General features: G+C 47.3%; 4 protein-coding genes and 1 long non-coding RNA gene across 10 annotated transcripts in view; 3 read left to right on the top strand and 2 right to left on the bottom strand.

Annotated features, from left to right (window-relative positions):
* Positions 1–27,882: 27,882 nt before the first annotated feature.
* On the bottom strand, positions 27,883–30,159 carry LOC111556659. Its single transcript, XM_045038099.1, has 3 exons — positions 30,055–30,159; positions 28,761–29,163; positions 27,883–28,645 (listed from the first exon to the last, which is right to left on the bottom strand). Exons 1-3 carry the CDS (start codon positions 30,157–30,159, stop codon positions 28,296–28,298), a joined length of 858 nt encoding a protein of 285 aa, XP_044894034.1. The 3' UTR covers positions 27,883–28,295.
* Positions 30,160–32,411: 2,252 nt separating this feature from the next.
* On the top strand, positions 32,412–36,408 carry LOC123380246 (serine/arginine repetitive matrix protein 2-like). Its single transcript, XM_045038098.1, has 2 exons — positions 32,412–33,308; positions 36,332–36,408. The coding sequence occupies exon 1, from the start codon at positions 32,412–32,414 to the stop codon at positions 33,201–33,203; it is 792 nt and encodes a 263-aa protein (XP_044894033.1). The 3' UTR covers positions 33,204–33,308; positions 36,332–36,408.
* On the top strand, positions 36,332–54,281 carry PAX6 (paired box 6). 4 transcript variants are annotated; one of them, XM_045039091.1, is made up of 12 exons: positions 36,332–36,408; positions 36,775–36,835; positions 40,599–40,729; positions 41,532–41,573; positions 41,668–41,682; positions 42,714–42,879; positions 48,785–48,943; positions 49,476–49,558; positions 49,770–49,920; positions 50,015–50,130; positions 52,737–52,887; positions 53,847–54,281. In XM_045039091.1, the coding sequence occupies exons 2-12, from the start codon at positions 36,826–36,828 to the stop codon at positions 53,930–53,932; spliced, it is 1,110 nt and encodes a 369-aa protein (XP_044895026.1). In that variant the 5' UTR covers positions 36,332–36,408; positions 36,775–36,825; the 3' UTR covers positions 53,933–54,281. The 4 variants fall into 4 exon arrangements, with proteins under 4 accessions (XP_044895026.1, XP_023095440.1, XP_044895027.1 ...); XM_023239672.2 differs by having other exon boundaries at positions 41,668–41,883; XM_045039092.1 differs by lacking the exon at positions 41,532–41,573.
* Positions 54,282–60,134: 5,853 nt separating this feature from the next.
* Positions 60,135–69,360, bottom strand: part of ELP4 (elongator acetyltransferase complex subunit 4) — a 246,800-nt gene continuing 237,574 nt past the window's right edge. For 2 of the 3 annotated variants that reach the window (XM_023239673.2, XM_023239674.2), the window contains exon 10: positions 60,135–60,538. In XM_023239673.2, coding sequence (XP_023095441.1) covers positions 60,407–60,538 — 132 coding nt within the window. In that variant the 3' untranslated portion in view covers positions 60,135–60,406. Of the gene's footprint in view, positions 60,539–65,476; positions 66,057–69,360 lie in introns of those variants that run through there. The other variant, XM_045039094.1, reaches the window with a different exon arrangement.
* LOC123380558 lies at positions 64,099–66,576 on the top strand. Its single transcript, XR_006586489.1, has 3 exons — positions 64,099–64,300; positions 64,642–64,733; positions 66,410–66,576. It is a non-coding gene; the product is annotated as an uncharacterized LOC123380558 (long non-coding RNA).

Genomic DNA, 69,360 nt, shown 5'->3' with positions numbered 1-69,360 from the left:
ACTGGTTAAATCTGAATGAAGTTTGTATTTTACTGACTAGTATCAATGTTAATTTCTTAGTCTCAACAAATGTCTTAAGGCCCTGTGAAGTGTTGATGCTAGAGGAAGCTGGTTGAAGGATTTGCAAGACCTCTCTATTATCTTTGCAGGACTTTTGTAAAGAAAAAAACATTTCAAAATTTTTAAAAAATGGTAAATAATGTGCATGTTTAGGGACATGTTTAATGTAAGCATAGATGGGCTAAGATAATATTCATTCTTTCACTCAGTTCATTCTCTGTACATTTCTTGAGAGTCCGCTCTGTCCTAGGCATGGGGGAAACAGTGCTGAAGGTGGCTGAGATTCCCACACTCATGGAACTTACAGTCTGATGGGTATAACAGGCAGAATGAGTGATACAAAAGACAGGATGCTGCAGGTGCATGTCATGTGGTACCCAACCTGTTCTGAAGGTTAGAGAAAGCTTTCCTCAAGCAGAGGGGTTTGAACTGAGACTAGAAATGTCATGTAAGACAGGGATGGGAGCTGTTTGGGCAGAGAGGGGACACTTCCAGGCAGAAGGAGCAGCATGACAAGGACTCAGAGCAAGGAATGAGGGATGAGAAAGAAAGCCAAGAAGTGAAGTTAAAGGGTAGAGAGAAGGATCTAGACAGGAAGGCAGGGGCTAGATCATTCAACGTCTTATAGGTCAGGGAAAAATTTAGGATTTGGTGCTAAAGTAGTAGGAAAGCCCTGGAGAGTGTTAGGTAAATTATGGAATTATGTTGCAACTTCTGTCTCTCAGTTTGATTAGTTCCCAATTTCCTAAATCAGTATTGCTCATGTTTGAGAATGGATTAAATTTCCTGATTGTTAGTGACTTTCATAAGAAACATATCACTTACTTTTCATCCTGACCCCAACTCCAACCTCAGTTCTTATTTTAGGGGTGAGGAGGGGAAAGGACTTTAGCCAATTGTAACAGGATCTGATAGCCCAGGAAACAAAGAAACCCACTGCTGAGATGAGCCAAAGTCTCAAGTAAAACTTTTGTTATTCAAAGGCTCTTGTAGTACAGAAAAAAAAATGGCAACAGGTTGTCCATGGGCATTGTTGCTGGTACAGGGAAATGGCTCTTTGTCCCCCTCTGGCAGGGAGCAGAGTTGAAATTTTCTTTACTGATTGAGCCAACTGTGGGTGACCCGTCTCTGGGCAAGCGAAGATATTAGCCAGTTCGCTCCCCAGGTCTCGTTTCCCTTTGCAAGTCCTCTCCCCATCATCAGAGTCTTGGGGGGAGGCAGGGCCCTACCTCCCACTGTGGGTGCACCTGACTTAGGGTTAGCTAACTGGGTGTCCGCACCCAGATCTCTGAGACACAAGCTATCGAGAATTCTTCCAGGGGATGGAATAGTCACAACCAGGTCTGGGACATTGGTGGCAGCAATGCCAACAGAGGTGTGCAGAAACCAGATAGGTTCTGTGGCATGATTTGTGGTTCTCCAGTCTCCCTCAGCTCCTCCTCATTTGTTGATCCTTATTCTCTGTGGGAGATCCAATGTCTTCCCAATAAACTTCTTTATCTGCAGGTCTTTTTCTGACATTGATGGCAAAATACATTGACTGTTAAAAATAATTCACATTTATATAGCACTCAGCATTTGCAAGCAATGTTCTAAGTACTTTGCTATACACATTATCCCCTTTAATATTATAAAATAGAGAAATAGATTTCTCTGCTGACAGAGGGAAGCCATGTGGCAGATAATTTACTTTTTTTATGTTTTTTTCTTATATTTTTAATGTTTACTTATTTTTGAGAGAGAGAAAGACAGAGTGTGAATGGAGGAGAGGCAGAGAAAGAGGGAGACACAGAGAAAGAGGGAGACTCAGGCTCCAGGCTCTGAGCTGTCAGCACAGAGCCTGACGTGGGGCTTGAACCCACGGACTGCAAGATCATGACCTGAGCCAAAGTCGGACGCTTAACTGACTGAGCCACCCAGGTACCCCCAACAGATAATTTAAGAAGAAAAAACTATGAATGGAAGCCTATTTTTACGCCCAGAGATAAAAAAAAAAAGTCAGTTTTCTCTAATTTCAAAGAATTGGAAGCAAACTGAGACGTTTGAGAATATGGGAAATGAATAGACAAATTATAGCTCAACCACCCCAGGGACTAGTACACAGCCACTTAAAACAATAATGAGCAAAACTGAGATGTGGGACATGAAAAGCTTATGATTGCAATTGTTTAAAAAGATGAAAGCAAATGGTCAAGGAGTGGGAAAAATTATGTGAACATTTAGATCTGTTTTGTTAGGGTAGTGATTATAAGCGAGTTCCCCTCCCCCCCCCCACCCCCGGTTTCTAAACTCTGTCTCAGGTTGTTACATTATATCCATAATTTTAGAAGGATGTTATATCTATAATTTTAAAAGGAAATGCTCTTTCCCTCATTATAAGTTTATCCCAGTGTTCCAGGATGATTCTTCTGCAAGTGTTGGGAAATCCCTACAATCATTCCCTTGGCAACCATTTAAGATAATGAACTTCAGGGTCCCTCTAAAGTCTATGCTGTTAGGGCAAATATTGACCACAATGTTGAACTGAACTTTTCAGTATCAAATCCCAAAATGGCCCCAAATTGCGATCCCTATCAGCTTCTGCTGTAAGGTTAAAACCCTAATCCAGATGTACATATTTGGGGATGTAACCTACCACTGCCCTGACCCAATCATTCTTGCTTTGTTTCTGCTTTGCAGAGAACTGGGATGTCAGCTTCAGTTCATGAAACTTTGTAGATTTTTGAGACATCAGTCCTTTGATTCACACTTTTACCTTTTATGCAGGCTCATACCCTGGGGCATTTCCTAAACCCTCAATTTGTGATGCTCTTATCCACTTTCTTGATTCTTAATCTTGTCTTTCCACCTCTGGGGATCAAAATCTACCTTCCTCAAGAAACCTTCCCCAGTTCCCTAAGGAATTCTCCGTAAGACAGCAAACTAACAAATAAAATTAATTGAAAAAAATTAAATTAAAATAAAATTAATGAGTTGAACCACTAATGAAACAAAAGTGAAAATTGCAATATTTGTAGGTCAAAAAGGATCTAACATCTACAATTTCACATGGTTTGGTCTAATTAATAGCAGGCAGCACACCTACAGTGCACAACATTGGCAGCCCTTGTAGGTCACACTTCAAAGTCACCAAGGTCACGATTGCCCATCAGAATCTGCAGCACTCCTTGAGTCAAATTTGACATTGCTTATGACAAGTGGGCCCCGTATCTCAAGTTTGCTACCTTTCCCATGCATCCCAGAGATTTATAGTTTGCACCTAGTTGAGACATTTTCAGAAAGAAACTTTGGCGTCCCTCCTGGCTAAGACACTACTAATTTATTTAGCCAGATGATCTTATTAAATAAGAGCTACTAAACAGTTCTACTCAATCAAACAGCCTGATTATCTTTCAAAATTAAAAAATGCATGAACCCTGTGACCCAGCAATTTGACTTCTTGGTGACTTGTCCAACAAGTATACCCATACTCATGCAAAATGAAGTATATTTAAGAAAATTTGTTGTTACTTTGGTTTGTAATAGCAAAAGACTATTTTTAACTATTTAAATAAATTTGGTACTTCAATACAGAGCATTGGAATAATACATCTCCGAGATACAGAATTGAGAAAAGAGACCAATGTTACGGTATATTTCCGCTTCCATGGGGAAGTGGTGTCAGGAAAATATCTCCTGTTTGGAGAGGAATTGGGTGGAACGAGAAAGGGAAGGAAATGGATCTTCCCGAGTGTGCCGTTTGGTACATTGTAAATTTGTCTACCATGTGCGTGGATTACTTGCTAAAAAATGAAAGTAATGATTTTTTTAAACTAGCTTTTTCCCTTAAATGAATCAGATTGAGAATTAAAAGCACAATCTTGCTCTGATATTGACTGAAGTAGGAGTCCCTATCATTGACTTTAATACAGTTATATTCGCCTGGTTCATTCCAACCTTCCTGAAGTATTTATGCAAAGGATCATACCTCTCCTTGTCGTGAAATTCCCAGACCACTCTGAAGTGTCCTTGGTTTGCTCTTTCAAGGCTGGAGAAGGCTTAGCGAGGCAATTTCAAGGAAAGGCAGGGCATATCAAGGAAATTAAACATAGATATAGATATTACATACATAGATTTATATCTTCTTGTCAAGAGCTAAGAACACTGGCCTAACAGTCAATGTCTCCCCAAATTTATACAATATTTATTTGCTTCTAGAAAATTAAATTGTTAAAATTCTTGAAAGTAGAACATTCTTTTGAGTAGGGAACATATTCCCCCTATAATTTTGAAAGCAATTTGAGCCTCATTTCCTATTCAGTCACCACTATCTGTTAAGTACTAAGAATCAGGCACACCAAAATCTAGGATAATGTTTTTCAAGGTTGTTCTATTTTTGGTTTAGTTCCTTGCCTTTAACTTTTAATTGTCAAGTAAAGCTAAATCTAGGTCAGTCCCTTATGTAATAGACCACACATTTGATCTTTGGGAAGATTTTAGGCATCAAGGCTTTTGAGGGCAGAAAAAAGAATGATAGTAAAAGATAACCCATCCAATTATGTTTTTATTTCAGTAGTCCTGGTGCTATACCAACCCAGTCTTCCTCAAAACAACTGTAGTTTGTAAGTGGCCTGGGCAATTCACTTTGGGCGAAAACTGAAAACTTTGGGAGGAACAATGAAAAATAAGTTTATATTGTACTCAGGTGTTTCCAACTGGGTTTTCTTTCCTTTGCTGTTGGGAAATGCTTAAGCAAATAGTATTAGAATATCTTCAAAGCCTCTGGCAGAGTATCTGCCAGACAGGTCCTTCTGTATCCTCAAAGATGCCATCTGCCCCACTTTCTTGCTACCCCTAAGTTGCCTTCAGTCAGACCTCCCAGTATCATTAGGATACATGTATCAATTCCCTTCTAAAAATGAATTTTCTGGGGTGCCTGGTGGCTCAGTTGGTTAAGCGTCTGACCGGCTCAAGTCATGATCTTGCGGTTTGTGAGGTCCAACCCCGCGTCAGGCTTTGTGCTGACAGCTCAGATCCCGGAGCCCGTTTGGGATTCTGTGTCTCCCTCTCTCTGCCCTTCCCCCACTCATGCTCTGTCTCTCTCTCCTTCAAAAATAAATAAACATTAAAACATTTTTAAAAAAATATAAATCTTCGGAGGCACCTGGCTGGCTCAGTCATACAGCATGTGACTCTTGGTCTTGGGGTTGTTTGTTACAGTACAGTCTACTTTTTAAAAAAGTGAATTTTTCATTTTTTAAAGGGAAATGTAAAAATATAAGTAATTAAATTTAATTGAAATGAAAACAAAAATTGAAAAGTAAAGGAAAACATATGCCACATATATATGACAAATTGTTACTATTAATAAATAAATACTCTATGGGGCGCCTGGGTGGCGCAGTCGGTTAAGCGACTGACTTCAGCCAGGTCACGATCTCGCGGTCCGTGAGTTCGAGCCCCGCCTTAGGCTCTGGGCTGATGGCTCAGAGCCTGGAGCCTGTTTCCGATTCTGTGTCTCCCTCTCTCTCTGCCCCTCCCCTGTTCATGCTCTGTCTCTCTCTGTCCCAAAAATAAATAAATGTTGAAAAAAAATTAAAAAAATAAAAATAAACAAACATTTTTTTAAATGTCAAACCTCATTAATAAAAAAATGCAAATTAAAATTGGTATTATTGGGGGGCGCCTAGGGTGGCGCAGTCGGTTAAGCGTCCGACTTCAGCCAGGTCACGATCTCGCGGTCCGTGAGTTCGAGCCCCGCGTCGGGCTCTGGGCTGATGGCTCAGAGCCTGGAGCCTGTTTGCGATTCTGTGTCTCTCTCTCTCTCTCTCTGCCCCTCCCCCGTTCATGCTCTGTCTCTCTCTGTCCCAAAAATAAATAAAAAACGTTGAAAAAAATTTTTTTTAATTGGTCTTATTTCACCTGTCAAGTGAGCAAAGATAAACACTGATGTTACTATTCAATATCTGCTACCACGTGGGAAAATAAACACTCTCAAAACTTGCTATAGAATTCTAATTCTATACCTTTCTAAAGGGCAATTGGGCAAGCTGTGCCAAAAACTTTAAAAGGTACAATTTTCCAGGGCACCTGGCTGGCTCAGTTGGAAACACGTGCTTGATCTCAGGGTCGTGAATTCAAGCCTCACACTGAGTGTAGAGATAACATAAATGAATAAATAAGTAAACAAACAAACAAATAAACTTTTTAAAAAAGTACAAATTACCTCAGTCAACTAGTTTTACTTTCTAGGATGTGTTATATAGAAATGTATAAAGATATATGCAAAGTCACCTGTAAGAGTGGTCATTGCACTGCTTGATTTTTTTACTGTCAATATGTCAACTTCACAAAACAAAAAAACTTTTCCTCAAAAAACAATATAAAGGAATAAGTGAATATCCTTTGAAAAGCATCTACTGTATGTATGAAAAGACTCATTTTCCTTGGGGCCTTTTACTACCCATTAAAATGAACTGCACATTATTTTTACAGCTTGAAGTCTTCTGAATAAATTTGTAGATGTTCTCTTCCAAAGACTCAGTCTGGAAAGATTAATCTTTGGTTTTGGTTTTCAAAATGAAGTCTATTAAGTGGTCTTAAAAACAGAAGTGGGCATCGTTGTTCATGCAAATTATTGGTGCTTTAAAAGTCTTGGGCTTGGTGAGGACTGGCTTTCTCTTCCTTTGCACTGGATTGTAAATTAGGGGGAGAAAGCAATGGGAAAGCAGCCCTGTAATGGAGGCACCCACTGTCCTACACATTTGGAATGAAGGCCAATAGACTTTCTAAAGTTTGGAGGCCTGGAATGGGCCTTTGAGATGACAGTGGAGGTTTGATTTTACAATTACAATTAGAGATCAAGGTGAGCACCCAGTGCCCAAAGACTTTCCTTGATGGAAATGAATACACACCTGGCTCTAATACCATAACCCAGCTAGAATACAAATAGAGCGTATTATCAGCCATCAGAGCATGTTGTCCCTGAGTAGCAGCAGACTGAGGAGCAGACTTTAAATCAAAATGAAGGAGAGTGCCCCAGAGCCCCTCATCAACCATTCCTCTGCTGGGCTCCCCATGGAGCCAAGAGAGAGGGAGGACCTTTCTGTAAACAGCCAGATCAGCAGAATGGGCCCTGGGATTCAACAAAGTGTCAGGTGAATTCACTGTACACAGATTCTCATTTGCCTCTTCTTCTGTCTGACAGATTGCTTCTTTGCAGACCTCCAGAAGGAGGCAAATTGCTGGGAAGGGTGTGAGGATAGAGGTACACTCATATACTGCTGGCAGGAGTGTAGCAATATTGGCACATGATTTGGGGAGAGGGACAGTTTGGCAGCGTCCCCCAAGTTTTAAAATGCACATACAGTGTGGTGAAGCAACTTTGTTTCTAGGAGTCTAGATCAGTTGGTTAAGCGTCTGACTCTTGGTTTTGGCTCAGGTTATGATCTCAAGATTTGTGGGTTTGAGCCCTGCATTGTACTCTGTGCTGACGGCAGGGCTTGCTTGGGATTCTTTCTCTCTCTCTCTCTCTCTCTCTCTCTCTGTCCCTCCCTGTTTCTCTCTCTCTCTCTCTCAAAATAAATAAATAAACAAACTTTTAAAAAATGAAATACTGTGGCCATGATTTGGAAAGATTATATTTGTTAAATGATCCCCCTTGGGGGGAACATCCTTGATTTCCTTAAATGAGCATAGATATGTGTGTATGTAAATGTCCAGTTAGCACTGAAAAGAATTTGAAAGTTTCTATAGTTTCTAAAGTTTCTACAGTTAATAAGGATTCCTCTAAAAAAGGATGTAGTTAGAATGGAAGAAGAAAGGAAAACCCACTTCCTACTTTATCAATTTCTGTGTTTATTAAGTAATGTCCACACCCAACGTGGGGCTCACTCACGACCCCAAGATCAAAAGTCACATGCTCTACCAACTGAGCCAGCCATGCACCACCCCCAATTTCTGTATTGTTTAAGATTGAAAATGTTCCTTACTGTTTTTACTTGAGTAAGTAATGATACCTTTTTTAAAGGAAACAAACCTGTATCTGTACATTTAATAGCTCATGTGAAGGTTCTGTTTTAGGTGACACTATGTGTCCCTTTAGCTCTTCCCAGTCCAGAGGATACGAGTGCTGGGGAGATGTGAAGGTAGTGCCTCATGGCTCTGATGGTCAAACTGAGTTCTGAGGCGGGGTGTTCACCACAGTGTGGCAAGGTAAGCGGCTACTTGTTACTCACCCTACATATGAGATCAGAGTGGGATCTCCACTGAGCTAAGAGCTCTGGATCACAGCAGCCTTCTGTTTTCTCTGCCTCTGAGCCTAATCAGTCCCCAGGGCTGGGGTGGGGCTGAGCCCACACTTGAGGGGCCAAATGGGCTGTGATACAAGGATGAAAGAACCTGAGCGAAGGCAGAGAAGGCATTGCCCCAGGAAACTCGATTTCCGTCCAAGCTCCAGCCCTCTCAGCCTTGAGCAAATTTCTCAATCCAATTGATTCTAAAAGTGCTTCAGTTTAGAGGAGGCAGCCCCGGGCGGCGATAGGGGAAGGAGGGCCAAAAGTGGCATTAGAAGGTCTGGAAGCTGGTTCTCTTGTCCACCCTCTGGTGGCCTTGAGGACAATCACTGCAACCCTCTCAATGCTCTCACTCTTGTTTTTGTCAGCTGTAAAAATAATCCCCAAATGATATCCTATCTATTTGAACAATACATTCTACAAAGATGTCCTCAAAGTCTCACGTAAGTCTAATATTCATTATGGTCTGTATAAATGAAGATTGATAAGCCCACAGCCAAAAACTGTGTCCAAGTAGGGAATTATGGGTGACCATTGGCTGACAACTCAGTCGCAGGCTGTACCAAGGCACTTGGAACCTGTTTTTGAAGTCAGAAGATATTTATGGGGGGGATCGTGCCCTGGTTGGGGACCAATGTACACTCCCACTGACTTTTCTGAAGGCTCTCCTCTTCCTCGATCTTCTTGAGATACAAGAGTATACTTTCTGCATCTTTTTTATGCTTTCCTGGAGCTTTCTCCCATGGCCTTGTGTAGAGAAGCTGGTCTACTAAGTGCTGAACGTTCTAGATCAAATTTGGCCATCGATTTTTACTTACAAAGCTCTCCTAAGAGAGTGTTGTTCTCCCCTCCTCCAGTTCTGTCACTGTGACTAGAACTTGAATGTCCAGGAACACCGGCAGCAAAGCCACCGTCCCGCTCAGGGATGCCACTCCCTATCTCAGTCAAGCGCTTAATAGCTGAGGGACTCACTTGTCATGTTTCCCTTTTTTATCTTTCTGTTATTTTACTCCCTATTTTCTAAGTAAGAAGTTAGAACAAAAGGAGAGAATGAGAGAGGGAGAAAAAAAGGACGAAAGGCAGGGAGGGAGAGAGAGGGGAGAGAGGAAGCAGAGGATAAATGGAAAACCTGAAAGATGAATGACAGAAATTGCAAGGAGGACAAGGGAAGGATTTGAGGACAGAGGATGGCCCCATAGAAGCAAGAGAGGATAGTCCCAGAGGGAGTTATTACCTACTATTTTACTGAGAAGATCAGGAAAAAACCAGCTCCAACTCCGCCACACTCACCCAACCGTATCTGAGCCCAGCAGCTCTGCTCTCCCCCATTATTGTTGACAGACCTCTCCTGCTACCGACCAGACCAATGCCTCCATGTATGCGCTGTATCCTATTTCTTCTTGCCTTCTTCTAGACTCCGATAAGACAGTTCTCCTCTCTGTCCTCGGCACCACCAATTTTTCCTTCTCTAGTGCATGATTGCCCAACAGAATGCAAACATGTCTTCGTGTCTATTATCTATTTTCCTGTTCTCCGTTGCAACAAAGATTGCAGCGATAGTTATGTTCACTTGTGCTGCCTCAGATTTCTCTTGTCTCATTATGTTTCAATCTCACTCCGAGAATATTTTGTTCACTTTACCCAATAGTTCATGACAAGGTCCCCAGTGACTGCCACACTGACAAACCAAACAGCCAATTCTCAGACTTTACCCAGTCTGAACTATTTCATAGCATTTGATATTGTCTTTGATTACCAATTGTTCACTCTCACTTTCCTAAAATACTTTCTCCAATTGCCCTCCTGGACCACTCTCCTCCTCCTGCTTGGCTGGCTGCTCCAAGGATCTCCTTTCCTGATTTCCGCTCAACCCCTAGACCTTTAAACATTGCCACAGTTTGATCCTCAGACAAATTCTCTGCTTCATTGAGTACCTCACTGATTTCATTCAGTCTCATAGTTTTACAAATTGTCTCCTTGTTAACGATTCCCAAATTCCCCAGGCTGGAGAGCCCCACTCTGAACTCCAGACTCATATCTCCGACACTTATCTGACATTTCCACTTAGATTTCTAACAGATGTCTCAAACTCAGTCTACCCAATACCAAATTCCTCATTTTTCTCCATAATCCTACCCAACCAGTCTTCCTCATCTCTGTAAATGTCAAGCTCAGTTTTCCAATTTCTCCAGCCAAAACTTTGACTTCTCTTACTCTCACAACCCTACCTAATCCATTAGAAAAAATAATGATACACCCAAAATCTAATCACTTCTCACGACTTCCACCACTCACATCGTTAGCTCTTATCTGGATGATTGGAACAGACTCCTGACCTTATTATGCGTTGTTGTGGGTACTGCTCGTGGTTCACCACATTCCATCATCCTTTCCTTTCTTTACATGTGTGTTGACACATTTCCCACTTCTACTTATAGTTTTCTGTGGACATGTGACTAAATTTTGGACAATGGAATGCAAGAAGGGATGTGTGCTATTTCCAAGGTAGACTTAGAGACCATGGGCATTCTTCCTGCATTGTCTTTTCACTTCCCAGGAACCAGAATTGGAAGGCCACTGTGAGCCATGTAAACAAGAAGAAAGGGGAGTCTAGATGTGTGAATAATCATGTAAAGCAGAGCTGTGTGACAATCTGAAACACACAGCTCAGGCTGTTAGGTAAGAGAAGAACAAACTTCCATCTTCTTTAATCCACTGAATTATGGAAACTGAGGCTTATGCTATTTAGCATGGGAAGCTCAGGTAGAGAACCTAAAACATACAAGCTTTTCAAGAAAGGGTTTGAGATGTTTCAATTCTGTATCCTCTCCCCCTAAAAATGAGTAGTTCCAAAACATGGAAAACAAACCGTAAAGTCAGCATTAATAAACATCTACATGAATAAAGAAGAGTTAACATTAGGTCAGCACACCAGCTGCAATTCAAATCATATGTTATATACAAATATAATAAAGTTTAAATCATAAAAACAAAATGCACGATTCATTTCCAGCAAAATTCAAGACTCTTTCCGAAAAGTTTATACCAAATAATTATACATACCTGTGGGTACATTTTATTATTTGATATGATGTGTGGTAGGGCCTCAGAGTAAAAGTGCTTAGGTTCTGGGGTGGCCTTAAATGCTACCTGTCTTAGCTATTTACTAGCTGAGTTACCTTGATCAAGTCCTTTAAACTCTGAGACTCAGGGGGCACCTGGGTGGCGCAGTCGGTTAAGCGGCCGACTTCAGCCCAGGTTACCATCTCGCGGTCCGTGAGTTCGAGCCCCGCGTCGGGCTCTGTGCTGACAGCTCAGAGCCTGGAGCCTGTTTCTGATTCTGTGTCTCCCTCTCTCTCTGCCCCTCCCCTGCTCAAGCTCTGTCTCTCTCTGTCCCAAAAAAAATAAAATAAACGTTGAAAAAAAATAAAAAAATAAATAAATAAAATAAACTCTGAGACTCAGTTTCCATCTCCTGTAAAATGGGAAGAGAGCAGGAAAATAATACTTATTTCACAGGGTTGCAAAGGTAATCAACAAGTACACTGTTTTTGAAAATACTTGGCATACATTATGGAAATGCACGGAATGAATACTTTTACATTATAGGTTTCCATAGAATCTCAGTGTTTGAAGTGCGTCTAGAAGTCAGTTAAGCCTATGATGCTCAACCCTACAAAATTATCTGGAAAGCCTTTTAAAAAAAATGTTTATTTATTTCAAGAGAGAGACAGAGACAGAGAGAGTGTGGGTGTGCACACGAATGGGGGAGGGTCAGAGAGAGAGAGAGAGAGAGAGAGAGAATCCCAAGCCAGTTCCGTGCTGTCAGCTCAAAGCCCAATGTGGAGCTCGATTTCATGAACCATGAGATCATGACCTGAGCCTAGACCAAGAGTTGGACGTTCTACTGCTCAACCGACTGAGCCACCCAGGTGCCCCATCTGGAAAGGTTTTTAAAACACACATGGCAAGACCCATCTCTTCAAAGAAGTGAATTAAGTAGGCTTTGAGATTCTGTATTTTAAGTTTCCTATTCACAAGAAACTCGTATTATTGGTTAAGCACTAAGTGGCTGGATGACAGAGTAGAAAGGAGAATTTTCACATTTTTTTCATTTTAAAAATTCAGAATCACACAAATGTATAATTCTATTCAAAAATAACCAGATTAAAATTGTTTGATACAATAACCAATAGATAAATGCATGTTCTTGGAAAAGTCCTAATAAGGCTAGCCCTGAATTGGAGTTCAGGGTATAGGTCAATTTTCTCAACCATCCCTTCACGCAGATTTAGCCAGATTCTACTTGAACATTTCCAATGTCTCCACTCACGCTACCTTACAAAGCAGCCCATCCAGTTGTCAGACAGCTATAATTGTTAGAATATTGTTTTTGCAGGTCTGTGTCACAGTGAGGGATGCTATAAACATCATCATGGAGGTGGGAGCATGATCTGACTCACAGCATAACTGAATTCATCGATGATAGTGAGGTACTTGATGACAGGGTTTACTGGATACAATTCTGGTGAGTCTCTGTCCGTCACCAAGACAGAAAACTGACATTGATTTTATCTTCAGATTTTTGCTTGACCTACTGATGCGATTGTGGCTCTGGTTATCAGGGAGCTCTCAAAGTGGGATATGAGTCCTTGTTTAATCAGTACTGTGTCTGTCTTGTCCCTGATTCTTATTATCTAATGCAAATGGGCTTCCTTATTACCTAACATAGTAGCTTCAAGCAGAGAAAACCGTGCAAACTGAAGCTACAGAATTCAAGCAACTGAACATCGTCATGTCCTAGGGACAATGTAAGATTTCTTGGTAAATAAATGTGCCAATTCCCCAGTCCAAATGCACTACAATAGCCAAAAGAGAGAAGAAATCACTCTGAAAGAAAGGAGTGGGGATTTTTTTAATTTTGCACTTGGTTTCATGATTTTGGAAGAGAACACAGCCTTTTCATTCCAAGAGTATACCAATTGCCCCTGCTTTATCCCCACCTCCACTACCAAATTCCTATTATTTATTCTCATTTGAATGGTCTGAAACTGTCAAGTAACAGAAAGGTTGTTATCAATACTGCATCGGCCCCCGATGGATTAGAGGGAGAATGATGTTTGTGGCTCTCTGTAATCCCTCCATGGATTCTGGGATTCTGAGCTTCTCTAGGGAATGCAGCAAAGCCACAGGAAGTCCCCAAAGGCAAGATGTTGCAGGCTGTTCTCTGGTTCAGCTGCCAAATACAGAAAAAGTAATGTAGGGTAAGAAAATGAGAGGAAACTCTTCCTTGACTGTAACTCAGAGGCAGATGAGAGCATGGGTTATGTTATTCCTCCTGAGAGCCACCATAACTCGTCAGTCTCTAAGAAATAAAACTTCCATGCATGTCTTCTGTTTCCAAAATGAACTCCAAAGTTACCTGTTTCAAGTAGCCTTATATGGAATTAGAGATGTGTACTGATGTTGCCTCCAGCCCAGTTCTGTTTCCAAGTCCAAAAATAGATTTGAGGGAGACTTTGAACAAAATCTTTATACTCTCTGTGCTTGAGTTCCTTTAAATTGAATGGCATTTGCCATTCACTTTCATATAGAAGTGAGAGGAAACAGCTGCCGTGGGATTCGTTAAAAGAGAGAGAGAGATTTTGAAGTATATTGTAAAGAGAGAACAATGAGACATAAAGTAGCCATTCTTTACTCTTTTAAACAGTAATTTATATTTATTGAAATTCATGTACACTCATAAGCTATGGGAAGATGGAGCATAGGTGAGTATTTTGATAGAAACGTAGAATAAAATAACAGAATAACAGTAACTGAAAAACTCGGATTTCCTATACACACAAACGCACGCAAATTAGGATCACAAGCACTGTTATGGGCAGTTCTAACGACACTGTCTTTATTCTGCTTTGAAACGTGTTTGTGGGCACTGTATGGGACTGTTTTAAATTCTCAATATTATGCTTTATTTCATTAAAATGAATTTGCTCTAAACAAAATAAAAATGTTCAGCCTTACCTGTCGCAAACATGGAGTATTTAATTTAAAAAAGTACTTAAGGATGCCCAAAATGTTTTATGTAAAATATTCATTACACTACAGGAGAATGGGATAAAGAAATGAGGACATTATACATGGTTTTCCTAGAACATCCAGGCCCTAAAATGACCACAACTGACATTAACAGTGACGGTATGTAAAAATCAAGAATAAGATATTACTACTTTAATAACAACAAAAACAGAGTTGAAATCAATGTTTTTATACCATAACTGTGTTTAGAAATATTTTTAGACCATGCAATCATAGGTGCATCGATATTGTAGAATGTTTGGTGTACATATATATATATATTTTTTTATTTTTTTTGAAAAACACACATTTAGCGATGTGTATGCCTCGTGGCAGTGTTTGCTTCATTTTGGAGGAAAAAAATTCTATTATTTGTATTACATACAGAAACTAGGGAAACCTAGCATTAGTTTCCTCCTTATTTTAGTTTTCTAACTTTGCATTGTTTCAACATATCTGCTTTGTATTAAATATTGAAACAGGAAAAGAGAGAAATCCCCACTTCAAATACACAGAAGAGCTAAATAGGATTTTAATTTTTTCAAATATGATTTCTACTTTTGCACACTTCATGTACATTCCCCACAGGAGGAAAGACAGAAGAGGTAAAAGTGAAGCACGGTGAAATTTGATTTTGCCACAACCCCAGCAAATGCCTGTTAGATTGATATTCCTTCCCTGCAAACATCTGGAAAGCAGTGGCAACAGAAAGAAGTCCTCAAAACTTGGCCAATCACTAAGGAATACTTCCTTACACGAATAGGGAGCTATGTGGTCGCCACTAGTTCTATGGGTTTCCTCAACAAGACGGAAGTCTGCACGTTCAAGTTTTGAAACTATGAACTACAGTATTCCACAGATGATCGCTCCTGGTGTTTAAAAGGCCCCTGCAGAGGTCTAGTCAAAATATTTACATTCCTCTCAAACTGTACCGCCAAGGAAAAGAGAAACATAGTGAGAGGACGAATCAAAAAGAAAACTTTCCTTTCCAGGGAGCGGGGGGAAAAAAAAGGTGTCAGGCCGCGGGGTCTTCTCCATCCACAGTCCTGTTCTCTTCGTTTAGATCAGGCGTGGATAACACACCTTTCCGGTGAACGTTCCTCTATGGCAGGTGCTTTAGCACGATTTTGTGCCAAAATTAGGGTTGTATCAATTGCTGAGAGCCTGTGGGCAAAAGAAAGCCGTGAGTGGGCGTGTTTAATTGTCAAGCGTGTTCCCCAGGGCGCTGCACCCGCGCTGTAAATACACAAGTGAGTGATGGGCACGTATATGTTTCTCATTAAGTGCAGCCACTGGCCCAAAGTGAGTCAGGTTCTGGCGTGGAAGCGTGTTCGAAGCTGGGAGGCGGCAGGGACGGGATGGGGGTGGAGGAAGGAGCAGGCGGGGATGATGATTAGCGAAGGAAATGACCCAACTCCCTCCCTTCTGTTTTCACAATCTGCGTCACGTTTCTGTACGCGCCGCGCCAGCGGTGGGCGAGCGGGCGGCCGCGCGGGCCAGGTCACTTCGGGCACTCGTCTGGCGGTCGCCTTCCCCACCCAGGTCCTCCAGCTCCGACGCTGCCCGCAAAAGGTCCACTCCTCACACACACACCCTCCCCCAGGGAAGGCCGAAGCAGGGACTTGGCCTGGCTCCTCGGGGTCAACCCTGGGACAGGGAACCTCTCCCTTCCCGGCGCCCCCCGACGTGGGTGCGGAGCTGGGAGTCCAGAAAACGGACCTGAAGCCGCCACCGAGCCCGGCCTGGGCTCAAGCGATGAGGGAGCTGCGGCCAGCGAGGAGGAGGAGGCGACCCGGGGCGCGGAGACACCTCCGCCCGCCCGGCCACAGCCGCGCAACTCGTGCGGCCCGCGTTCTCGACAGAAAAGCACCTTCTGACCATTAGGAGTAATTCTCCATCATTCCTGTTAGAACAAGTTAATGTAAGGGTTGGGCTGGGAGGCCCCGGGCAGGGTCACGTGCGCCCCCGTCACTCCGGCTCCCCTCGCCTCTCCGGTTCGAGTTATGCCATCAAGCTAATATATTGTGACTGCTCTTCTCTCCTGTGACAAAGGCTTGCAGCTGCCTCCAAATCAATAGACGTCAAAGAAATATGAAAACAATCATGACACAAAACTTAAATCCTGGCTGGAGCCTACATAATCAGAACTGTGCTTCTGTTCTCCAAGCCGCCGATTAATTTATCCCAAAGTTTAGTCAAATTTTTATTCCGGTACCTTTTTCCCAGCAGATCCTGCTACATCTGTCGGGTTTGTAATGTAATTTGTAATTACTGCCCTTCATGTGGTCCGGTGCCTTGAACCATCTTTAATTAAAAGCATAATTAAGGGAAGATCTAAAGAAAGACAATTACCAGATGGTCTTTTTTTTTTTTTTTAGAGGCGGTAGTTTCCTGGAGAGGGGCGTAGGGTCTGTCCCCGGCACCCGGTGCCTGGGTAGGGGGCGGCGGGGCCGAGCGGCGCTTGCGCACTGCGTAAGCCTAGGCCCCGTGCCCTTCCCCGCCCCCCACCCCCGGGCACCAAGCCCAGAGGCCGCGCCCCAAGGTGAGCGCCAGCGTCTCAGCGGTGCCCAAACCCCTGGTTCTCATCGCTCTTTCCCTGGGTTTTCGGGGTGTAGGGCGGTAGCGGGGAGGCTGGGACAAGTTCAAGTTCGAAGCGACTTCCAAATCCGCGAAGGCGCTCCCGGAACCGGCCCCGCCCTCCCTTGCGCGCCAACCTGGGAGCTCAGAAGCCGAAGGACGCGAGGGCTCGAAAGGAAGGGGAAAGGAAGAGAGATGGGCAGCTGTCCCCGAGAGGGCAACCTGGCGAGGGTGCCCCAGCCTAGGCCCTCCCTAGAGCCGGGCCGCCTAGGGTGGGAGCTGCGGGTCTGAGAACCCTCGGGACAACAAGACAGCAGCGCAGGGCCCGTCGCCCGCAGCCCCGTCGGGCAAAGTGGCCCTTTGACAGCGATTGTCTCGGCTGTCGGCTCCTCCGTGTCCACTGGTCCCTGGAATTCTCAGAACAAGTTTCGAGGAGGAGGGAACAAACCCATTCCCCACCCCTATCCCACCCCCACGTCCCCGAAATGAATAATGTAGTCAGGAGCCAAGATTTCTGCATTAGCGCCGCGTTGCCCCGGCGGCTGGCTGGAGGATTCCGAAGTCGGATAATGGAAATTAAACTGTTGTTGTATGGCGGGATGTCATTATGTGACTGTTCATATTCAAAGTCAGGCAGCAATGAATTGTAATCATTTCAATTATCTTCAATACACTTTCTTTAGGACACAAGTTGTCAAAGATTAAAAAAAAAATACATTCTTGCGGCTCCGTGGGTCCATTTTCCAGACGGTTTGTTGCTCTTGCTGCCTGATTTGGTTTCGGCTTTTATTCCCCAGCCTCAGAGTCTCTTACAGAGACTCCGACGGAGTGAGCGAGCCCCGGCGGTCCTCGCCGCTTCTCTGGCGCTGCGTGCCTGCTACCAGAGTCCGGAATTGGCCTCCGTGCGCCTGGCACGCGTATTTTGGTTGCTTTCAGGTTTAATTAACTTTGAACAACAAATATGCCTGGAGATGTAGATCTGGTGTCGCCTTGGGGAAGGGGGCCGTCGTATTATATTCTGCATCCTCCCCAGCCTTAGAGGGTGGGCTGGGTACAGCAGCCTGCGTCCCCGGAGGCCAGCGCCATGCGTCAGAAAGGCACGTGCTGGACGGTGTCCGCGCCTCCGAGATCCCTCAGAGAGCCCGGGTCCATCTTCTTCCAGCCGGGAGAAGGCAGGGAAGAGCCTGGACCAGTGGAGCCTGCTTTCCTTTGTCGAAACTACCCTCAGACCCGTGCTCGCTCCCTGTTGTCCCTGAACGTGAGGCAGTGGCGATTTGGATGTGATGTCCTCGCGGCATGGCAAAAGAGCCCTCCGCCCCCAGCCCAGGCAGAGGGAGTAGGGGTCGCCTTTGAAGCCCACGTCCATCGCGCCTATTAGGACTAATCCCGATCTTTACACTAATATCGCTTCTCGGGTTTTTATTATAATCATTTGGGAGGAAATGAGCTCTTGCCAGGCAAATAGCACCCCGCACCCCACTTTTCATAGCTGCGCAGGGCCGAGGCCTGAACAACCCCGCGGGCAATCCCCGAGCTGCCGATATTATATTTGTGAAATGTCCTTTTGTTGAAGCTTTTAACACCTTCTTATAACGAATCATTTGTTCTTTTCTCTTTAATTTTGATAGACAATTAGCCATCAGAGATACACCAGTTGACTGTAACCGAGCATTAAACTCGCCTTTATGTAACGCTAATTTAGCATAGCTGCTTTGTTTAACTTTGCTATATAAGAACCAGGTTTTGTAGCAAAAAAAAAAAAAAAAATAGGTGTAATTTTATGTGGGGCTTCATTTCTTTTGGCCCTGTAGGCAGCAAGCCCTCTCCTCTTTGTGAAGCATTCTGCTGGGGCCTGACGCCATTTCCCGTGCCTAGCACCTGCAGGCTGGGGTGGGGAGGGGGGTGGGGGAATTAGCATTGATATAGATTTAGTTGAAATGTAATCTCTTAAATCTGTCCAAGATTCGGGGAGATAATTACACTTTCACTGAATTGCCAGGGGTCAGCGTCTCAGAGGACCTGAGGAGTTGATTTACTAACAATAGTGTTACATAAAAAATGGCGTTTGAGATTATAATGTTAATGGCTGCGGTCGCTGGGGAATGCGGCCGCTTCCAACTAATTCCACGTAACTTGTTTTTTGCCTCCCTTTTCCTCCCTCCCCTTCTTGTCCAGCTCCGTCTTCTGAAAGATTCAGAGCTTCTCGGTGTTTAATTTGGTGGCAGGCTCCGGGAGGTTAGGACGCTGGAGCTTGGGGTTGACGCGCTTTTTCTCAGAGAAATTTCGGTGACAGGTTGTGGCTTCGACATCAGGATTGGGCTCTTCCCCCACGAGAGGCAAGACTAGGGCGCAGACTTCGCACGCCCCACGCGCGGAGACTCGGGCTGGAGCGGAGCCCAGGCAGCAAAGGCTGACCACGGCTTCCGGAAGAAGCGCCGCGCCCTCCCAGGCCGGCCTCCCCGGCCCGCCTGAAGCTGGACCTGCCCCGCTTCTAACCGCCTCGAGTCGCTGGGCTGGATGAGAACGAGGCCCTGCTCTGAACCCTACTCTCCTGCACAGGCCGCACTTCCAGCCCAGCAGCCCCAGACCTGTGGACACTCACTGCCCGCCGCCAACTTTCCCAAGTTCCAAGTGGAGTTTGGTGGGAGGCCTGGACGAACGTGCAGAGAGGGCCCCCGGAATACCAAGAGACACCTCAAACCCCAGATTCTAGCTTGCGGGTGGGGATAAGCTTTGAAACTAAGAGATCAGCCTCCTTTGGGGTGGAGACGGTGAAGGAGTTTACACTCCCGCATACACTTGTCGAACCCTGGTGGAACTTGACCCACATCGGTCTCCACCCACAGAGACTAGATTCCCTGAGAAAGCCCACGACCACTCTTAACTTGAAACCCCATCGGGAGTTCAGGCACTTCAGCCGCCCTGGAAACTGCTGGCCGGCTCTTCCCCACCCATGGGCCAACCAGGAGCCCCTGAAACTGTGCACAAAAGTCAAGGGATGAAGGGGGGGAAAAGCAGCTCCTCTTCCTGGGTAGGACGAAAAGAGCTGGTTTTCTGACCTCCTGCAGGGCAGCTCTGGGCCAGACAATCAGAGGAGGCGCCCAGATCCTGGGAGCGTCCTCAGGCCACACCAGGGTTCACCGGCTTGGGCCTGGACCCAGGACGTGGCCATCGCTGATACCCTGGGTCCAGGAGCTCAGATTTTTTTCCTGAAGGCGGGACTTTGGAGTGTGAAAGGGGGGCGCCTCTGCCCTGTACCTCTTACTCCCTTCGCGGTAACATGGGTAGGCTGAGAGCTCCAGGCTCGTCCTGCCAGACTTGGGCGCAGGCCTTGCCTACGCTCTCCTTTGGGCTGGGAATTCTGCTTCTGTGAAGAAAGGGTGCTGGAGCCACCACTTGTGGTTCCGAGGAAAACAAGGAGCTGCCCCTTGGCCTAACACGTCCTCACCCATCTTACCTAGTCCCGTGGCGCCCGCTGACTGGCCAGGCACCAGTGGCCCACGGGGCGCTCCGGATCTCACCCGACAACTCGGACGGAGAGGCCTGGGCACCTAAGCCCTTGGCCCTGGGGGGGGGGTCCTTGCACACCGCGTGTTTACGTGTGTGCCCCCTTATCTTATATGTAACAGCAATATATATGTTAATTGAAAACTTCTGAATTTAAAAAGGTTGTGACAAGTTATAATTTGTCCTGTCAATGCCTGGAATCCTTATTTATCTCTTTAGCTTGCCTCCCGCTCGCGCCTGTCAGCTAACAGCTTGCCTAACTCGTTGACTTCCTCACTCATGGCACGGAAATGACAAATGTGCTGTTTTATCCGTACAATTTATTTCATTATTGTTGCCAGCACGACGCATCACAATCAATCATAAGGAAGTCCAGTTGGCAGGTGTCAATCTTGGTGTGTTTTTGTACGTCTCAGTCTATATTTAATCCAATTATAAGGGTCACGGAGTAAGTGCCAATCCTCTTGTTACAACTCACATCTTATTTAAGATTTAAAGTAAAAAAAAAAAGTCAACTCCATCACATGGATCTTTTGGGGGAAGGGAGGGGATGTCTTTGAAACCCCCCATCTCTCTTTCTCTCTCTCTCACTCTCTCTGTCTCTGCCTTCTCACCTCCAGTTTAAATTATGAAGCTATCCCTTTTTATTAAAGAGTTGCAGGGAATCCGAGTTTTATGAGCATTTGTGTGCAAATGAAGGCTCTCGTTATTTTGCTAAAGTAGAAGCAGACTTAATGATGAGAGATCTTTCCGCTCATTGCCCATTCAAATACAATTGTAGATCGAAGGCGGCCTTGTCACGTTGAGAAAAAGTGAATTTCTAACATCCAGGACGTGCCTGTCTACTTTCAGCGAATTGCATCCAATCACCCCCAGGGAATTCAGCTAATGTCTCAGTCTCCACCCGGACAAGGGAGAGAAAGAAATCAAACATGGTGCCACAGACTAACTTAACATGAAACGTTTAGAAAGAGAGGAAACGCAGAGTTTTCTTGAATCGATTGCAATAGAGAGTTCCTTAGTGGGGAAGCAAACTGGAAGGATTTGGAGATTTCCCCAATTGTCCAAGAAAACTTTATGATGGGGTAGAATGGACGGAAAAGAGAAGAAACTAAGTATTTCTTTGAATGAGAGCAGGAAAATAATTGAATAGCAGAGAAGCCACACTCCTGCATAAATCATGCCATTATGCAGTTCTTTAGACCTGAGTGAAGAGATAGCAAATATTAGCTTTGCTAAATATTTCCCTTTTTGACACCCAGATTTACAAAACATTTCTCCAGTTTTTACTTAAAACCAAAATCTTGTTTTAAAAACCTGTCACTTAAAGGAGAGGAAGAGTAGGGAGAGAAGAAAGGGCAAGAGTCACAGGCGCTGCTCAGTAAATGTAATTCCTGAGATAATAGATAATATATGGATTTCTGGCTCAGGTACCTATTTGAAATGACACACAATATACACAAGTTTGTGTTTTTCTTCTCAATTAGTCAGGGACTTTTGCCTCTTCGTCTATTACTCTTTATACAGAAGAGTTTTATTAAATCCCTTTAGAAACTGGCACCCATTCAGGAATAATTTTAAATCATATTATATTATTTTAAAATAATACTTTTTTTAAAAAAAATAGAAGCTAACAAACAGGATGCATTATCCTCCAACTTAGTAAAATGAAATGAAAATACTGAAGGGGAAACATCCAATTCTACTTTTCAATTGTTGCATGACTCAATGCCCATTCTCACAGAAAAGAAAAATACCAAATCAATTCCTACCCACCCTGTAGCATAGATCCAACATCGGGGCTCCCCCAATCTGAAAGCTGCTTTATTTGCATAAAGCAGTTAAGGAGAGAGGAGGGAGGACGGAGGGAGGGAGAGAGAGAAAAGAGAAAGAGAGACAGCGAGAGAAGAGAGAGAGAAACATACCTTGGACAAGAACAACAGATCTCAGCTACAGTTCAAGCCAAAACGGCTCTCTATCGTCCCCTCTCCCGCTGTCCTTCCACCCAAGCCTTGCCCTCTAATCGGTCCTTTCGCTCCCTTCCTCCACCCCTACCCCCTATTTCAGGCCCCTCAGCCCCATCAGTCCCCACGTGGCGTCACGGGGCTTCGGGCAGTGGTAGGCCGGGGCTGACCTGGGAGCCCCCGCAGACCGGGCGGCTGCCAAGCTCGCTCACTGCTGTGGAGAATCAGGGCTTGGGACTACCCTGGGTGTCAAGACAATTTCAATCTGGGCTAGCCTGAGCTGAGGGGAAGCCTGGCAGAAAAGTGATTTCTTTCCCGTTTCTGGCCCTTTGCACCCCACCTACAGCCCGCCTTTGGTCTCACTCTGCATCCCAGGCTGCCAGTCGTCGATGAAGCCCCCGGGCCTCCGGCGGTGCCCTTCTGCTAGGTGCGGCCTAGAGAGGCAGCCTCTGCCTAGGTGGGTCGAGGCCGGGCCTCGCAGGCTGAGCACCACGAGGGGGCCGGGCTGGGCCGAGACGTCCACAAGACCCGTGCAGGCTGGAAGGGGAGTCCCCGGCTCTTGGGTTCTGGGAGGATCTCCAGAGTTCTCTCTGGTAACAAACGACCCTGGGTACCGAGTTTCGGCAGCGGCTCAACTTGCGCCTTCCCTGGTGGCGACCCCAGCACGGGCTTCCCTTGCCTCCTCCCGCCCTGCCTGCTGTGCCGGGGGCAAATGGAGAGCGGCTTCGGCGTTGGCCCGGAGCTCGGAAGAAGGGCCTGGTCCGGCCTCGCCTCCACCGCTTCCCGCTCCCGCGCGGCCCGAGCGCGCCCTTTATTGACAGGCAGATAAGCAGGCGGGGACCATGGCGTTTCCAGCGTCGCTCTCGAGCACCCTGCTGGGTTGCAGGGATCCGCGCACACTTAATGGCCTGGACTCCAAACAAGCTCGGAGCAGCCTTCCCGGCGGCCTCTGGTCCGGACAGAGGGGGTAGGTGGGGAGCGAGAAGGGGCAGAAACTAGAGAGTAGGGAGGCCTACTCAGGCTCCGGGCCTACTCGCAGTCCAGACTCCAGGGCAGACCACGGAGCGGAGGAGACCTCAGGCCATCCGGGGCCGGGGGCTGGACCAGGTCCTGGAGGGGAGCTAGGAGATTACCAAGAAACCGGGTCACAGGACAAGGCCGGTGGCGGCAGAGAAACCCGCAAACGCCTCCCAGAGCCAATCCCCAGCGGAGTCTGGCTTGGGGAGACTGGACAGTGGTAGGGTCCTGCCCCAGATTAGAGTGGCCAGTAGGGGAATGGATGCTTGTTGCCCCTGACACGGGAAGAGCAGAGGGCTGAGATGGGAAGGAGTGTGGCGAACTTTTTAAAATAAGAAAGAACACCACGCTTCTACCTCTCTGCCAGCTGGCTCCGATTCTCCTCCCCTGCTCTACCCTCAGGGTCTCGGAGGGCTGAGCAAAAAATAAAAATAATAAAATCAAGTCCGGCCAGGAGGAGCCTGCAGACGGGCTCCCCGGACCCGCCTTCCGACCTGTTGTGAAGTCCTACACCTGTCCAGGTGTGCTGGGAGGGAGCAGCACCTTTCTCGCCTCTGCGCCCTCAGTGCAGCCCTCTCCCTTCTCCTCCCCCACCTGAGCAAAGTGCGGAGGCACTGGCCCCGGAAGCCTCCTCCAGCCTAGGCCTCCCCCTCCTCTTTTGCCCACACACCTGCTCCCAGGTCTACCAGGACTGGGCCTTCCCAGGAGCTGCCTGAAGGCCATTCTATACCCCACCACTTCCCTTCCTGCCACCTTGTCAAGAGCCCCCTAACCTCCAGGATGGACCTCTGTCACTTCCTAGTTCCAGACCCGGATGGACGTGGAGCAGGAAGGGATTAAACATTGAGAAGCCCCCTCCCCTATTTGGGGGGACGGGGGACGCGAGAAGGACAATGCAGGTCTAGGTACCCTTCCAACGATAGCCAGCCCAGCTCTACTAAACCTTCTCCCAGTCCACGGCGGGTGTGAGGGGAAAACAAGCAGATCGCCAGCTCGGTAACCAGCCCACCTAGCCCCAATTTCTGTTGTTTTCTCGGCTCCTGGAAGGGGAAGCTTGACTTCAGAACCTGCGATTTTCCTATTTTCCTCCTCTAGGCCACAAAGTCAGCAGTTAACCACCAAGTCAAAGATTAATTAAATCACCTATATTTTCTGTGTGACTGGAGTCTTTCGGCCCAAGGGGGCGAGTCGGGTGCTGTTTGGAGCGTCCTCACAAGAACCTAGTTGGCTTGGCCAGGACTTTGGCATAGCCTGGGGTAAGGGCTCGCTGGTCCTCTCCCCGGAGCCCTCGACTGTGTCCAGCTGGTGACTTTGCAAGCGCGAGGGCCAGACCAGGGTACCCATCGTTCCTCGAGCTCCTCCTGAAAACCATTCCTGCCAGAGGACCCTCTCAACCCAGGCGCAGCCTCCAAGTCCCTCAGATAAAGTGACTCCCTCGGTGATCGGAGGAGGGGACCGGATGGGCACCTGGGAAGGTAGCTGGCCAGCCTAGTGGCAGGGTCCCGCGTACCAGCGAGGAGGAAGAGAGCACTCAGGAGGACTGGTTTCCTTGGGGTTGACTACGCCCTAAATGAGGGCTGGGCGGACCCGGGCCGGGTTGGGCGTGGGTAGTTACGTGCTGGACTCTGGAAGGCCAAGGCAGGGCATAGAGCGAACCCGACTCGGGGTGGGGAGGGGAAGGCTCCCGCCGGGCCCCGGCGCAAGTCTGCGCGGAGCGGAGCCCAACTCTAGCCGCCATGACGTCACGCGGGTTGGGCAGCCAATGAGGACCGCGCTGGCATGGATATTAAGGAAAGTTAGCGCCTGCCTGAGCACCCTCTTTTCTTATCATTGACATTTAAACTCTGGGGCAGGTCCTCGCGTAGAAAGCGGCTGTCAGATCTGCCACTTCCCCTGCCGAGCGGCGGTGAGACGTGTGGGAACCCGCGCCGCCAGGCTCACCTGCCTCCCCGCCCTCCGCTCCCAGGTAACCGCCTAGGCTCCGGCCTGCGTCCGGCTCGGGCCCCGCGCCGCCTCTCTGCTGCTCGCGATGGGTGCTCCCAAATCCAAGGCTGCCTCCAAGTAGCTCAGGGGCTTGACTTTTGCTTTTAAAAGGAGGCATTACAAAGGTGGCGTTAGTGAGGGCGGGATAGCATGGCGGGCGGTGGGGGTGGGGAGAGAAGGGTTCTTAGCTTTGCCGAGGGTGCTTTTCTGCAAAAGTAGCAAAATGTTCCAGTTCCCAGAGTGGACTTCTAGTTGGGCGCTGAGCTGGGAGGGGGGGAGGGGCGGGGAGTGGGAGATGGGGATCTGCTGCTGCTGTCTGCAGAAGCCGCTCGCAACCGTGAGAAATGCAGGAGGGGATGCAGTTTGCACCCAGAACTCTCCCAAATCGCAGTTCATGACAAGCACTCGCGAAGTCCCCACCAGCGCCCGGAGCGCGTGGAAACGCCCCGCCGCGGGTCGGGCGGAGCGCTGCAAAAGTTTCCAGCCGTTGCAAAGTGTAGATGGCTGGACCGAAACAAAGTCTTAGAGATGGGAGTTCGTTTCTCAGAAGGGAGCGGAGGACGAAAGAATGCTGCCCGCAGAGCTGGGCAGCACGTAAAGCCCCAGCGTGTGATTTGAGCTTCACTTCGGAAGACCTAATAATTAACGATTCTCACTGAGCTAGAACGCGGGCTCTGGTTACCGCGGGCGCTGCGCTCGCTGTCTCGGTGAGAAGCTTGTGGGCGTCAGGGGAGGCTGGCCGCTGAGCGCCGGGGAGAGCAGCGCCAGGCCACTCTCCTGCCCCGGGACAGCCCAAGCCCGGCGCCAGAAGTTTCTCCGAAGTGCGTCAGGGAAGGGACCACCCTAAACTTAGGCTACCTGGTGGTTCTGCGGAGCGAAAGTTCCGAAAGTCCAGCTCCAAGCGGCCACAGACTCCGAAGCGGGCTTAGGCATGGCATAGGAGCGCTGGCCCGGGGAGGCCTCTGCGTCAGGCCGGGGCTCGCCCCTCACTCCCACTCGTGCCCTGACGCCCCCTCTCTAGACCTTTGAGAGGCACCTTCGGAGGACGTTTGTATCTCAGGCACCTGTGACAGGTGCTTGGGATCACTGTCCAGCGGGGGGGCGGGGGGGCCCTGCCCACCTTGCCTGAGAAGCAAGGGAGTGAGGGAAGTGGCCAACCGGCCATGCGCCTTACCTGGGCCTTGGTTCTCTCCTCCGCGGTTTCCTTTCTCCGGAGCTGGGCGGCAAGCAAGTTGCCCGCTTCGCAGTGGGAAGTGGACCTTCTCCTCCAGTCATAAATCAAACCCCGTCATCCTCGGGCCTCCTCCCTCATTAGAGATGTTTATTGGAGATCGTGTTTATTCGGCTGTCACGGCGAGAAAACGCAGTGACATAATTACCTCTGACCAGAGTTCTCTCCCCACGCCCAGGGCGAGACTGAGACCTCCTCTGTCGCCTTCTCACTCCTATGCCCTCCTTGATCGGAGGGCGTATGTGGTTGTCTTGTCCAGTTTTTCTTAGACCCTCTCATATAATTTGGATTATTGAATGAGTTACTATTCAAATTTCCCCAGGGCCTGGGCGTTTATTTATTTATTTTAGAATATGAAAGGAAAACCGAAGGAACCTAACGCCCCTCCGGGGCAGAAGGGGGCAGAGCGGGAGAGACGGAAGGAGAGTCCCTCTCGCTGCGCTGCGCAAACTTTCCGGCCCGCCCGGCTGCTACGCTAGGGGCCCAGACGCCACCCGGAGCCAGAGGCGGCCTGAGCAGTGGGAGCCGACCGGGAGGGATGGATGCGGATATTGCTGGTGGTGTTTGTTGTTTTATTTTTCATTCTTTCTCCTCTCCGGAGGAATCTCAGACTTCGGGGCCCCAGGTGGAGGATTCTTGAACTCTCCCCCGCGGAACTCCGCGGAGCCAACCCGCAGCTTCACCCCCCCTCCGCCCCCCGCCTCTTGGCTACGCCGGGCTTCAGTTCCCTCCCCCCACCCCTACTCTCCCACCCCCCACGTCTCCCGCGTTAGCCAGGTTTGTAAGTCACCATCTGCAAGTCAGAGTTAGAAAGTGATGAAAAGCGCCGAATTGTTCTCTAATTGAAAATACTTTTTTTTTTTTTTTGTGACCGCACCGACAAATATCTGGGATCCCGGCTTTTGATCCCTCGCTGCCGCCTCTGCTCCAATCGCTAATAAAACTCGCATTGAGCCCCTTAGTGCCTTGATTAACAGGCAGATTAACTCTTACTGGGGTGGGGAACAGCTTGTCCCAATCAATGTCATTTTAAAAGCCCGATACGCTTAGCTCCGGTTCCCTGGCTGCTCGAGCGAGCCAGCCATGACATTTGCTCCCTCCCCCTTCCCCAGCCTCAAATCCCCCAGCAAAGCCCCCAGTTCCCCGCTCGCTTGTTCCCCGCTACACTCCCGGACAAATTGCAGGACTCAGTCCCTGGCGTTTAAAACAAGCAGGTGTTTTAAGTGGGAATCTCCTGGGAGAAGGGACTGAGGTGGCCTTGGCTTGCTTTTCGTTTGAAGCTGAACTCTTCTTGCCGCTTGAGGGAGGAGGTTATGGGCAACGGAGAGACGAGGAACCGTCCAGGGTGATGAAATGGAAAGCAAACTTTCCTGAGAATCCTATTTGCAAAAATCGGAGAGTGCCACTGCTTTGCAAGTATTCTACACACCAGGAGTTTTAAAACTGGCCCCTATCTGGACAACAGCAGTAGGGTCCGGGAAGCAAAGGCTTGGGAGTCCCACCTGCGTACAAGCTGTAGGGGTTTCTTCGCTGGGAGACCCAGTTGGATAATGCTTTTTAAAAAGTATTTTTCGGGGGGGGGGGGGGAGGAGGAGAGACTCTTGCCGCCTAATGTGAATGAAAGAAGACTGAACCCAGAGAGCGCCTTGACACACTTGTCATTTGGCAAGAGGTGAGGAAGGGCCAGAGCACCGCGGCTTTCCGTAGCCGAGCGTGGTCACAGCCTGGAGGCGCCACCCTGCCGGCTCCCGGCTCTCCCCGGCTTTCCCGCGGTCTGGGCTCGCCGAGGCTGCTGAGTGAGCTGGAGACCCGCAGGATGCCGGAGAAAGGAGAGGGAGAAAGACCCCGAGTGAAGGAGGCACCCCGAACTGGGTGGCAGGGGTGGGCGCCTTTGCCTTTCACGCTGGTTTGCCCTGTTTCGTCAGCTTGGCTATCCTGGGAACCCACCTTCCTAGGGCCTGCAGAGAGAGAGAAAGTCCTTTGAGGCTCTGCAAAGTGAGCAGGTGTCTGCGGAGACTTTCCTCCTTCAGAGAAAAGCTCGTCTCCACCCTTCCCCGTGCGCCAGCACCGTACTTCTGGTTGGCGGTGGAAAGCGGCAGTTCAGAGGTGTCGCGACACCGGGTAGGAGATTCTTGGTTCTGAAGTCGACAGCCGAATGCGCATCTCTCAAGCACTGGACATGTCTTTGCCTTGCCAGGGGCCGGCTCTGGACCGAAAACCTGGGGAGTGGGTACAGGCAAAAACACCAGGGACTGCTGGGGGTGAGATGCTGCCCGATCTCACACTTGTGCGCCAATACTGGTCGGAGGCTGCGGGCACTCTCAGGGAGCTGCGATCCCCCAGCGTGACTCCCTCGGCACGGATAGCCTCCCCTACCCTGTTGGATGACCCCGGCGGCCCCTGCGGGAAGAGGCCGAAAAGACGTCCTTCTCCGGCGCCAAGGGGCGGGAGGGGGTGGGGGGGGGTGCAGGAGTACCTGGCGAGAGGCGGGAAAAGGCGACACTGAAACGGAAAGCGCGATTTCCCCCGCCCTGGAGGGCAGCAAGTGGGCCTCGGTCCCGTTGAAAGCCGCAATTAAAATGGCGACCTGAGAGTTGTCTCAATTTTGCATACACCTCTGGCCCAGGCGTGCTGCACCTTCGTCCCAGCTCCGCGCGCCGCCACCAGAACGGGTACTTCGCAGAGGGCGCGAGACGCCCCACCAAGTAGAACAGCACTCGCACCCTCCTTGAGATTGCAGAGACTCTCTCCTCCGGGGAGACCAGGAAATCTCGCTCTCCAACCCTCTCTCCTTAAACTTTGAAAACTCTGCCTCCCTTTGGGCTGAGCTCCCCCCCAAATATTGACACATTGGAAGCAGCCAAGTCCTTTTTGTTTCTTGTTTGTGCAGAGGGGTTTGCAAGAGTCCTCCCCTAGCCCCCACCCCCACCCAATGACGTCAGCGGCATTCGCTCCCGGCTCCTGGCCTGTTATGATTTTTTTGTTGTTAAAACTTTTCTCCGAGGTGAGATGGGGGTTGAGGAGTGGGAGAAGGAGCTAATTCAAAGAGCCAGTGCCCTGGGGGGGAAATAGCAACAAGATTATGGCTGCTTCTTTCCGAGGCAAAGCTTAAGAAGGTGCTAATCCACTCGGTCGCTAATTGAAAGGTTGTAAAAATGATATTCGCCTCCAGTTCGGACAGTCTCTGGGCCTCATCCCCCCCCCCCCTTTGCCTATGGCCAATGGACTTGAGTTCAAGCTTCTTTAACGCTTGTTTGAGAAGTAAAAAGGGAGAGAAAAGGTACGCAGATTCCTGCTGGTCTGGGACCTGGGCCCGATGCCCCACTTCCCGGGATCCTCCTAAAGTCGCGGTCCTACGAAATCTCACACTGGAGAGGCCACTGACCCCAGCGCCCGGCACCGCCTCCTTCGCCTCTGGCCTGGGTTTTCTCCCGGAATTGAGTGCTCCTGGGACGTGTGCGGGAAGGGCCATCCCCAGGCGGAGAGAGTCAGCGAGTTGTGCAACCCCAACCTGGTCTGGGCGGTGGAGGCCTCCGTTCCTTCGGAGCTCTGCCCCGGCTCCTTGGTCGAGGCGTTAGTGGGTCCAGATTGGGGAGAAGAGTGTGAGGCCCACACTAGGCTGGCAGCTCAAGGCAGCCTGCAGCGTCCTTACAGTTCCAGCTCCCAGGGAAGGCTGCCACGACGCCTGTCTGCCGCGAGTTCGGGGTGCACAGTTCGTTGATGAGCTCTGACTTTCAGCACTTCTCCTAAGTCAAGAGGAGTCAAGTGTACCCAGCGTGGCTTCATTTCAGCCTCCCTGCCTCAGCTATGCCATCCCCATTCTCTTTTGCTGGGTCCCGGGGTGTGTTCCCCATCCCAAATCTTCCACTTCCCTGCCACTTGGGCAGCAAGCTCCGAGAGAACTCGAGACTTCGCAGGAGTAGACAGCCGCTCCCTCCCCTGTCACCTTAACTGCAAGCGCCAAGGGGCGCCTTTGGAGTGTACTGAGGTGTGTCCTAATCGTCCGGCATTCAACAAATGGACTTCTGGTGTGTGGTCAGAAGAGAACAGCCATTTGCTTACTTTCCTCCCGGTTTTCTGGCAACAGCTGAAGGGGAGCTGCCTCCTGGGACTGAGCAGACCCAGGAGAGGGAATTTCGGTGTGGAGACACACGCATCGCACACAGATAACCAGTGGAACACATCGACACACGCTGACACACGGACATCACCGGCGAAGACACACACACGACTCTTCCCCAGCATTGGTCATCTTCCCCCACCCCAGGCCTCCACCACCCCTCCTCCCCTCTCGTCTCCCCCTGGCGTCCCCTCCTCTCAGGCTCCTGGAAAAGCAGCCGCACTTAGTCAACAAATGGCACGTGGGAGAAGTTGGTGAGTGTTTGGTAAGGACTCTTCAGGGCTTTTCACAAGAACCCTCTGTACACAAAGTAAGTGGCGTGTTTGCTCGGGCCTCTCCAGCCGGGGCTGTGCCTCCGCTCCGCTGCGCACCGCGGCTTCCGAAAGGAGAAAGGACTGAAGAAAGGGCCGGGGTAGCAAGAGTGGGGGAATGGGCAGGCCCAGGAGGCCTAGACTAGGGAGGCCGCCGGGCGTCGCCTAGTTCCCAGCCAGGCGGCCTCCTTTCGGCCTAGGCTTCGCCTCGGCCTCCGTCGGAGTGTTGCTGCCGGGACCCAGTGCCGTTCACTCCCCTTTTCTCTTCTTCTTCCCAGAGGCCAGGTGGGCTAAGGCGCGGCTGCTGCTGAGCTCCGCGTCCCAGCGCCCTAGCGGGGATGGGGTAGGGCGGGAGGAGAGGGCGGGCGGGGGCGGGGCGGCAGGCCGCGCTGCGCTGGAGTTGGCAAGAAAGGGCTTCGAGAAGCTGCAGAAACTTGCTCCCTCCACGAACTGAGAGTCCTGCGCCCAGCTCAGGGGGTTGGGGGGGGGGCGCGACCCGCAGCCCAGCGGCCTTCGCTCGACCCCTCAAGTTCGTGGCCACAGTGCGGGCAGCGCTGACTCCCGGAGCGCTAGGAGCTTAGAGATGTCGGCGAGCGCCAGCTCCAGAGCCCGGGCTCGGGGGCCCAGCGCCGGGGAGAGAAGCCGGGACCCACCATCCGAGCCGAAAACAAGTGTATTCATATTCAAACAAACGGACCAATTGCACCAGGCGGGGAGAGGGAGCATCCAATCGGCTGGCGCGAGGCCCCGGCGCTGCTTTGCATAAAGCAATATTTTGTGTGGGAGCGAGCGGTGCATTTGCATGTTGCGGAGTGATTAGTGGGTTTGAAAAGCGAACCGTGGCTCGGCCTCATTTCCCGCTCTGGTTCAGGCGCAGGAGGAAGTGTTTTGCTGGAGGATGATGACAGAGGTCAGGCTTCGCTAATGGGCCAGTGAGGAGCGGTGGAGGCGAGGCCGGGCGCCGGCACACACACATTAACACACTTGAGCCATCACCAATCAGCATAGGTGTGCTGGCTGCAGCCACTTCCCTCACCCACACTCTTTATCTCTCACTCTCCAGCCGCTGACAGCCCATTTTATTGTCAATCTCTGTCTCCTTCCCAGGGATCTGAGAATTGCTCTCACACACCAAACCAGCAGCGTCCGTGGAGAAAACTCTCACCAGCAACTCCTTTAAAACACCGTCATTGCAAACCATTGTGGTCTTTAAGCAACAACAACAGCAAAAAAAAAAAAAAAAAAAACACCCCAACCAACCAAAACTCTTGACAGGAGCTTTGACGAAAGAGGATGCCTCATAAAGGTGAGTCCGCTTCTTTCTTCTTGCTTCATTTTAATTGCAATATTCAGGCAGGTCGCCCCTTTCCTCCCTCCTTCCTTCCTCCCTCTGGCCGGTCCCCTCCCCCACTGCTACGCCGGGAGAGTTGGGCCGGAGAAGTTTCCACGCAGGAGCCCAAACTTTCTACTTCCAGCGAAAGCCCGCGTCGGAGGGCGACAGCCGGCGAGCGGGAGCGGCGCAGGGCTAGGGGCAGGCAGCCGGCTCAGCCCCAGCGCCAGCGCCAGCACGGGCTAGGCTCGCTGGAAGAACCGAGGCTCCGGGCGCAGCAGCAGCCGCGGCTGCCGACCCCAGCGTCGCCAAATGCCCCCGGCCGGCGGCAGAGGACGAAGAGGCTCTGCGGTGCCCCAGGCCCGGGATCGGCTTCGGAGACCGGGCGCCGCCGGCTGCTTTGTCCAGCCGAGGGCCCAGCGAGCGCGCACAGAGCGAGCGTGTGCAGGGAGCGCCGAAGAGCCAGCTCGCAGCGCTGCCGCCCGCCCGCCCTCCGGCTTTGTGCGGCGCTCCACTCGGGCACAGAAGAGTCCGCGGGCACTCGAGCGCCGAGGGGCACCGCGCCCGCCGCCAGCCGGAGCAGTCTTTCGGCGAGGCAGCCACACTCTGGAGGCAGAGAGAAAGAGCGAGTGAGCGTGAACCGAGAAGGAAGCCACCAGGCCAAGGCGGTCGAACGCGCGCTCCGAGGGAGCTCAGAGCCGAGAGGCAGGATTGTCAGCTTCCATCAAGCCCCCGGGCTCTTGCCCCCAACTTGAGCGCAGAGCTCGGAACTTGAAAACTCTCTGCTCCCCAGGCTTCCCCAACCATCGCCCTGGCCCAGCGAAAGCTGGGGCTTCCCTATCCTCCAGCTCCCAGGCTCGGTGGGTATTTTTCCTTGTCTTCCTCTGACAAAGCTACAACCCGGTGTTGCCATTTCAACAAGTTTCAAGGTGGAAAGGTGGATTGCTTTAAAAAAAAAAAAATCCAAATCTCCTGATTTTTTTTTTCTTTGTGAGGACTCAAAAAGAAAAAAAAAAAAAATCAATATGAAAGCATTGGCTTTCCCCTTCGTCTGATCACATTCTCTCCCAGCTAATTAGTCTGAGTAATTTGAGAGCTTTTCGATTCTAAGACCCCAGGAGGAAAAGTGTCTTTTCAAAGTTCATAAAGTTGTTGCCTCTTTCCTTGTGCAGATTTTCCAGTCTCCCTGGATCATAATAGCCCTGAATTTTAGCAAGTGTAATTGGGGGAAAATGGAGTTGAATTTCAAGTGGAAATGCTTTCTTTTTTGAGTGCTTAAACCCAGCCCTCCAGTCTTGAGTGATTTCTAGAAAGTTTAAAAACAAAGTGAACGTGGTTTCTTTCTTTCTTTTTCTTTTTTCTCTCATACTCTCTAAAGCTTCCTAAGCCATTTTGGACGTTTAACTCGAACTTGGGAAGGTTTGAGGAGGGGGCGGGAGCAGAAAATGAAATGAAAAGCAAAGAGCTTGAAAGCCTGGTGAGTTTACCAAGGACAAATAATAGTTGTTGCCGTTGACATTACATTTTTTATAGCCGGCGACCTTTGCAAACGTCTGAAGGCAATTTGATTAGTTGTTATCTTATTTGGCCCTAGAGAGTGAAACTTTGTCATCTTAATTGCTAATTACTCTTTGGCTGGGGGCCGGTAGGGACGAAAAGTGAGCTCTCTTCTTCACCCCAGCTAAGGAATTTGAGGATGGATTTTGAGAATTAAGTGATTAAAAGAACTGCTTTTGAAAGCTGAGGCTTGAGTTGGGGATGGGGGTGGCAGTGGCCCAGTGGCCTAGAGGACCAAGGCCCCATTGGACTCTGAAGCATCTGGAGACTCTTCCCCCCGCCCCCTCAGTGGGTCTCTGACTAGGTTAGGGCTGTAGAAAGCCTAGGGCTGAGCTGGGGGACACTGGCTGCAACTAGGGTTCTAGCCTCTCCAGCCACCACTGCTTCCGGGTGTCAGTGTCGCCAGCTTCTCCGGTCGCTTTTGCACTAAATGTTAGCGATTACTTGAGTAATTAAGTAGCTTCTTAGCTGAGATAGACGTGGGAATGGAGCAGAACTGGAACTTGAGATGCTTCCACCTTCCCAGTTGCTTCAAAAACTAATCGGCTGGGCCTCTCTGGAATCAGTTAGTGAATTTTTTTTTTTTTAATGGCTTCAAGGATGTATGGGCCAGGAGGGGGGCATTCAGTTGTGGTTGAGTACAGTGTGGGTTATAGAGAGGAATTCGGGAAGTTTTACCCCTTCTAGGAGAAGCCCACCTCCCCTCTCCCTGCCTGCTACTATTCTGCAGTTTCGGAGTCCCACTTTGAGGGGGAGCACATTCTTCAAGAAGTTGGGGTTTCTCCTGCCTGTCCTAGATCTGACTATGGCTGTGGGGACTGAGAGACAGGAGGAAGGCCCTGGGAGCCAACCCAGCTAGAGGTAACTAGGTAACCCTCTCCTCTCTCCAATTTTACCAGACCACATTCAGAAGCTGGGTAAATTCCTCCTCTTAAGTTTATTTTTATGGATTTAAGCTGCCTCCCAGCTAGTTAATAAATTAGACCATGAATGGCCTTGAAGAGAAAAAATGTGCTTCTTGGAATTCTTTGCTTGTAGGCAGGCAAAATTAATAATCACAATAAGAAAACAGAAAACAGAATGAATATTTTAGTTTTTTTTCTTTAAACAGGGAGAAATAATGCTGTGACTATTTAATTATTTTACTTCTTTTTTTTTTCCTGCAAACCTCTTGAATAGGTTCTTTATTGTAACTCTCTCTTCCCAATTGAGCTCCCCACGGTGCCGTTGTATCTTTTTACAGCCCCTAACAACTCACACCAGTAGCACAATTACCTCCAGATATTTATAACAAGAAATTACTTTTCTATTTTCTCCCCCCCCCCTTCTTCTTAGGGTAAGGCAGGGAGGGGGTGGTGGAGGGCGAACCTTGGGGGACCCGCACTGGGTCAGGACTTACAAAGCTAGAAGTGTCCCTCTGTTCCCTTTTGTGGGTTGTTGGGTTGTTGGTACATTTGGTTGGAAGCTGTGTTGCTGGTTAGGGAGACTCAGTTTTGCTCTTTGGGTTTGGGGAGAGCTGGAGAATAGAAGCCATTGTTCGCTGCCTGTAGGCTTTGTCGACCACGCTCACCCCTCCTGTTCGTACTTTTTAAAGCAGTGAGGCGAGGTAGACAGCGTGTGTCACAGTACAGTAAAAGGGGGGAAGATCTAAACACCAAAAGAGAAGTTAATCACAATAAGTGAGGTTTGGGGGGGAAAAGTTGGGCTTGCTACTTTCAAAGTCCCAGAAAGGCTGGGAGGAGGGTGGAGTGGGAACCTGACCGGGAAGCTTTGAGGGAGAGAGTGGAAGATGAAGGGGTAACCAGAGTTGGGATCTGGGAGCCTTGGAGCCACTAGGATGGTGAAGTTCCTGAAGGAAGGAGTATGGGCTCTGCAGCCCTTCTGATCTTCCCTAGTCTGCACCCAAAGGCACCCTGAAGTTCTGAGATTCCCCCTTCCCCTCACCTCTGAACTTCAGGTATTAGTCTTTGGCCTCAATTCCTAATGCCACTGTTTCTCTGGTGCTCCCCTTTCCCTTTAACTGGTTCTTGATATTTTTGCAAAATGGTTCCCGACTTGTCAGATTCTCCAATTCTCCCAAGCCAGGCCAGAGCAGCTACTTTTAAAAGGTGGGGACTTCTGCATGACAGGCTGCTGGAAATGTTGTTATAACTCTGAGATTTAGGGTTCTATGGTAGTTTGAGCCCTAGATGCACGTTTTGTTTTGTTTTGTTTTGTTTTGTTTTGTTTTGTTTTGTTTTTCTGGGAGTGTGACTCTGAGAGCCCATGGGCCTGTGCTTTTGAGCCACAGCTTGACATACCTTTCTCTCCTTTTGTTTTGTCTTAGGGGGAAGACTTTAACTAGGGGCGCGCAGATGTGTGAGACCTTTTATTGTAAGAGTGGACAGACTTCCCAGATTTCAGGCAAGTTCTGGTGGCTGCTTTGGGTTCCAAACCCCGAAAAAGTCAGAATACTTGTTCATTGTTGTTCACGTGGAAGAAAAAAAAAAAATCAAAGTTGGGTTGTTTCTCCTGATTAAAGACTTAGCTACTAAGGGGTTTGGGGAAAACAGCTTGGGGATGTTGGAGTATTTTATTTGTAGCCCAGAGGGTAGATTTTGTATACACTGTAGGGCAGAGGTGGATGCCTCTCTGATGGCCCCAAGCGATTGAGTGGATCATTTCCTCAAGAAGGGGCATTCTCCTGTCCCGGTTCCAGGTCGTCCTCTGTCGGGAGGTAGGGCCTACCTGGCGCTGGCCCTGGATTAACGCCTATATCCTTGCTAACAGAGCCCCATTTTCGAGCCCCGTGGGATCCCGCGGCCCCCAGCCAGCGCCAGCATGCAGAACAGTAAGTGCCTCTGGTCTTTCTCAGACTTCGGGCTGGGGACACGCAGACCGGCAGGTCAGGGGAGGGCGCAGAGGTTCGCGGGTGTCCACGCGGGCCAGGCCCGCCAAGCACGAGGGAAGAGGCAAGAGGCCCCGGGGACCTGAGACAGTTGCGCCCCCCTTCAGACCCGGCAACCCGAGAGGGGAAGACGTTTACTCTGCTGCTCTCGCTCCTAGAAGAACAAGGGCTAGGCCCTTCAGAACAGCCCGCTAGAGTTTGCGAAGCTGAGGTAGAGAAACCCCATCCCCCCCAAATCCTGTAACTCATACCCCCTCCCCGCCCCTGCCCGGGCTCTGACCCCAGAGAGAGAGAGGCTGGGCTGAACAGGGCGGGGCGGAGGCTTCTCCTAGTTGCCCGAGGAGAAGGAGGCCCCTTCGGGTTTAGCCAAGACTGCTAGTCACCACCATCCGGGAGGGGCGTGGGGGCTCCCCTCCCCCAGTCACTCTCTGGACGGCTCCTCCCCTCCTCTCCCCCCCCACCCCAGCTACCGGCCTAAAAGGCAAAGGGAGAGGGGTACGCTGGCCTGCGGTGGTGGTGGGGTGGGGGGAGGTGGTAAACTGGAACCCTGTAACCCTGTACTACCGGCCAGAGCAGGTTTACTGGGTCTGGGAAGAAACTGGCTGTCCAGCCTTGGAACTGGAAAGCTCCGCCCTGGTAGCTGCAACTGTGAGGGTTCTGATCGGTCCAGGCCCGCAGTGCGTTTGATTCTCGGGCTCTTTTGCCTCCCATCCTCTCTGTGCTCAGGCCCTCTGGGCCCCAGCCCACCTTCCTGCTCAGTCCGTGGGGGCACTGCTGGAGTGATAGCGGTAGTGGGTGCTGGTATGTGGCAGGGCTTGTTTGCAGCCCGAGTCTGGGAGCCTGGAGGCCCAGTGAAACCAGGCCCGTGCTGAGGTGCAGAGTCTGGAAGCGGTTCGAGGGTTCAGCTGCAGTAGGAGTGCAGAAGGGCCCAAGTCTTCTAGCAACCTTCCCTTGCCGAACTGCAGACTTGGGAGGGTCTCCAGTGCCCGATCCATCAGGCCTGGAAGCGCCAGCTGCCCCAGGTGCTTCCGCGGCTTGGTGGGCGCAAAGCGCAGGAAAGGATTCAAAGGTGGCGAGCTTTAAGGCGGGTTAGTTGTGCAGAACCTGCCAGGCCCGGGAGGGACCTTCCTTGGCGAGGCAAAGGCTTCTGTGCACCTCTCCCGGCTGCGTGTTCTCCCCCTGCAGTTCAGGCTCCCCAGCCGTAGGCTCTCGGGTAGGTCCCGGCCGGGGCCCGCAGCGCTGAGCGTTTGCCGCCGCGGCCTGGCTGGCAGGCCCCGGGGGGGCGCGGGGTCGCGGGCCGGCCTGCAGGGCTTTGTGCCGCTCGCTCCCGGGTGTGCGCGAGGCGCAGAGCATCCAAATTGACACCATATGTTTTCCTATTAGAGGCTTCGCGGTCGAATTCTAGGCGCATAATCATCGCCACTGGGCGAGAGCGCCAGCCGTCCCTAGGGAAGGGACACAATGATTGAGGCTTAACCTCTGAAGGGGAACTTAGAGCTGCGCTTCCTCGCTGCCTTTTCGATGCTGGCAGAGGCAACCTGGCGTCTCCTGGGCGAGCACCCGCCGACGGTCGCCGCGGAGGTGGCGGGCACGTTATTTTTTTATTTTTTATTTTTTTGCAATGAGGGGCGAAGGAGGGAGGTCTAGGATTAGGCGGCCTCACAAGCCTTGGCATTCATAGGCTGGGAATTGCCCAGGCTGGGCGTGAAGTTTGTAAAATCTTTCTCGGTCTCTCTCTGGGACAGCCTTTCTCTTTCCGGGAAGGCTCCCTTTACCCAAAGGGAGGGCTCCGCAGCCCAAGCAGTAGACTGGTGTTGTGAAGCAGAGGAAGGCAATAAAGGGAACTTAGGGGAAACCGGAAGCGCGGTCGAGGCCTTGCTCTGTTGGAGAAGTGGTGTCCCGGCGATGTCCCCGCTTGCGCTGGGCCCGGCCGGAGCCCAGATCCCCCAAACGCCTGTCACTTCTCATCGAGTTGAGGCTCCGGCCCCCCCCCTCCGTCGGTGAGGGCCCCCCTCCGCCCCAAGCCTTCGGCTACCCTGAAAACTCGGCTCCCCTCGAAGGGGAAACGAGTGCAGTTCAATCTCGTCTGAGTGATCTACAAATAGGGACGGAAAGGGTCGTTTTATCACGGTCCCGTTTGTCGTGACGATGCAATTTCCCGGAGCGGAGCACTGTCACAAAGTGACAAGGCTGCCACAAGCGCCCCGACTGATCTTTTCAATTAGCCTTCCATGCATGATCCGGAGCGACTTCCGCCTATTTCCAGAAATTAAGCTCAAACTTGACGTGCAGCTAGTTTTATTTTAAAGACAAATGTCAGAGAGGCTCATCATATTTTCCCCCCTCTTCTATATTTGGAGCTTATTTATTGCTAAGAAGCTCAGGCTCCTGGAGTCAATTTATCAGAGGCTCCAAGGAGAAGAGAGAAGAGGAGAGAGAGAGAGAGAGAGAGAGAAGAGAGCTGAGCAGGGAGCCACGTCTTCTCCTGGAAGGGCTGCTCTCTAGAGTCCGGGGCTGCAGGTTGGAGATTTTTAAGGAAGTGGAAATTGGCAATTGGCTTTATTTGTGTGCCTGTGGTTTCTGGGGAGGGGGCTACAGAGAGGTGCTAACTCCCTTTCCTGGTTCTCTAAGATTAGACAATGGGGGTGAGGCTGTGAGAATAACAAGATAAAGGAGGGATAGAAGACACTGTGGTGTGCTCCTTTGCTTTTCTTTTCCCTTTCCGATTTTTGCTAATATCTGTCCTTGGCTGTGTGGAAGGCCAAGTTCAGCAGCGGAAGTACAGCGAGCTGTGGCCTGTGCGAATGGACTCCCAGCTCTCGGCCCCACAGCTGCAAGCCGGCGGACTACTTTGTGGTTGGAGTTATCTGGAGCTCTGACCCTCACGCCTGTACTGGAGGCGCAGGTTGGGGTTCACCAGCCGCATATCTGCTGCTGCGGTTCTTCTCTACTCCTTTCCTGTCTCTTCATATGTGTATGCAATGTCACGTAATATATATGTAATTAAAAACCAAAACAAAACTCCGGTGCTTGCGCTGTGCCTTCACCAGAGTTTGGAGTGTGACAGCAAACGTTTCTGGACTGTGGAGTCCAAGGAAATGCTGAAGAGCTATAGCATTTGCTGTAACAGTTCTAACAATGCAGAGACCTTGGAGATTCAGTGTGGGTTCCGTAGAACCCACGTTTTGTGATGCCATTCAGAGGCGATCTTTGGAAGGATGTTTTCTGAAACGATTGTTTGCATCCTGTGGGTTCAGGGGCTGGCTGGGGTGTTTATGAAGAGGGGCAAAGGGCTGGAGTGACAGCGGCTGTGGGATGCGTGTGTTCTTGCTCACTGGCATGGATCTGTAACACAGCGCGGCTGTGTTGGGGCTGGGCTGCCCGATGCCCCGCATGGTTGCCTGGTCCCGGAGTCGTTTGTGATTGATAGCAGGGACTTGATCGCTGAGGTTGGCATGGGTTGGCAGGGAGCTGAGGATGCATTGTGGTTGTCTTCTCTTCCTCTTCTCCTTCGTCTTCCTCCTCCTCTTTCTCTTGACTCTTCTTCCTCTCCTCTCCTCTCCTCTCCTCTCCTCTCCTCTCCTCTCCTCTCCTCTCCTCTCCTCTCCTCTCCTCTCCTCTCCTCTCCTCTCCTCTCCTCTCCTCTCCTCTCCTCCCTGCTCTGCTCTCCTCTCCTCTCCTCTCCTCTCCTTTCCCTTTTCCTCAGGTCACAGCGGAGTGAATCAGCTCGGTGGTGTCTTTGTCAACGGGCGGCCACTGCCGGACTCCACCCGGCAGAAGATCGTAGAGCTAGCTCACAGCGGGGCCCGGCCGTGCGACATTTCCCGAATTCTGCAGGTGATCCTCCCGGCGCCGCCCCACTCGCCGCCCCCGCGGCCCTCCACTCTCAACGCCCTCTCTTCATTTCTTACTGTAAACGCTGCTAATTATGGACCCCCCCTTCACCCACCCGCCCCAGCCCCTACCCCACACCCGGCCTTCCCCGCTTTCCCCTTTCCTTCCAGTATCCTTCCCTATCTCTTTCAACCTGGGTCAGTCACTTAAGATAACTCATCTGCTTAAGGAAAAAAAAAATGTGTGTGTGAATTAAAAAAAAACAACACCTTTCTCTTTTCATTTGATAAAAAACATTTATTGTGGTAACAGTTTAGGAACTATAATAAATTGAGTTACATAAACCAGCATAATTTTATTTCCCTCTCCCTCATGCCACGCTCACCTCAGATTTTGAGATATTTGTTTGCATTCTTCATATTCAGGAGGAATATTTATTGATTTTAAAAGCCAAATGCTATTCACCTCCTTACCTAACTCACATTTACAAAATTGAGCATATTTTTAAAGGAAAATAAGTAAAATTTTAGTTTATTTTCCCCCTTCGCTCATTAAAATATGGCACTACTTTAAGCAAGGTCAGCACACAAAAAAAAGTCTTACTTCGTTTTGATGCATCTTCAGGCAATGTTTCAGAAAAGTTTTTTTTTCATAAAAAACCTTAAAATTAGTTTTTTTTTTTTAGTTCAAACTGTTTGAAAGTATCATCATATTTGTAGTGTTTAGGGCTACAAATGTAATTTTAAGAAAAAAAGCTCTCTACAGTAAGTTCTCATACCATTGAAGGTATATTTTTGTGTTATAGACCCATGCAGATGCAAAAGTCCAAGTGCTGGACAATCAAAACGTAAGCTTGTCATTGTTTAATGCATACTTAAACAATTTTATTTTTGTCTTGAAATTATTAATAATGTGGTTTTCTGTCCACTTCCCCTATGCAGGTGTCCAACGGATGTGTGAGTAAAATTCTGGGCAGGTATTACGAGACTGGCTCCATCAGACCCAGGGCAATCGGTGGTAGTAAACCGAGAGTAGCGACTCCAGAAGTTGTAAGCAAAATAGCCCAGTATAAGCGGGAGTGCCCGTCCATCTTTGCTTGGGAAATCCGAGACAGATTATTGTCCGAGGGGGTCTGTACCAACGATAACATACCAAGTGTAAGTTCACTGAGAACATTCCCCCTCCCTGCCCTAAGCCCCATGCTCTTTCCTCTTTACCATCTCTCTCTTCACTTGCCCACCCTCCTCCTCCCTACCAGTGTCATCCTGTCTCTGTCTCCTCCCCGCTCCCCCTATGTCACCTCTGTAGCTGAGGGTGTTGAGAGGAGCACGCTGACCTTTTTTTGATCTTCTGGAAAATGGGAGTCAAGTGTGGGGAACTGTTCACCTTATTTGCATGTTTCAAAGTGGAGGGTGGAGGCACCCAGGGAAAGGCACTTGAATGAAGAAGGAGAATGAAAATGAAAACCAAAATCTAACCTCCTCCAACTCAGACTGCCTGAACCTTCCTTCAGGTGTCAAACATCCACTTCTGCCCTAATAGAAAACAAAGTGAAAGAAAGCTCTACACCAAGCCTGTCTTTTTCTTTCTTTCTTTCTTTCTTTCTTTCTTTCTTTCTTTCTTTCTTTCTTTCTTTCTTTCTTTCTTTCTTTCTTTCTTTCTTTTTTTTTGAGGAAATCTTTTAACAAAGATTAGGTCACTGTAGACATCCAGCAGAAGTGAAGCAAATGCCCTCTCCATCCCACATTCCCTATCCAACTCAGTTTCCACACCCAAAGTGATGGCTGTCATTCTGTCCACAGTGTCTCTGTCCCAGGATGGCTGGGAGTTTTTTTTTTTTTTTTCTTTCTTTCTTTTTTTTTTTTTTTTTTTTAATGTGTTAAGGGTCATTCTTTAAGGGAGTGGGCGTGCTGAGATGGGAACTGAAGATAGGGCAACTGTCTTCTGGAGACGCTACCATTTGGTTTGATTTTGGTTTGATTTACAGGTGTCATCAATAAACAGAGTTCTTCGCAACCTGGCTAGCGAAAAGCAACAGATGGGCGCAGACGGCATGTATGATAAACTAAGGATGTTGAACGGGCAGACCGGAAGCTGGGGTACCCGCCCCGGTTGGTATCCGGGGACTTCTGTGCCAGGGCAACCTACACAAGGTAAAAAGCCCAAGCACCTATCCTCAAAACTCTCCATATATGCAGCCACTTGCCATCTTCTCCCTCAACCTTTTCCCTCTCTCCACGTCTGTGCTTGAAGAGTGGGACACACTGACTTGCCCTGTAGGAGGGTGGTATTTGTTGAACTATCTCACTGGCCTTCCCATTTGAGGGTTGTGTATGTCAGGAGTAGTAAGAATGTGGCCCGTGTGCATGTGCGCAAATATGTTTTGGGCAGTAGTATGTGTGTAAGAGAGCTAGCTGCGTGGTGCCCTATTCAAATTTGCCATTAAAATGCACGGAGAGCCCCCTTGCTGTAGAAGTGTGACAAGTTAACACACTGACAGACTGGGAGGTAAACATAATTGTATCGTTTTGCTTTTTGCCGTAATTGACAAATTACGTGAGTATGAGTAGGGTGCATATGAAAGGGCCAGCAGCAAGATGCAGGGCAGAGTACAGGATAGGGCACAGGAAGTGGTGGTCTCCCAACTCAAACAACACCATCGTCTCGGTCGGTCGCATTCCTTCCGTTCCTCTGGGCCCCCAGTTCTCACTCTCTGTGGGTGGCAACTGCACAGAAAGGTGGGATGAGGATACTGGGAGCCGGCCTCGGGGTGTCCGGAGCCGCTCGGGGCGTGGGGGTGGGGGGGCTGGTAGGAGAGAAGGAATCAGGACCCTCGAAGGATCTAGGAGAAGGAATGGGGGAAGAGGAGAAGTTGGGGGTGGGGTGGCGTAGGTTGGCTCTCCCCTCCCCTACACACCCCGAGGTAGCTTGGTCAAGAATAGGAAACAGTTTACTCCGAAGATTAATCGGTATTTGTTGTCCTTGTGACAAGGAGATAATATGCGGGATAATGGGACGTGGCGTCTCACTCCCCGGAGCCCGACGAAGCCTGGGGGCTCCGGGCCGGGGGCGGCGGCGCTGGGACGCTGACGGGGCTGCCCGCGCGTCAGTGCTCTCTCGGACCCGCTCTGGGTGCCCCGCGCCTCCACGGAGCCGGGCTAGAGAAGGGAAAATCGGTAACAGTATGCGAAATATCTGGTACAAAGGATGCTTCTGTCACTCGCAAGAATTTGTTATGGGAACAATCCTGTCGCTCTGTAATTGCTCATTAGAGAACGTTTTGTTTCTCATTAAGGCGACATGAATAAGCGTCTAGTTGAAGGAGACAGCTGTAGAAATGTTCCACAAGAGACCTCTGGACACGATTCGGCACCAATTGCCAATTAGACATGTCAGTTTTAAGAGCAGAAAACAATATAGGACGGACACTGGGAAGATAGGGAGCAAAGCGCTTGCTCCTCGTTTCCCAGCGCAGCCGCTCGGCCGGCAGAGGCCTCCTGATGCGCTGGGCCCCGGGCTCCCCTGGGCGACCCCGCTGGCCAGCTCGTCCTATCCGGTCCCGACCCCGCGGCCTCCTGGGGTGCCGCTCAGGCGGAGGCCCAGGCCCACTCCCGCCTCTGATGAGGACAGGGAATGACAAGGCTGAGTGTGGACCACCACACCCTCACCTGACCTTTGAAACTGTTGGATTCCCACGTGCGCACACTGGACACACCCAGGAGACACCCGAACTTGGCATTCCCCAGCGCCCGCCCCTAAACCCCCAGCATCCTGAGGTCCCTGTGACCCCTCCCCCGCCGAGTCTGGCCCCCAGGGTCCGAGAACTCTTGCGGACGGCGCAGTGGCCGGGTCCGGGAGGGCTGAGCCCAGAGCCTCCACGCGCTGGCCCTCTCGCGTGCAAGAGCTCACGTTAGCTTGGGGCCTAGAGCCTGTCCACCCGCCTGCTTTCCAGAGCCGAGACACAAGTCCCGGGCAGCCGTTTTGCCAGCCCCTCCGCTTCCACCAGAGGTGGCGCCCGATTAGGGCAGCTTTTCGTCCCGGGAAGCTTGAGGGCGGGAAGCGAGAGCCTAACTCCACGACCCTGTCTGTGGTGACGGTTGCGGCGGGAGGTGGCGCTAGTTCAGGAGCTTTGAACTTTTAGGCGGCGAATCGCTGGAGAATTTTGACTCCCCAGCTGTCAGTTCTCGTCCCCCCACCCCGGCCGCCGCAAGAAACTCGCTCGGGTGCAGCGACCGCGGGCCCCGACTGCCGACCCCACTGGGTGGGTGTGTGTGGGGGGGGGGGGAGGACGCGTCGGTCCCCCACCGCCCACCACCAACCCCCCGAGCGAGGTCCCGGGTGTGGGGGCGCCGCGGGGCGCTGGTGCCGGGCTTCGGCCGACGCGCCCCGGGAATCCCCAGACCTTTTGGTGCTAAGAAGGCGCCCCTCCCCTTCGCCCCCTCTCCCGGCCCGGGAAGCTGTTTTGGGGTTTTAAAGAGTCCATTACTCCGAAAGCATAAGGCGAGGTTAGGTCTCAGAGGGAGACAAATATGGTTTCCATCTGATCAACGCCATGCGGCGGTGAATAAAATCGTGACGACGTGGGCTGACAACAACAAGAGACAACTCTATCCAGCCCCAATTCTCCAGCGATTTGGTGGTTTTAGGGATCACGGAGACACTTTTTCTTATCTCCTCCCCCCCACCCCCACCCCCATAATACCCAGGCCCTCTATAGGATTTAGTCAGTCTCTTTTCAACAGATGCTACAATGTTTTGATCCGCGCTCTAGAGCTGAAAAGGTGCCGCAACCGGGTTGCTATCTTTTCTTGCTTGTTTTCCGCCTCACTGATTAAGACACTAAGAAACTAAGGAATGATTTTATTTCCCAGCGTCTTTTTTTTTTTTTTTTTTTTTTCTCTCCTCTCCTTCTTCCAGGAAACAAATCCTATCCCCGGCGTCAGATGGTCCTGGGGCTGGGATAATGGGAGGCGCTTTCACTCGCCTTCTCACGGATTAGGCTGGAAGGTGGACGGCGCCCATTGAAGGCCTCTTCTTTTCGCGCTCCGAGGGGGCGCCTTTTAAAGAAGATATCTTAATTGTCTGCCACTTAGGTTTATCATATGGAGAATTCGAGATCCAACTTTTAGTTTTATTTTGTTAAAAGCTTTAAGAGTGGAAGGAAGGTAAATCCACTAAAGAAAAAAGGGGGGGGGGGGCGCCCAATCTAAGAGTGACCTTTCCTTCAGCGCCTGGCTGCGAACAGTTGCTACTTTGACAGTAGTAAACAAACTTTCAACGGGGCACGCCCGCTCTGCGGGGTCGTGGAGGGGTCCTGCAGCCACGGGTTTCTCCTGGCCGGCCTCTCATTCCACTCCTTCCCCCCTCCCAAAGGGCTCTCTATCCCCACTGACTCTCCCCATCCCTTAAATGTCAATTCTCAAGTCAGAGCCATGCCGGCGTTAGTGTGTAAGAGACAGAGAGGCAGGGGGAGATGGGGGGAGGGTGGGGAAGAGAGAGTGCAACCCTCCAAGTTTTAGATTAGGAAAATGTCAGAGAAGTAGAGAGTAGAGAATGCTATCTGCAGGGGTCTTCTGAGGGAGACCTGGGCAGCTTTGTTTAATTGGTGACATTGAATATGCCAGAAAAAGGACTGGGGTGGGCATGAGTGACCACCAGAGCGAGGTAGGATTGTGTTCTCCTCAGCGCCCCAGTCCCTAAATGTCTCATGGTTGGAGATTTTTGTGTTTCCCCAAAGCAATAACCCACGGAACTAGTTTCTAGTTGGCCAAAAAGGGCTATTTGTAAAGTCTTCCTCGTTCACCGAATCTGAAAATAAGGGGGGGGGGAGGGATTTCTTCTTTCTTTCCACTTTGAAAAGTCACCTGGAAACTTGGGGCAGTAAATTAGTACAGACACTTGTGCCCACACACGTGGGTCCAGTGTCTCCTTCAACTAAGTACCCTCTCCCACCCCCTCCCCATGTCTCTGAAGTAGCAGGAGATGACCCAAAGTAGAGCCAGTCTGTTTAGCAATTGTCTCTCTCTGTCTTCCTTTCCCCCTTTCTCTCCTTGTCTCCTTAGGTCCTCTTGCCTCTTTTTCCTCTTGGCATTTCTGTCCTTCTTATACCTTTCTGGGCTCTGTCTCTTTGGAGCCCTTCATCTTTTTCCTGCCTCCTCTCCTCCTCTCCAACCCCCTCCCCCTGGGCCCTCATCCTCCCTCTCTGCTTCCCTCCTCCTTACCTCGGAACTGGTCTCCATCCTCCCTGCCTTCCCCGTCCACCCTTCCCACACAAGCCTGCCTGGTCCCCAACGACTTTTCCTGCCTCTCCCCACCCCCTGCTCTGGCCCCCCATCCACCCTCCATCCCCCCAGCCAAGAGCCCTAAATAGCATTGAGGCGACCGCTCTTCGGACAGTGATTAATGATAGCAGAGCAGAGGGGTTAACACACTTCACTGAAAAGTCTGTTGACTGGGCTTCTTGTAACACAATGTGGCCCGCTGCACGCCTCAAGAGAATCCTTTTGTTGTCCGCGCTCATTGTGGCCTCAAAATTCTGCCCACGAAAGTTTGCCAACGCTCCTGCCCCAGGAGTTTAATAGTTTCCCTTACTCATGGGGCATTGTGCAGCGCTGAAAAGCAGCCCCTCGCTATTCAAGTGTTGGTGGTCATCTCAATAGATCTCCAAGGGCCCATATGGTGGCCAGTGCCGATGAATCCGCCTGTTTAAATGGGGGAGAAAGTTGGGGTTTTAAAACATTTCAAAGTTTCTGAAAAGATCCCACTAGATCCTGTCACAATTCCCTGAACTCTTTGAAGGCGCTGCCTATTGTCTCCTGGTTATAAATGATATTCCTGGCCAAGTCGATTCCCACCAAGGAGCTCCTAGAGGCCCCTCCCTCCCGCCCCCCCCCCCCCCCCCCCGCCGCCACGGGCCAAATTTCTAGGATGGGGGGGCAGCCCCTTTGGTATCCCTTGGGGGCCTCAGGACCCAAGACCCAGGACCCAGCTTGCAGTGGCTCTGGAGCCCCGGTGAGGGCTGAGTCCTTCCTTCAGACAGGCTGTGGCTTCAGGAGCAAGAGGCAAGGCGAGATACAGCTAGCCCAAGTGTACATCTTGCCCTGGAAGCAGCAAGGGAAAACAATAAAACTTTCCCCTGTTTAATGATAGAAATTACAGTAAAAGTGGTGGAAATGCCCTAATTAAAAATGTACCACTTAAATGATATGCCAAGGATTCAGCTGCGGCATAGCATATTTAGCTAGTTAGTGAACTCTCTACTATTTCTTTTTTAAAATTACACGTTAAAAATTTAAAAGAAATCTTACTTTTCTCTGGTGCAACACATTACAAAGAATGGACAGTCCTTTTATCTAAATATAAAATTCCATTTTCAGCAATTATAGCCTGTTCTTGGTGATGATATAATTACAGCTGTGCTCGTAATAGGTGTCAAGGCAAAGCGCACTCATACAATAGTTGAATAAAACTGCAGAACAATGCAAGCATTTCTAAATTCACAACCTTTAAAATGAAATTGACTGTGCAGAATTCAAATAAAAACTAGATAAATATTTTTTTAAAAAGATTACAAGCTTGGTTTGGTTTCTTAATAGCATTTTCTACAAACCTATCAACATCTAATTGATTAGATAGGAATTACTGATTATAGATCAGCTGAAATCTTGAACATCACTCTTCTATTTTCCCAACAGAGCTATAGGTAAATAAATTCTGTAGGGAAAGGGGAAATGGGTAAGGCATTTGGGACTCAAGGTTAGTTATGAAAGACCATTGTAATTGGAAACTTCAGCACTCGTTTTGTTATTTAAAGAAATGCCCTTCTGTGATGTCCATATCGTACAGTCTCTTCTTGATGAAAACAGAAAGAAAGACAATGGTGATAAGATAGCGTACGTCACTAATGTCTTTTATTAGAGGAAGACTGACAGTTACCTTGGGAATGCCTTGAGACTGTCACAATGTACTGCTCTTGGAGTTTATGGCTATACCCAGGCCCCTTTTGGAGGCTCCAAGTTATTCCAGATTTCTCTTACTGTCCCTTTCTTTTTGTTCCAGATGGCTGCCAGCAACAGGAAGGAGGGGGAGAGAATACCAACTCTATCAGTTCCAATGGAGAAGATTCAGATGAGGCCCAAATGCGACTTCAGCTGAAGCGGAAGCTGCAAAGAAATAGAACATCCTTTACCCAAGAGCAAATTGAGGCCCTGGAGAAAGGTGATGGAGTTTTTCAAAGTAGGGAGGCCGTAAATCAAACTAAATGCCACATCTTCAGTACAAAGAGCTAAATTTAGCCAGGGCCCTTTGCATAGAGGACTGAAAAGCTTTCTTTTTTCTTTCTTTCTTTTCTTTTTTTCTTTCTTTCTTTCTTTTTTTTTTTTTCTGGGCATCTTTTCAGTGTGTGTGTGTGTGTGTGTGTGTGTGTGTGTGTATGTGTGTTTTCTTTCTTCTTTTCATGTACCAGTAATTCAAAGACTAAGAGTCTGACTTCTTATAAAGAAAAAATGATGGTTTTGCTAATTCAGGCCACAGAAGGGTCCTCGAATGAATGTCATTCCGAAGGAAATTTAACTTGGTTCTAGTGGGATAGCTCTTTCAAGTACAGTCAGTGTTCATAGTAGCGGCATTTTAAAGGGAGTTGGTTGGAAGGGACAGAAATGGGGAGGCGGGAACCAGTTTGATCCAGGGCTTCGTTGACACATTTTGCATAGTTCCGGTGCAACATAGAAAACGCCACTTACTCTTTCAGAGTTTGAGAGAACCCATTATCCAGATGTGTTTGCCCGAGAAAGACTAGCGGCCAAAATAGATCTACCTGAAGCAAGAATACAGGTACCCAGAGAACATGTGGTTTCATGCTTTGCCCTTTCTAGAGACAAAGGTGCTTCTAAGGAACACCGTTCGTTGACATAAACAGTAAGAGATTCAGTCCCCTAAATGCTTTGCTGTCACCGGGGGATGGGGGTGGGGAGCAGAGCAAGTGCCAGGGGGGAGGTTGAGTTGGGAGTAGGCACAGGCCTAACCTGTTCCATCTGACTTCCAGGTATGGTTTTCTAATCGGAGGGCCAAATGGCGAAGAGAAGAAAAACTGAGGAATCAGAGGAGACAGGCCAGCAACACACCTAGTCACATCCCCATCAGCAGTAGTTTCAGCACCAGTGTCTACCAGCCAATCCCACAACCCACCACGCCTGGTAATTTGAATACCACTGCCACTAAGTATGTCTCACCTGTTTGCCCTGGCTCTGACTTTCAGCATGACTGTCTGAGGTGTCTCTCTCCCTGCAGTTTCCTCCTTCACCTCTGGCTCCATGTTGGGCCGGACAGACACAGCCCTCACAAACACGTACAGCGCTCTGCCACCCATGCCCAGCTTCACCATGGCGAATAACCTGCCTATGCAAGTAAGTGAGGCCGCCGGCCGTCTGCTTACCGGGTGCCTTAGAGAAGAAGTGGAGAACGGGTCAGGGCCTGCAGACCCCACTGGCCACGCATGCGCCCTTGGGAGCCTTTCTCACTGCAGCCATTAGCTTAACCAGTCAAGGCTGAAGTGAAAACAGTCAGTCCAGTCTTGTAGTTGGGTTGATGGATTGATTGATTCGTGCTCTTAAAAAAAAGCACAAAAGCCAAATTAATCTGCCTTTTGCTCTGAGAAGATGTTAGCTTGATAACGTTGGGTGGGAATGGGCATGTTTTGCGTACTGGTGAAAGTGGTGTCAGAAAATGGAAATAATGCTGACACGTTATTAGATAGCAAGGGGTTAGTATACGTAAATTCGGGTTTATATTAATGTGTTCATGTAAGTGAATATATAACCTGGGTGTGCATTTTGGACATTATTTAGTGTATATGTGACAAACCAGTGAGGAAGAAAAAAAGGATCAGAAATAAGATTTATATTTGCCTTGTGGGATATATTTTGATATAAAGGAATGGTGAGTTTTCTTTCTACAGCTTATGATGAAAAAAGGAATACAGGTGCTTGCTAAAAATTTAGTGGTCTTTGTCATGGATCATGTAATGAGTTTGTGGTGCTCCTCGCTGCCTGGGTAGGTTGATGTTCTTCACTCGGTGTGGAGAACCTGCCTCTGCCCTCCATTCTGTCTTGAATGTTTATCAGCTCCTATGTGTGCAAGGCCCTGTAGTAGGTTAGCCCTTTATGATGGAAGTTGTATAGGGCAGGTGGACTATACTAGAACTTTGGAGCTGGATGGATTCTTGATGGGAAAAAAATTGGCCTTCCTTCCGGTGGGCCTTGTTGGTGACTTTCCCAGGACTCCTGTTTGTGCAATGCTTGGAAGATGCCGGATGGTGTGAGATTGGCCAGCGTGAGCCCCTGCTGGAAGCAGTTCTGGGGTTACACAGATTGTTTACTCACCACTGAACATCTTTTGATGAATTTCGAGTCCAAATAACAGCAAAATAAATGTTTCCCAGTCTCCAGACGAATGTACGAGCAGCTAGATAAGCGACTTCAGAGGAATTATTCACATGTTTATTTTTATTTCATCGGGATATTAGTAGCCATAATGCAATTAATGTAAATTAAGGGATTAACAGCCCATTGGTTGGTATTACTACAACTGCTTTGGAATTTTCCAGAAGTCAGGTTGCCTAGAGGAAGTGATTTTGGGAATTAGAAACAAATGCAAGCTGAAATTCTGGCAGGGCCCTCAAGGCCTGCTTGCCTCTTTGAACCTGAGGTTACCACTCATCCCCTGACTTTAATACGGCCACTGAGTGTCTTGTTCGGTTTTGCAAATTGTAGCAATATCTAGGTTTCTGCAAAGATAACAAAATTTGTATGTGAGAAAATATTTAGAACCAATTAAATAGGTGCTACTCTTTTATTAAGGTTATTTCCACCTATAAAGTGGTGTGAGGTCAATTTATTTCAAACGCTGACTTTTAAAAGTTACGCAACTTATATGAAACAAAACATATATACTTTTGTAAAGCATAGAGAAAATTAAAAAGTTACTAATGATTCTCCTGTTCAGAGAAAATTACTCTCTGAATTTTGGAGTTGGGGTGTGCTGGTCTGTCTGTCCATCAATTCATCTTGTTGACCAAAATCTTCAGCCATTTTACAAAGGGTGGGTGTCTCCCTCTGAACTTTCTCTAATGTGTCACCCTCTCTGAGAATGTGGATCTTGAGATGTTAAACATTTCTGCAGTTTGCAGAACGGAGTAGTGCCATTGTCTCCCTTATTCCTGGCATGATGCTTGTATTAATCCATCCCAATCTTGCTGGCCTGGCATAGCCCCATGGAAGCTCATGAGGGATTTTGTCCCAGCTCTGTGTATTTCTTATTCAGTTAGGAGAAAGGTTTGCCTCCTCAATACCACCAGACCAAACACTTAGAGGGCAGTAACCCAATTTTGTGGATAAAACCCAACCTGGGTTTTTAGGTCTGTAAGGAAGTCACAGCTAATTCGCAGGATGGGGCTAGGTATTAACTGATGCTTCTAACCAGGTTCATCGGAGATCATTACTGATGTGTCTCTTCAAAGAATCTTTAATCCAACGAGTCCCACCATGGGAGGCTCCCAAGGTCCCTGAAGCAGACTTTATGGAGAACTCTGTCTACAGTTCTCTACCCAAAGCCTGAGATACAGGATTTGGGGGTCACTAGATTCCCAAATAGATTGAATTTGCAGGAGAGGGGGTGTGTTTTAATGGAAGTCCTCATGCTATAGATTCTCTGAAGATGCCAGCAGAGGTCCAAGATGAAAATGGACAGAAACCCTATTAATTTTATGGATAGTGCCAACCATCTAGCTAGACAGTTGTCTGAATTTATATTACTTTTAGGCAACTTTACTCTAGTGGTGGTCAACAGAAGGACTGGTTGTAGGCCCGACTGTTGATACGGAATTCCAGTACTTTCCACCAGGGCACCTTTAATGATCAGACGTGTTGGCACAGTTCCTGGGGAGGACAGAGCCCGGGGATGCGGCTGTGTGACGTGCTTCTCGGTAACCACAGGTTTGCCTTTCTCCTCTCAGCCCCCAGTCCCCAGCCAGACCTCTTCGTACTCCTGCATGCTGCCCACCAGCCCTTCGGTGAACGGGCGGAGTTATGATACCTACACCCCCCCACATATGCAGACACACATGAACAGTCAGCCAATGGGCACCTCGGGCACCACTTCCACAGGTGAGCCGCCCTTCCCTGCAGGCTGCACAGAGGTGGCCTTTGCAGCTGCTTTTGCCAGGTGATCTAACTTCACTTGAAGTTACTCTAAAAAGAACCTCCTGGCCGTGTGTGATGGTTTGTTTAACTCTTTGCTGCTCACTTCTCTGGGGGAAAACTGATCAGAAGGGGACATTTAGTCAAGCTGTACTAGTAACTTGAGACCATGTAGACAAAAAGCAAGGTTGTTTTTCCTGAATTTGGTCACAGAAGTTATATATGAAGACAAGGCCTGAGAATGTCAGCTTTCTGAAGAGATATTATTAGCCAGAGCTCAGCAGCGAGGGCCTCTGAGTGAGGGGCATGGTGAGTGTTGTCAAAAGACTTCTCACCCTCCCAGCCCCTCCATGCCTTTCATTGCAACTGAAGAAGTACCACGTTGGTTTGCCAGAGATAGTTTTACTTAAGTTTTTTTTTAACGTTTATTTATTTTTGAGAGAGAAAGACAGAATGCGAGCAGGGGAAGGGCAGAGAGAGGGAGACACAGAATCCGAAGCAGGGTCTAGGCTCTGAGCTGTCAGCACAGAACCTGACACGGGGCTTGAACCCACAAGCCGTGAGATCATGACCTGAGCCAAAGTTGGATGTATAACCGACTGAGCCACCCAGGCACCCCCTTTGCTGGAGATAGGTTTAATGCTAAAGTTCCAACCATGTAAACAAATGGAGGTGGTGTTGTGTGTGTGTGTGTGTGTGTGTGTGTGTGTGTGTGTGTGGACTTGGAATTCAATAGATATGTGTAAACATGTAATCTTGTTTCTGAAGGTTCTACTTTTGCTTGTGAGACTTTAAGAATTTTTTTTAAATACAGTTAGAATGTTAGAAAGTATTATGAGATTTTTTTTTTAAACCTATAAATTCATGCTCCATGCTTGTCTCTCGAAGGGAATTTCTACATGGCTATTTCTTTCATCCACTTCTAGGACTCATTTCCCCTGGTGTGTCAGTTCCCGTTCAAGTTCCTGGAAGTGAACCTGATATGTCTCAATATTGGCCAAGATTACAGTAAAAAAAAAAAAAAAAAAAAGGATATATGGTGTTAATTCAGTCAGTGACTATGTGGACACAGCAGTTGGGCGTTCAGGAAGGAAAGGAAAATGGCTGTTAGAAGCACTTCAGATCTGCAATTGTGTCCTGTGTTGTACCACTGGGGAATGGACTTGAAGCAAGGACCTTTGTATACAGAAGGCACGCTATCAGTTGGAACAAATCTTCATTTTGGTATCCAAACTTTTATTCATTTTGGTGTATTATTTGTAAATGGGCATTTGTATGTTATGAAAAAAAAAAGAACAACGTAGACTGGATGGATGTTTGATCTGTGTTGGTCATGAAGTTGTTTAAAAAAAAAAAGGAAACCATGATCAACAAGCTTTGCCACGAATTTAAGAGTTTTATCAAGATATATCAAATACTTCTACCCATCTGTTCATAGTTTATGGACTGATGTTCCAAGTTTGTATCATTCCTTTGCATATAATTAAACCTGGAACAACATGCACTAGATTTATGTAAGAATATCTGTTGGTTTTCCAAAGGTTGTTAACAGATGAAGTTTATGTGCAAAAAGGGTAAGATATAAATTCAAGGAAGAAAAAAGTTGATAGCTAAAAGGTAGAGTGTGTCTTCGATAAAAATCCAATTTGTTTTATGTCAAAATGTAAGTATTTGTCTTCCCTAGAAATCCTCAGAATGATTTCTATAATAAAGTTAATTTCATTTATATTTGACAAGAATACTCTATAGATGTTTTATACACATTTTCATGCGATCATACGTTTCTTTCTTGGCCGGCAAAAATTAATTGTTCTTAGATATAGTTGTATTACTGTTCACAGTCCAATCATTTTGTGCATCTAGAATTCATTCCTAATCAATTAAAAGTGCTTGCAAGAGTTTTAAACTTAAGTGTTTTGAAGTTGTTCACAACTACATATCAAAATTAACCATTGTTGATTGTAAAAACCATGCCAAAGCCTTTGTATTTCCTTTATTATACTATTTTCTTTTTAACCTTATAGTGTGGTGTTACAAATTTTGTTTCCATGTTAGATAATCATTCTAAACAAACGGTTACCTTCATACATACTCTATTTTATATCCTGATAGTTCTTAAAGAAATAGTTCTTACCGCTTCATTAATTACAAATGTGTTCGGAAAAAAAAAACCCACTTAAAGCCGTGTGTAGATCTGTGCCCATTTGTACCCACAACGCACATATATAAAAATGGTCACATTCCCCGGTTAGCCATTTAATGCAAAAACTCAAAGTCTAGAAATAATCTAAAAATGCAACAAGCTATTAACTGGGAATTGTCTTTTGAATTAGGGCTGGCATTTTCAATCTGGGCAGATTTCCATTGTCAGCCTGTTTCAACAGCGATTTCACTGAAGTATATTCAAAAGTAGATTTCTTATACAAGACTCTCTGAAAGCTGTTGCCTTTCTCAAATAGGCCCTCTCCCTTCCCTCTCCCTCCCCTTTGCACAAGAGGCATCATTTCCCATTGAACCACTACAGCTGTTCCCATTTGAATCTCGCTTTCTGTGCGGTTGTGGATGGTTGGAGGGTGGAGGGGGGATGTTGCATGTCAAGGAATAATGAGCACAGACACATCAACAGACAACAACAAAGCGGACTGTGACTGGCCGATCGGAGCTAAAGGCCTTCAGTCATTGGCAGCTTAAGCCAAACATTCCCAAATCTATGAAGCGGGGCCTATTGTTGGTCAGTTGTTATTTGCAATGAAGCACAGATCTGATCATGTTTAAAGTGGCGGCACGCAGGGCAGGAGTGCTTGAGCCCAAGCAAAGGATGGAAAAAAAATAAGCCTTTGTTGGGTGAAAAAGGCCTGTCTGAGACTTTTATTTCTGTCTGTTCTGTGCAACATATAAGTCAATATAGATAAGTTTTCTGCAAAGTTCAGTCAAAGGCTGGGGGTTCTGGCGGTCTAGAAGAAATGCTTGCACAGGCAGAAACCTCTGGGGACAAAGACACATTTCCACTGAATTGTACTCTGCTCTTTTGTTTTGTTTTGTTTTTAATCCCCAAAGGCAAGTGATCAGAAATACAGAAATTAATTGGAGGCTTTAAAAAACAGCCTTCCCTTTCCACTTCTCCTATTTTCTGGTTAAGGAGTTATTTGTGAACAGATCATTGTGATTCATCTCTGTGGCATGCTATATATTAATCATTTTATTCCACCAGAGTTACTGCACATTTAGAGACACCTTCCGAGGTTGAGTGCAGTTTTTTTACGTGCGCGTTTAGTTTTCGTCAACGTCAACCTTCGTGCACGCTCGCACACTTCTGCAGTGGCGCGTGCACGCATGCGCACTGTTGGTACAGTTGCCCGCGCAGATATTTCTACCTCCTGACATTTTGCAGCCTGTATTCCCTGAGGGACATGTACCCAGGGAACTGTCAAGAGAAGGGCCGTGTGGTGTGTGCTGCAGCTGCTGGCTGGCTCACTCTTTCCCCGCAAGGAGGGGCGGTTCCCAACTGGCTATGATTTGGGTCAGGGTCGGGCAGCCAGTCCTGGCCCAAGGCTCCGCTGTGTGGAGAGCACGGACTTGGGAGAACTGGGTGTGGCACTGGGGGCACAGGAGCTGGGAACGCGAGAAGGGGAGCGTCGCGGGAGCCGAGGGTCTGTGTGTGTGTGCGCTCGGGCACGTACACCTGTCCTCTGAGGGTCAGGACTGCCAGGGCGCAGTGGCGCAGCCTGGTTTAGTCTGAAGCATGGCTGCCCGGCTGCAGAAGCTCACTGGTCCAGCAGGACAGAGCGGCTGCCTTGCCTCCTGCCCTCGCCCTAGGGAGATGAGCTGTCCTTCTGAATGGAGCTCTAGGCCCTCTCCCGGGGCCAGCACGGCAGGCGCTGTGTGGAAGCGGTGCCCTCGTTGTGGAAATAATTTATTTTTATTTATTTACTGATAGGCATATTTATATATTTATCCATGGGAACGCTGCAGGGATGCTTCGATGCCATCTTCCAGGATGGTGGCCATCTATCTGTCTGGGATGTCCTCAGTAGAATCACAAGACTAATGGCGTATGTTTTTCTCCAAACTTGACTGACTTAGACCAAGTGAACAGAATTAGAGCTGAGTGAATGCGAAACATCCAAATTACTCTGAATGAAAAACTGCTTTTTACTACAATGGATTTCCAGAATATTCTCCCCCCAAAGCTGGGCTTCCTAACTCTTAACTGGTAAGCAACTGGCTTCTTGCTGTGGCTTACACAATCATTTCTCCCTACCTTTTTTCCCCAATGAGAATTAGGTTTCCGAAAATTCACTCAGACAGTATTAAGCTCTAGCTTTGTTCTGTTAATTTTTTGCTATATAGGGTGGGGTCTGTATTCTTCTGCTTCTGTCTTTTTGCTCTGGGCCTTAATGTTAACAAGATTTACAAAAAAGGCTTTTCTTCTATGACGTTTGGCTCAAGAAGGCCAAACACAAATTCTTCCCTTTTCTGTTTCTCAAGATTAAACCTCAAATGTGGTATTTTTTGTTTCCTTGTTTTTGTTTTTTGCCTGGTCCTGAATGATTTCACTTGCTCATTTTTAAACTTCCAAATGTAAGTACTTAGGGTATTTAAGTTCGGTGGTGTTGATGGTGACTATGTTTGGAAAGCATTAACAGGATGTTTTAGAACTGGCATTCATAATGGGCTCTAAACAAATGAATAGCCACCCCCCCTCCCTTTTGTATGTGTATGCGTATGTCTGATTCTTTACAATTAAAAGACAGGGAATTGATTGCAGAGTGTTGCTTCCTTTTGAAGTGGTGGGTTTAAAAAAAATTTTTTTTTTTTCTGTCTAGTGTTAGTATTTGCAGACCCCAGAGGTAGAGAGAAAAAAGCAAATGGAAGAGAGGGAGAGAAAAGGGGTAACTGATGGCTACCAAGAAGAAATTCAGAAGGTCTTAGAACATCAGCACCTGAGAACAGGGTGAAGCAAAGTATTTACCTCACGTTAAAGAAAGGCAAATCTAGTGTAAGGAATGAATACCATATAGGGTTATGAAGTTTTAGAAACATTTAAAAGATATGAGGACATTTCAAATACTGTGTTTGGCATGGTTACTGAAATACTTATATCTTTGAGACAAGTTGATAACTGAAAAAAAAAATGTGTTAATGGAGTTCGTAATGTATCAAAACGGCCTATATACCTACTATGGCATTACTGAAGACCAGTATTTTTATGTAGTAAGTTATCAGCATATGGATAGTTGATAATGTTTTCAGAAGAAAGGAAAACACGTTTAGAGTGGGTTTTTACTAAGGGAAAACAAAAATATACATCCCTCTGTAGCTTATTTTTACAACGCCTGCCTAGTTAGTGAGTGAGAACAACAAAGCACTTGGATCTGAATTTTGGAAAGCCCAGCTACTATTATTGTTCAACATGCACTTTTACAGAGTTTGAAAAGTTTTTTTTATGTTTAAGACAAGGGTTCAAATACGCACATTCAATTTTTATGGTGTTTGTCTATTTGCATAGCATATACTAACTAGTAATTGGGTGTTCATTTTATAGACATGGTAGCCAGGGTAGTAAATCAATGACCTCTCAAGTATTTTGAACAAGCGATTTACATATCTGATGACCTCACGTTTCCTTGTCAGAGTCAAATGTTATGTAACTGTTCCATTGTGTGTTTGTACAAAGTGAATCCCAAGATGGTAAGAAAAGGGTTAGAGTTATTACAATAATAACCCAACTAAAATATCCACTTGAATTTATTCAGATTGTTCATAATGCTCTCAAGGGACATAGCGACGCTTTTGTGGAGTACCTACACATTATTTATTATCTATGGACTAAATTGATTTTTTGAAGTTGCTTTAAAATTTAAAAGCACTTCTGCTTAATATAAAAGCCCTTTAATTTTAACTGACAGATCAATTCTGAAACTTTATTTTGAAAAGAAAATGGGGAAGAATTTGTGTCTTTCGAATTAAAAGAAGTGAAAAAAATAAACCAGACATTCTAAAAAAAATAGAAGAAACCCGATTTTTAGTACTAATAAAATAGCGGGTGACAAAATAGTTGTCTTTTTGATTTTGATCACAAAAAATAAACTGGTAGTGACAGGATATGATGGAGAGATTTGACATCCTGGCAAATCACTGTCATTGATTCAATTATTCTAATTCTGAATAAAACCTGTATACAGTATGTGTTTATGCTACAGTGGGTTTTTTTTCTAAGTGACTGACATTCATCATATTGGTTAGACAGTTTTAAAAACCTAGTCTTTGTTTTCTACAGTGTTGTCAAGAGCAAATAAAGTATAATTTGTGGTGTATTACAAGCAAACTGCTTAAAAATGCTAGTTATAATTGCTTCAAAATTTATTCTAACATATCTGAAGATGTATTTTGGAAATTCGGTTTCTCCTAATGGATGTTGAACAGCTTTTTATAAATCGAGATTCTTTACTTAAATGCAAGTTACTTTTCAACCTTCACTTTTTGTCTATGTGTCAAAAGCTTTGAGAATATGGAACTATGATTCAAAAACCTACTGTTTTAGATGGAAACTATTTCAATATGCTATATACTCCAAAATGCACATTTATGTGGTTATAAATGTACATTCCCAACCAATGCCCATAACTCACAAAGGGCTTACCTGATGCAATGGAAATCTGAGTTAGTTTTACTTTTCTGCTTTGTCTCAGACCTGCGTTCCGTGAAAATCTCTCGCGAGGCTTCAATACATGCTTTCCCCTAGCATAAATGTCGCCGCCAGTTTGAATTTCAATCCTGAATTATGTCTGTTGACGTAATTTCATAGTGCTGACTTCAGTTGTTTAGGATTACTAAACAGAAGACCATCAACTTCTTCTTCCATGCTTTCTGTCATTCAAGTTCTTTATTTATTAACCACTATGGCAGACTGCTTATCGTCAATGGCATCTTAATCCCGAAATATTATTTTGCCTTCATCAATGTAATAACAGGATGCATAAATGCAAAATCATTTTATAATAGTCTTCATATGTTAGCAAATGAATTTTTCATTTTGAAAAAAAAAAACTTTAGCATTTTTGGGGGCAAGTGACTTTTTCAGAAATAAAGAGAAAATGTTTTTCATATGCAATTACGAAGCTCATACTGTTTTACAGGCTACCCGCCGTCATATGCACTTCACCATGAACTAAGTGCCTTAATACACGTACACTAATGACACTGTGAGGCACTTTGAGTTTTTGACATTTTATTTAAAAACAAGGTCATTTGTTTTCTGTAGATAGGGCATAAAACAAAATTTTCAAATGAACGCATTTTTGCTCTACTCTTTCTGTAGAAAAGGTTGGTTAAGGAAAATGAAGAACGGTGGCCTCATTTTGCAATCCTAACTGTTTTCCAAAGATTGGAGGGTCAACTCGTTAAGAAAAATATTTACATAAGCTATTAGCAGTCATAATGAGAGCGTCATATAATCCTGCGCGCAGCTACTAAGGAGGAGTCACTAGAAGTCCAGGTGCTTCTTGCCTCCGGCCATCACGCCACAGCCTGGGCCCAGCAGCTTGGAGGGCTCTGCCAGATCCTGTTTGCTCGAGCGGCTCACTGTGTCTGACAAGTCTGGAGGCAAATGCAGTCGCTATGGCAGAAGATTTCAGGAGAAGGAAAGAAGAAAAAAAAAATTAATTTTGCTTTAGCTAGCACACTTTAGAATACAATATTATGCTCTGTTGATCAGCATTTAGTCTTGCATATAAAATTCCTGCTAAAACAAATCTTCAGACTGAATGAAGCCCAAGAGAATCACATTTTATTCCCACTATAGGTTTTACAAATTGTAGCCGTTGTGGAAACTGGACCAGGGATCTTAGGGCAACATTTCCGGAGTCCAAACCTAAACATGTTAAGATGTCTCTTATTTAGGTCCAAATGAAAACATGTAAATGCATACATAAAAGGCATACTTGAAAAATAACACTGTTACAGTAATGGCAGGGTTGGTCTTTGGCTTTGTTTTGTTTTTGCCAGGATTCCAAAATGCTATTTTTTAATTGACTGTAGCTTCAGCTATTATGGATTCCTACAAATGCTTATTTCCCTTTGTCTGTTAAGTTGACCTGATGATTCTATTTCAAGGCTATACTTTCTTTAGGAACTTAAAATTTTTATAGAAATATTGACACAGTGAAAAAAATGATACCAATCAAAGGGTCAATATTTTTTATATACTCAGGTAAGTCAGCTATGATATCAATTTCAGGTCTTGGTAAGTTTGTTTCTATGCATGACATCGGTCATGTTTTGAAAAGTATAGTTTAGCTTTGAACAGCTCCCCATCTTAACTATTCTACAGAGAGATGCTGATTCAAGCGGATGCAGTAACTGACCATAATTACACAAAAGTTACTGTAATTAAGGAGAAATACTCATATATTAAAAGAACTTTTTTGGGGCACCTGGATGGCTCAGTCAGTTAAGCATCCGACTACGGCTCAGGTCATGATCTGGCAGCTGGTGAGTTCGAGCCCCGGGTCGGACTCTGTGTTGACAGCTCAGGGTCTGGAGCCTGCTTTGGATTCTGTGTCTCCCTCTCTCTCTGCTCCTCCCCTGCTCCTGCTCTGTCTGCCTGTCTCTTGAAAATAAGAGAACTTTTTTGGTTTTCAAAAGGATCTCTATCAAATTCTTTTAACTGTTAGTTCCCCAGCCTATTCAATTTTCATAAAAATCCAAGCTCAAGGGAACATATCTGTTGTGTGAGGCACACAGTGAGAGTAGGAGGCTAAAGGTAAGTGAGGTAGGATGGGTCCATCAAGGTCTAACCAAAGCCTTGTGGTGAACTGACCTGGAGACAACCTATCTGAAACCCTTCATTTGGAAAACTCCCTTCAATATGAAAAAAAAAAAAAAGTAAGATGAAAAAGGTAGAACCATTTTTTTTGGTCAAAATATTATGATCTGTAAGCATATGTTCTGGTTAGTTTCTTTCCTGATAAAAGGCCTGTTTATTGTCATGTAAACACAAGCTGTGTACAGAGGATCAAAATATTTTAAGACATTAAAAAAATTTACAAAATGCTCTTTGATTTCAGTTTGCCTGTACTTATTTTTTAAGGCCAATATACCTAGAATGAAAGACACCATGATGGACATATGTTCAACAAAGATGGCAGAAATGTTGAGAAAAGCTATACTCGCCATATGATGATATCCATATAGTAATATTCATTTGTATCCATAGCACCCAACCTGTCTTATATTAAATAACTAAATGTGTATTTCTTGAATGATTTTTAAAAGCTCAAATAAAGACATACTTGTTTCTTTGTTTTAAACAATTCTTTCATTTATTCGCAGCCTGGTTTTTTTCCAGAAAGCATGAAAGGCTCAGGAATCTAAAAGACATGTATGACTCTAAAGTCTGAGGTTATGAATGTCTTTTCAGTGTTAACTCTGTCAGTGTTCGTGTGAAGAAACTGGAGGGAAAGAAACATCTAGTTAAAAAAAATATTTTTTTAAAGTTTATTTTTGAGAGAGAAAGAGAGAGAGAGAGAGAGAGAGAGAGAGACAGATTGTGAGTGGGGGAGGGGCAGAGAGAGAAGGAGACACAGAATCCCAAGCAGGCTCCAGGCTCTGAGCTGTCAGCACAGAGCCTGACTCAAGGCTTGAACTCACGAACCACGAGATAATGACCTGAGCTGAAGTCGGACGCCTAACCGACTGACCCATCCAGGTGCCCCAAGAGATATCTAATTATATGTCTGAACTTCAATGTTTCAAGATCTATTGCTAAGGAGTAAAGGAAAAATGCCTAGGATATATGCATGATCTGAAGGTTGTCTGCAACTTAAAGAAAATTCACCGTAAAAAAAAAAAGTGTGTGTGTATACTTTTGGTCGGGACCTCATAAGGATGATATCAGATGGTGATTAGGCTATTTTGGAAATCAACTGGAGTCGACAAATAGTTAGAATCTACTTGAAGCAAGGTGAACAGAGCTCTTCTACATTATTCATTTCCTTACAATTGCAGGAACACAAGTAAGACAAGCAAGCTGGTAACCATCATAGTGAGAAGCCCAAGACACGTCTACAAGACAGGCAGAGACAAAGCAGAAACCAGGTGGGGGAAGGAGAGCAGAAAAAAGCTTCATGGAGATGGGCTAGGTGCTAAATAATGAATTGGATTCTGACATGTGGAAATGGTGATTTGCTTAACGGTAGAGCTAATACATCTTTAAGATACATTTGGGTGAAGGGTCATACTGTTCTGATAATCTAAATGAGGAAACTAGTGTAGTGTGTTCAGAACAGCATAATACAGTTTATTTCAGGAGCTTACCTATTTGCTAAAAATTTCTCTTCCTCTGCTTCTCTAGGCAATGAACGTGGGCCAGTTGGCTGAAAGCCCTTCATAGCAAGAGTAGCTAAATGTGACGTGTGACATGCTTGGAAATCTTTCAGGTTGAATGGCTTTGAAGAAAAGTCAACTATCATTCGTGTGTAACTTCTGAGTACAAAAAAATTTGGTTGATATGATGAAATGCTTCTGACCAAATGCTACATTGTGAACGCGAGTTGCATACTTATGTCCTTTGAAAAAGCCCAACGATGGCTCTTGGAAATAGGTGAATGATCTTGCTGGCTCTGGTGATTGTTGCTTGAATGAGCTTCCTATGCACTCTAAATTCCCAACCAGTAGGTTTTGTTTTCTTCCTTTCTGAGCCTCCCCCTGTGCGCCATGTCAGTGCGATGTGAAGCAGGGAGGAAGAAGGAGAGATCAGGTTCCGGCTTGCCAGGTGTGTGAGGGACTTTTCCTTGGAGGCTTCCAAAGCATTTACGCATTTGACATGTAAATGGTCAGATGCCGCTGTACCCCAGATCTGTCTTCTGAAAAAAAATACGCTGTAAAACACTCCTCATCGCATGTGGCCTCCTTTAGAATAAAGCTGCAAGGCCGTGGGGACGCATAAACTTTTAGACCTTGCTGTTTCCTCAGTAATGGTTTAAATAGAAACCAGATTGTTAAAAAAAAAAAAAGAACAAAAACAAAAAACCATACCATTTTCAACGTTGTAAGCCAAATCAAGTTATTTATCTTTCTCGTTTTATACCTGGAGTTCGGAGGCGAGGGCCAAAAACGTATCCTACATCTTGAGTGGAAGCTTTGCCCACCTGATTTTCTTTCCCCAGATTCTGGGAGGAAGGGATTGTGCTGCTAATGCAAGAGCTGCCTATCTGGCTGGGTGCCTACTTTCCCCCTTGATGCCTTGTCTACAATGATGATTTCTACGGAGGCAAAGGGATTTGAGAAAGATGTGACAGCTCCCAGTATCTCACAGAGGCCTAGGTGATCTGCAGTGATCCCACTGGATTAACAGGTCCCTCTTCTCTGGTGCTACAAGGTGGGAAACAGCGGGGCTGGCAAAATACTCTGGCAGATTAGGGGAGCTCCTGCCAAAAGGCACCCTTAGGCCCGGAGGAAGCCCTGGGTCAGAATGAAGCAGGAGCAGCAGGAGCACTTTGCTCTGCAGCTCAGGGCGGGGGTGGGGTGGGGGTGGGGACCAAACCAGAGCCAGACTTCGAGAATCTTCCCCCACTGCCTACGTCTGTGTCTCTTTGTTGGGCTTAGCCCCTGTCCGTATGTTGTTCCTTCTTGAGTCGGCAGCTACACTGGGTCCTTGTAGATGCGCAGGATTGGGTTTCCTGGCTCTGGAGTTTCCCTTCCTAATTCCTTTTCTCTCAGCCTGCCAGACCTGCGCTCAGCACTCACCGTTCTCAGACAGAAGGGGCAAGATAATGAACCTAGATTACACCTGGACTTGAGACAAATCGCAGGTAAATACCCATTAAAATAAGTTTAATCAATTTATATTTTTCCTATTTTGCCAAGACCAAACCACCAGGCACTGTTTGTTTTCTCTTTGAGGTCGTACATTTTAACCCTTCACAGATGAATACAGATTTGTTTTAATCCTTTTTATATTTCTGACATTTCCTGAAGGGTCACACTTTGTATTACTTAGAGTCACAGAAATCAGTGTGACTATTTCAACAATACTTTCTGAGAGACTTTTCTTTTGTTCTTTAAAGGACAGCCAATTTATTTTATTTTTATTATTTTTTTAATGTTTATTTCTGAGAGAGAGAGACACACAGAGTGTGAGTGGGGGAGGGGTAGAGAGAGAAGGAGACACAGAATCTGAAGCAGGCTCCAGGCTCTGAGCTGTCAGCGCAGAGCCTGATGCAGGGCTCGAACCCACAAACTGTGAGATCATGACCTGAGCTGAAGTCGGACGCTTAGCCGACTGAGCCACCCAGGCACCTCTAAGATTTTATTTTATTTTATTTTAATTTAATTTTATTTTATGTATTATTTTTTTAATGTTTATTTTTGACAGAGAGAGAGAGACAGAGCATGAGCGGTGGAGGGGCAGGGAGAGAGGGAGACATAGACTCTGAAGCAGGCTCCAGGCTCTGAGCTGTCAGCACAGAGCCCGACGAGGAGCTCGGACTCACAGACCGCGAGATCACGACCTGAGCCGAAGTCAGGCACTCAACTGACTGAGCCACCCAGGCGCTCCTAAGATTTTATTTTTAAGTAATGTCTACACTCAGTGTGGGGCTCGAATTTACAGCCCTGAGATCCTGCTCTGCCGACTAAGCCAGCCAGGTGCTCTCATAGCCGATTTAAATGAAACCTTGTAAACACCTTAGAACACAGAGGCTCTACCCTGGTCACTTAACAGAGGCAGCCAGTGAAAGTGTGGTATGTCCCTCTGTCGCTCACTCTCAGTGTGACCTTGGACGAGTCAGTTCACCCCTGTCTCAGTGTCCTCCTTTATCACAGGGGGATAATTCTCCCCTCATGAGACTGTCGTCAGGATCAAATGAGATGTACAAGTGTTCTCTGAAATATCAAGTACACTAATATATTCACATTTCTTGCTCCAAAAAAGATGTTGAGATGGCTCATAAAAGTACATATGGCTCAACACGATAAAAACAAGTGCGTTTATTAAGGCAAGGAAACAACTCTACATATGTAATGAACTACACATGATCGTAAGCGACAACAACAGAATATGAGACTTAGCCAGCAGGTCTTGGTCACTGTGCTGGCGTCAGAGCAATGAGAAGACATTGCCCTCTACTGTGGCCCTGTAAAGAAATCAAAAAGGGAACTGAGATCGTAGTCCTGGCTTCTGGAAAGATTGAAAAAGTCTAAACACTTTCCTTCATACTTAGTAAGGCAGTAGTGAAAATGGGGCATGTCACATGCCCAGCTTCTGGGCCAGTGGAAGCAGGCACAGCTGTACTGCAGAAGCAATTTGGGGTCCATCTTATTTTAAAAATCTATCTTTTGCACATGTCCTCATTGCTGTCAAAATAACTAACAAAGGACATGTCAGAAGATAAAGCTTCTCTACTTGAGTTTTAAAAGCATTTCTCCCTCTTTACATGATGAGGAGAAAAAACAAATTAAACAGACACCCTATCCTATTCCATTCCAGAATCTTGCAAGAGCCGAGTGATGCCCTCACCTGGAGGATGATTTGCTGATTCCTGAAGCCACGTTCTGTGTTACGAGGCACCACTCTGAATGGTAGGGGATGGACTAGACTACAGGCCGAGTAGCTGGAGTATAGAGACACTCCCACCCCCTCCAATAAATGGCTTAAAAAAGGTAGAAGTTTATTTTTCTCCCATTTTATAGCACAGAAGTAGGCAATTCTGAGCTGTAAGGACTGGTCTGCCAGCCTCAACAGGCGCTTCTTCCACTTCTGGCTCCAAGGCTGATGTGTTTGCTTTCTCTCAGCTGGTGGGAAGAAGGGGCCAAGAAGGCGCAAGACCTGGAAGTTAACACATCACTTCCACTCATGTCCAGAACTTAGACATGGCTACACCTGGCTGGTGACAAGGGAGGCTGGGAGATGTTGCAAAATGTGTAAAAGTGTGTAACAAACCTATTCCTTGAAAAAAAAAAATTTTTTTTAATGTTTATTATTAAGAGACAGAGAGAGACAGAGCATGAGCATGGGAGGGGCAGAGAGAGGGGGAGACACAGTATCTGAAGCAGGCTTCAGGCTCCGAGGTGTCAGCACAGAGCCTGATGTGGGGCTCAAACCAACGAACCGCGAGATCATGACCTGAGTCGAAGTCGGATGCTTAACCCACTGAGCCACCCAGGCGCCCCTAACAACCCTATTCCTATGGAAGATGAAGCAAATGGATATTGGGAGACAACTAGAGGTTGTTACATTGTTACATTGTTACACTTATCCATTAATATTCCATCATTACAATGTAATGTTACATTGCAGTTACTCTGTACCTGGTTAAAATCTTGCAATGTGGAAGATATGTCTGCTTAGTTTTTGGAGAGTTTTGTGTTATTCTCATATATCAATAGGCCAGGGGAAAACAATGCCAGAACTGATTTTTGCTCTTTTTGGATTGGTACGTGTACATTTGGTAGTGGCTGCATATTTCTGGAAAAAAGTCTGCCAAATATGGGTTAGGTTTTAACTTTTAGATTTTGTTTAAAATGCAATTCATTCAAAGGGTTTAAGATTAAAATTGTTTTATTGAATGTCATAATTATACTATATCCTTTGAATCGAAAACAATTCATTTGGTTCTTCCTGATTGATCTGAAAATTAGACAAAATTTCAGAGCTGGCATATTGCATACTGGCTGCCCATTGAAAAATGCTCAGGTGTGCAATTATTTTGACCGTCAATTATATCTGACAGTATTGTCTTGCCTCCAAACTCACCTCTCTGAAAGCAGATTGTGAAGAACTCACTTGTCTAAACAAAAGTGTGATTTGTGAAAAGGCATGTGTCTGTGGCAGAGATTGCTAGCTTACTCCCAATCTTATTCTCTTCCTTTGCAGCCAGTAAAAGCATCTCTGGGGGGATGTGTGGGTGGCTCAGTGGGTTAAGGGTCTGACTCTTGGTTTAGGCTCAGGTCACTCATGATCTTATAGTTCATGAGATGGAGCCCCATGAACTAGACCCAGGTGGGGCTCTGCACTGACAGTGCAGAGCCTGCTTGGGATTCTCCCTCCCTCTCTCTCTGCCCGTCCCAGTGTGCACGCGCACGTACTCTTTCTCTCTCCCAAAATAAGTTGTCACATTTCTCAACTTCCCTTGCCGGTAGATGAGGCTGAGTGACTAAGTTCTGGCCACTTATGGTTAAGTTTGGGTTCAGATCTGTGAAAGAGGGGAGGTGCCATTGACTTCCCTTTTCCCTCACCTCGGCGAGAGGGCCACTGTCCTCGGCCCTGATCCACCCTTCCTCATGGGGTAAGGGATCTCAGGGCAAAGAGGATGTGCCCCTTCTTTATAGGACATACTCTGGGTATTCAGAATTCAGAACTCCTTGTCCAACAGGCTACAAAGTCGGCACGGTCTCTTTCCCAGGTTCGTGCCCCAAGGGTGGATCATGTTGTCTGTGTGCACACCCTGGGACCACTGTTTGTGTGGCGTGTGGATGGAGTTTGTGTACAGGATGGGTGTCCCCAAGCATTTGCATGTGGCCCTGTGTGTGGGAAGGAGACAGGAAAAGAAAGGAGGTGGGCGGCAGGCCAATTCTCCCCCTGTCTCCAAGTTCTAGAGTAGAACCCATATCATAAATTTAAATTTGGTTTTCCAGGAAGTTGTATTTGTGAAGGAAGACAATGAATATTTCATGGTTTCTCAGCTTGATAACTTGATATAATAATTATGTGGTCCTACATTCACATTTATTGTTCTAGGCTCCACAAATATTAGGGGAAAGCCTACCCATCATCTTCCCACTTGCTGAAATGTGGACTTGAGGGTGGGTGCTGAAGCAACAATTCTGGACCATCAACTGGAAGCTATGGTTAGAGGAGGGTAGAGCAAAATGAGAAAATTAGTCTAGGGTTTCCTGACATCATGTGGGCACCCAAAGACCCTGGGTCACTGCCCTGGGCTTTAAAGTGAGACATAAGTGAACCTCTGTATTATTTAAGCCACAGTAGTTTTGGATCTCTGTAACAACAGACTAACTTGTATCCTGTTTATGCAGAATTTGGTACCTGAAGAATGATGTGCTTGAGTTCTGGGATTTAAGTGGCTTAGTGGTTAGAAAGTGGGCGGTGAGGTCAGATTGCAAACTGGAAGGCTGGTGACCCTTGTTAGGACTGTGATAACTTGGAAGGCAAAAATTTTACCTCCAGATCAGTGGCTCCAAGGTGAAATGGTGGAGAAATTCAGAAAACTGTTGTGCTAGTTGCTTCTTGCCACATTCAGCAACGTTACTTACAAATAGGAAAGGAACTTAGGCTAGAGATAGGGATTTTGGAAGAAGCGTCAGAAAGGAACACGCCTCTGTGTGAGGCACTCTGCCTGTACCCCAGAGGCCAAAATGATGAAAGCCTTGGTAATTTGGGGCTCCGAGGATTGAAAAAACAAAAACAAAAACAACAAAAAC

The sequence above is a fragment of the Felis catus genome, chromosome D1, assembly GCF_018350175.1.
Source record: "Felis catus isolate Fca126 chromosome D1, F.catus_Fca126_mat1.0, whole genome shotgun sequence".
NCBI classification, from domain to species: domain Eukaryota; kingdom Metazoa; phylum Chordata; class Mammalia; order Carnivora; family Felidae; genus Felis; species Felis catus.
This window is presented reverse-complemented; position numbering and strand designations above follow the sequence as displayed.

What these genes read in the sequence shown, in the direction of transcription:
- LOC111556659 (XM_045038099.1), bottom strand. Translation starts at nt 30,159, where the DNA reads ATGGCCCTTCCCGCACACGTCCCAGGAGCACTCAATTCCGGGAGAAAA. An exon ending in GGGTCAGTGGCCTCTCCAGT is followed by an intron (nt 29,164 to 30,054) that starts GTGAGATTTCGT and finishes GCCTCTCGCCAG; the next exon opens with GTACTCCTGCACCCCCCCCC. An exon ending in CTTTCCACCGCCAACCAGAA is followed by an intron (nt 28,646 to 28,760) that starts GTACGGTGCTGG and finishes CTCTCTCTGCAG; the next exon opens with GCCCTAGGAAGGTGGGTTCC.
- LOC123380246 (XM_045038098.1), top strand. Translation starts at nt 32,412, where the DNA reads ATGCCTCATAAAGGTGAGTCCGCTTCTTTCTTCTTGCTTCATTTTAAT.
- PAX6 (XM_023239672.2), top strand. An exon ending in CGAATAACCTGCCTATGCAA is followed by an intron (nt 50,131 to 52,736) that starts GTAAGTGAGGCC and finishes TTCTCCTCTCAG; the next exon opens with CCCCCAGTCCCCAGCCAGAC. An exon ending in CTCGGGCACCACTTCCACAG is followed by an intron (nt 52,888 to 53,846) that starts GTGAGCCGCCCT and finishes ATCCACTTCTAG; the next exon opens with GACTCATTTCCCCTGGTGTG.